Source organism: Primulina tabacum, chromosome 2 (assembly GCF_025594145.1).
Source record: "Primulina tabacum isolate GXHZ01 chromosome 2, ASM2559414v2, whole genome shotgun sequence".
NCBI lineage: Eukaryota > Viridiplantae > Streptophyta > Magnoliopsida > Lamiales > Gesneriaceae > Primulina > Primulina tabacum.
The window spans coordinates 44801839-44873927 of record NC_134551.1 but is presented as its reverse complement, the minus strand read 5'-3'; the positions used below and the strand labels follow the sequence as shown (position 1 = coordinate 44873927).

The window sequence follows — 72089 nt, the reverse complement described above, 5'->3', positions numbered from 1 at the left end:
ATAAGTGAGCCTAAGCTTTTCATTAATCAAGAACAGACAAATTTCGAGGACGAAGTTTTTTTAAAGGGGGATGAATTGTAGTGCCCAAAAATCAGTACACATAAACAGCTTGCATAATTTAATAGGTTAATTAATTTAAAAGAATTAAATGATGAATTAAATATGTTTAATTTATTTTAAATATTTATATTTTTATTTTTATGAGATTCAAATGCATTTCTTGAGTTTGAGTTTTCAGACGAATATTCGATGCTTGGCCGGGGATAGGAGACCGAAGACCATTAAGGCGATAAAATTAAATGTTATATTTTTATTTTAAGTCAAGAAATAAATTATTCTAAATGATTATGAATTTAGCATTTTAAAGTTCAATTCAAATTATTAGACGATTTATAAGATTTTAAGCGCTTTATATGTAAATTTGGAATTTGAGGATTTAATCCTTAAATTGGGTGTAAAATATTTTTATAATAAATTTTATGTCTTAATTAAATTATTTAACTATTATTTAAGTTAAATTAAGATTTTAAGTACTCCATTTAGCTATTTCGAAATTTGAAGATTTTAATCTAAAAATTTGGTAATTGAATATTTTATTAAATTTTTGAGTGAGTCTAAATAATTAAATTAGTACGAGTTCAGCCTATTAATTTATTTTATTAGACTTTTCCTAACCCTAGTTACTTATACTAATCACACACACCTACACCTAAACACACACACACACCAACACACACACATACATGTTACTTTTAGAGGAAAAAGCCAGGGTTGTGCCTCCCTTGGGCAGCAGCCTCTTGAGCACTTATCCTAGCAATATTCTGGAGATTTTGGTGTGTTTTTGTCAAGAAAAATGTCAAGAAATCGTCCTCCGTTCATCCCTCACGTACCCTCGCCCCGGTATTCGTTTATTTGAGCGTTTAGATGCAAAGACATGTATAAACTTTTCTTTTACGCATCAATCTGGTCATATTATGTATTTTGATGTATATTGTGCATGAAAATTCGTTCATTATGTACAAGGTTTGATGGGTTATGATTTAAACGATTTCTGAAAAATTTGAGTAACAAAACCCGCCATTTGCTGTCATTTAGAATCATGGGTTTATAGGTCCGTTTCCTGGAAATGTCTTCAACATATGATTTGTAGTACTCTGTAATACCTTCGATTTGATATCAAATTCGTAATTTCATATAAGAAACGAGAGAGATATAATTTTTATCGTAAAACCGCACAAACTATGAAATTTATGTGTCACAAAACCTGTCACCCTCTGTTATTTCGAATTCTACGACTTAGAGTTTGGTTTTCTGGAAATGTTTTCAACATATGATTTGTATTACTCTGTTTATATTTGATTCGATAGAAAATTTGTAATTTTCTGATAAGAAATGAGATAGATATGATTTTTTTCGTAAATCAGCACAAACTGTGAAATTTCTGTGTCACAAAACACGTCACCCTATGTTATTTTGAATTCTGCGACTTATAGGTTGATTTTCTGGAAATATTCTCAACATATGATTTGTAATACTCTTTGTTACTTTGATTCGATATCAAATTCGTAATTTTCTGATAGAAATGAGACAGATATGATTTCTATCGTAAAACCAGACAAGCTGTAAAATTTCTATGTCACAAAACCTGTTACCCTCTGTTATTTCAAATTCTGTGACTTATAGGTTAGTTTTCTGGAAATGTTTTCAACATATGATTTGTAGTACTATACATTATCTTCGATTCGATAGCTAATTCATAATTTTCTGATAGGAAATGAGAGAGATATTATTTTTATTGTAAAACAGCTCAAGCTGTGAAAATTTGTGCATGTTCTTCACGTTTTATCAAGTTTTGGTTGCAGACTTCGTTGGGATATCCTGGATCTTTGCTGCTGTGGTTGGGGCAGCATGTCCAGAGCGTTCCAACGAAGCCCTCGACGTTTTTAAGTATGATCGACGTGCAAAAATATTTTATTTTGGAGGTATGTGTTTTGTCTCCTGGCCACCCCGTAAAGCATGATTGGGGATTTATGATTATGGGATTGGAAAGCGGTAAAGCATGACCAGGGACCTCTCCACCGGGTAAAGTATGATCGGGAAATTATGTATATGGGAGTCGACATCCGGTCGAAAGGTTGTGGTGATCCCTACCAGCCCAGTACTGTGGTTTAGTCTGATCAGGCGATTTATGTTACGGACTACTTACTTTGAACATATTTCTACGCAAAATTAAGTATGATTATGTATATTATGATGGAAGCACTTTTATGAAAATGTTTATGCAGTTATGGCACGTCTATGTTTTTGTATGTTCAGCTGTTATTTCGTACTCGTTACTTTCAAATGCATGCGATTTTATCGAGTACTATTTGATATTCATGGTTTATGCTTGTTGAGTCTTTAGGCTCAATAGACTTGATCATGCAGATGTTGATGCTTTTGAGGAGACAAGAGGTGCTGACCAGTGAGCTCGCTCAGACTGTCTGCAGTGCAAACCCGAGGACCTCTATTGTTATGAAATGATTTTATGCACGTTAAAATTTTTACTCTGATTTTATTTATTCAAAATTTTGTTGGCAAACAAGTATTTTCAAATGCTCATTTTGGATAACACTTTTACAGTAGTGATGATTGATATTTTTTTATGCCATGGAAATATTTTGTAATTGGATTATTTTCAAGAATTTAATCGATCATTTTATTTAAATTCAGAAAGTGAGGGTTTACTATTTAAATAAGAAAAAAAAATTTCCTCAAATTTTAAAGTAGTATTAGTTATTTTATTACGGGATGTGACACCACCAAATACCAACTCAGTTCATACTACTATTGTTCTTACCAGCGAACGAGTCAATGAGATCGTTCAGAAGAAGAAGGAAATGTTTGATCAATGTGTTCAATTTCGAACTGTCACAACATTTGATTCACTTATCCAAACCGGAAAAATCAAAGCTGCTGCCAAACTTGAGCAGTCCATATTAAAGTGGACAGAAACATCTGAGATCCAAACCGCTCTGCTTCGTCGAGATTTCTTAGAAATCTAGGTGAAAGAAAGTTCTCTACAAGCACTGATTCAATTAAGACGAAACAATTTTGATCGTACCTGTCCAACCGCCAAAGATGATTCGAAAGTCATCTCTCAGCTTGAAATGGACGCCCTCTCACTTTTGATGATTGATGCTCAGAAGCGACAGCAACTTAAACTTCCTGTGGTTGAAGAAAAGGATAAGCTTGACTCAGAGCTAAATTTTGATAAAGAGCTGGGTTCTGAGACCTTTAAAGTTCAAACCACTACTCAGAATCAACCATCTTCATCATCGGCTTTGTTTACCAATTCTCCAACATCAGAAGTACCGACTGAAACCATTTTGACTAGTGCTAAGGTTAACATCCAACCACCAGATGATACATTTATGCAAAGGGATGTTCCCATCAATGAGAAACTCTGCCATCAAGATGAACCGGACTTCATGCCAGTCGATTCATGATGAAGATGCATATGCTCCACCAACCGGACCCATTATTCCTCTATCTCCGCACAAATCGGTCTTTCCGAAGTCCAACCGATTTCTATCGAAGTTACTATGACATTTTTGTCTGATCAGGACACTACTCGCAAAGAAGAATCTTCTTCTCCCTAGTCTACTTCTACTGATGATCGTGTTCAAGGCCATTTTCAAGAAAAGTTGTGTCATCCCCTCAAGCTCCACAGAAAGACGAGGTAACTATTGCTTCTATGCCCCCAAAACTCTCCTACATCTGAAGCTCCTTCAAACACTCCAGAAGTACAAGAATCCACGGACAAAGAAATCCATGTCTCAACGGATGAAATTGACAGAGTTTTTGCAAATATAGCCGCTGAACTCGATGATTCTCAGCCCTCAAAGTTGGCTGGAAAAGCTTTTTCTTCTCAACTGGTCTCATTCAAGGCCAGATTAATCTCTTCATCTGATCTAGTTGAAGCGGAAGAAGAAGAATTATTAGAAGAAAACTTCCAAAAGGAGATTTTAGACAGACTTACAACCATGGATCAATCGATTCTTGCTCTTAACCGCAAGAATTTTGATCTGAAAGAAGCTTTTCAATCAATGAAGTCTGATCTCTCAAAGGAATTTTCTGTCATGCATACAAGTGTTACCCTCCGGCAAGACAAGCACAATTCTTCACATCTCAACATGTGCACTGAGCTTTCAGGACAAATATCTCATCTTAAAGCACACGTTGATCAACGCATGGATGCCCAAGGAGCACAAATTACTGAAATCATGCACTTCCTTGTCCATGGTGATGTCAAAAAGTGGGAAAGAGTGCGACAAAAGGAATTTTTGAAAGCAGAAGAATAAGTTAATGAGAGGGTTGCAGAACGTGCCAAAACAGAACAATCTAAACAAATCCAAGAACAAAAGAAAGGTTAAACGCATTGTATTTGTTTAAGATGTTTTTGCTGTTTTTTTTTTACTGGAGTTTGTAATTTCATCTACTCAATGAAATACAACTTTTTATCTATACCTGACAAAGTTACTTAGCTGGTGCAATTATATGTAAACTTGTGTATAGTTCTGTAGCTGGGTTTTGTCATCACAAAAAATGAGGAAATTATTAAGAAATTATTATTATTACCCAAAATTTTAGGTGATCGACAAAATCAAAATAGCACTTGACTATTTCAGGAAACAATCTACAAAGTTTTATGTATAACAGGTAACGGTTCAACCACTTATAGTGTTCAGATCACCTATCATCTCAATCGTTCTCAACCGGATGTTCGAAGAACCTTATGTCAAAGTCATTAAAGAACCATTTATTGCTCACTTAATGAAATACATTATCTGACCAGTTCAGAACACTCAAATAGGTTTGCACCTTTCCAAGTCAACAATGTTATGCACAAATCTCAAGATTGATATGCATTTAAGTCACTATCCCAAAAGAGAAAGATTACTAATGTCCTACAAGTTCTGATGGTAAAAATAGTTGCTATAAAAGGACACCCAGTAGTAACTCTTCAAGGAACGAGATTCAAAGTCGTGCCAGCAAAGAGAACATCAAATGTCTTGCTGAAGAACATTTAATGAAGTTGAAGCTGATAATGACACACCATTCAAAGGCTATATGTTAACGTTGCTCATTTTTTAACTGTTGGAATGATAGCTTATATAAGTGAAGATGGAAGTATGCAAGAGCACACGCACGATAACAACGAGAGACATAACCATCAAGATTTCAAAAGCGTGAATCTTTCAAGTCTTCATACTTTAAGAATCTGAGCGCAATCAAAGATCACATATCTCTATCGCTCACTCAAGCACGCATTCAATAGAAAGATATCCGATCTCTCAAGGATTATATTCGTGCTACCAAAACAAAATTGTTTATTTGCATCAATAACCTTTTGGTTATCTAGTTTATAGAAGTGTCTGGTGAACCGAGGGTTCTTAATTTCCAGAAGTGTAAAGTGATCACTAAGAGTTCCAAAACATGCAGTGTGATAAGTCCTAATTGGAGGGGGCTGTTGCAAAGAGTTTTGTAAAAGCAAAGTCTTTTAGTGGAATTCTTCCTACAGAGGAAGAAGAGGTGACGTAAGAGTTTTATCTCCCAACATCTATAAAAATCTTGTGTTCTTACTTTTCACAAGCCTTTACACTTCGTACTATATCATGTTGTTTTGTGTGTTAACCGATTGAAAATATCATTAGAAATATTGAACCGTCTTTCGCACCTTTTACGCGTTTCATACTTCTAACTGTTTGAGAGAAAAACTTTCAACCACCTAAAAACGGGTTAAACATTTAAAAAGCAAATATTTTCAAAGAGTTTATTCACCCCCTCTAAACTCTTTCCCAATCTCAACAAGTGGTATCAGAGCTAGCTTGTTCTAAGAATGACATTTGAAAGCTAATATTTTAAAATATGTTTCAAATTGGTATTTAAAATGGTTTTCAAAACCCTCTTAAAAATTTATGTGAGTGGGAAGAGAGAGGGTTTTTGGCTCTGCAACTAACATAATAGCCACTTTCACTTGACTCGATAACTTTTCTATTTTAGCAGCTTGCAGGGTTCTGAGTTAAGTTGACAACAGAAGAAATAAACTGATATGTGGACAAGATTTCAGCTGCAAGCCTACCAGATCAACTGATCAACAGACGAAACCCAACTACCAACTGAAACTGACGATTTAAGTGGAGCTTAATTATCCGAAGTAATGCCGCTTAGCTGCCATATCAGATCCAAATAGATGATCAATGCAGTCAGTATCAGTTGAGTCCAGTTTGAGTCAGCTCGACCTATTAGCCCGCACAGAGATCAAGTTCAAGGCCAATTATCTGCTCTTCTGGAAAAAAAAGACTCAAGATCGATGCAGCATTCAAGGCAACCAGTTCTTGGTATATCCAGTTCTAGCATGTATAAGCTGACTGATATTTGATGTTGTTTAAAATTTACTATTATAGTATGAGGGGTCGGTTCGGGCACCTTTGAAGGTTCTTCAAACACAATATTCAAAATGAGCTGCAATAGCTCGTGTTCTAAGAATGTAAACACCAATAAATTAGATCGAGTTTTGTTATAAACCAAGCGAAAAATACTTGAAATAATCATTCGTTAAGAAAATTAATTGGTTTTATATCTTGTGCAACTGAATAACTAAAAATTATATGGGATCAGCTTATATCAGTTCATTATGGATAGAACTGAATAATCAGTTAAGAACAAAACAAGGAGTTAAACAGAAATAACACAAAATATGTTTATGGATGTTCGGAGACTTTAACTACTCCTACGTCATCCCTTCTAACTTCCTCGGGTAGGATCCACTAGAAGACTTTGATTTTTACAATACCTAGTGTAGTCCAAGTCATGAGTGTACCTTAAGTACCTTAGCAATCTTATAATTGCTTTCCAGTGTTCAACTCCTGGGTTACTCGTGAATCTACTCAATTTGCTTACTGCATAAGCTAAGTCTGGTCTTGTACAACTCATTAAGTACATCAAACTTCCAATGACTCGAGAGTATTTTAATTCAAATATACCCTCACCTCGATTCTTTGATAGATGCTGACTAGTATCTATCGAGGTTCTAGCCAATGCAGAGTCATCTTTATTGAATTTCTCAAGTATTTTGTCCACATAATGTGACTGACTTAGAACTAGGACTTCGGATGTTATATGAATTTTAATTCAAAGAATCACATCGGCTAATCTCAAATCTTTCATGTCAAATCTTGAGTTTAATAACTTCTTGGTGGATTTAATCATCTAATCGTAAATACATAAAATGACATATCCATTTTCAGTATTCTTTATGTATACACATTTGTCATATTCACCGAATTTAAATCCACTCTCTATCATGTCGTTATCAAATTTTTCGTGTCATTGCTTTGGTGCTTGTTTTAAGCCATACAGAGACTTCACCAGTTTACAAATTTTTTTTCTTGTCTAGTCGCAGAAAATCCATCAGGCTGTTCCATGTAAATTTCTCTTCTAAATCTGTATTTAGAAAAACTGTCTTTACGTCCATTTGGTGTACTTCAAGATTTCGCAAGGTGGCAATCGCAACTATCACACGAATAGAGGTTATTCTTGATACAGGAGAATATGTGTCAAAGTAATCAAGTCCTTCACGTTGATGGTAACCATTGATTACCAATATGGCTTTATATGTATCTATAGTTCCATCTGATTCATTTTTCTTTTTAAAAACCCATTTACTGCCTAGTGGTTTGCTTCCCGGAGGAAGATTTACTAATTTTCACGTATGGTTTTGTAAAATGGATTCCATTTCGGAATTGATAGCCACTTTCCATAGAGGTCCTTCAGATGAACTCGATGATTCCTTGAAGCTTTGAGGTTCACTTTCCATCATGAAAGTGATGGAATCCAGACCAAAGGATTTCTCAGTCCTAGCTCTTTTGCTACGTCTAGGTTCAATATCTTGGTTAAGCTCTTGTTCTTTTCAATCGTCTCATATAATCTTTTGAATGAAATTGGTTCTTCTTTAAATTTGCAAGGAAACATGTGTTCAAAGAACGAAGCATTTCTTGATTCCATTTTCGTATTCTTGTGAATATCAAGTATTTGAGATTCGTGTACAAGAAAAGATACGTGCTACTGTTTTGAGCATATACAATGAAAATGCATGCAATCAACATTTTTTGTTTTTATCTTTACTTTCTTTGGAGTGGGTACAACTACCTTGCAAGACACCCCACACTCGCAAGTATTTGTAGAAAGGACTTCTACCTTTCCATAACTCGTATGGACTTTTATCTTGCTTCTTTCGGGACACCTTATTTAAAAGGTAATTTTCTGTTAGAATAGCTTCCCCCCACATGTTCTGAGGTAAACCAGAACTTAATTACTATGCATTCATCATTTCTTTTAAAATGCGTTTCTCTCTCCGCAATGTCATTTTGCTGGGGAGAATAAGGTACAGTTTTTTCGTGTTTGATACCGTATTGAGCACAAAACTCATTAAATGATGATTCATATTCACCTACACGATCACTTATTAGCACCTTGATTTTCTTGCTAAGTTGGTTTTCAACTTCACTTTTGTAGTGGACAAAATTTTCAATTGCTCCATCCTTACTTTTAAGAAGATACACATAACAAAACTTTGTTCTATCGTCAAAAAAAATAATGAAGTATTTATTTTCACCACGTGTTTGCACACATTTTAAATCACATATATCACCGTGAATTAGATCAAGTGGTTCACTTTTTTTTTTGTTGGAAGGAGAAAATTTCTCCTTTTCGAACTTTGACCATGCTCGACAACATTTGCCTTCGCAGCAACTGGAGAAAACAATCGTCTTTCAGAACTCTAATTGTCTTCCTCAATACAAAGTTGAACAATGACTTCTTCAACATTCATCTCCTTTTGTTTATATTTCAAATAGATTTCGAAATCCTTCCAGGCAGGTGGTAGCTTCTCAACAATAGCAACCACTTGGAAAAATTCGTTCAAAGTCATCCTTTCGGCGTGAATCTCGTGAAGGATCACTTGGATTTCTTGAACCTAACTGATCACCATTTTGGAGTCAACCATCTTGTAGTCCAAGAATCGACTATCAATAAATTTCTTGGCCTCGACATCCTCGGTTTTGTATCTCCAATCTAGAGACTCCCACAATTCATGAGTCGTCTTCTTTACACTATACACAATTTATAGCGAATCAGCCAAACCATTCATTTTCTACACAAGAAATATGAGTGGTGACATGCATCAATAGCACTAGATCTCTACACATCTCCAACAACCACAGCTGGTTTGGGAGCATCCTCGGTGAGAAACCTTGCTAGATTCAATACGGTACGATATATTAACATCTTATGTTGCTTCCTTTTGACATTTGAGCCATCGAATTTCTTCGGTGTATCAGCATGGCTAGCACATCGACAACAACGACTTTCATAATCAGGGACTAACCTTTGGCACATTCAAGTCATTCGAATCAGTAGCCATGTTGTCAACAAATCACATAATGAGTATAACAAAATATGTTTTAAGATTGTCAGCCAAAATAATAATAAAAAAATATAGAAGTAGGGAACGAAAGCAATCTAGTAGATATACAGATAGAGCGGTTCTCATCTTTATCTAATTATACTCAATACAGCAATCTATAAATGAAAATTTTTCCAACTACTGTCGATAAGTAAGTATATACATGTTCTGCAGAGGGAATTCATTCTTTGGGCAGGCCTTGTTGAGCTCTCGGTAGTCGATAATCAAAAACAGTATACGAAAATGAGCATACTATTGAAAGTATGAATATCGTGTATAAAATAACAACAATAAAACAGTAAATCAAACCGAGTCCTGTATGAAGTACAGTTTCTTTAAAATAGATTTGTCCCCTCCGACGGTACTTCGAGGATCTTGACGGACAACTGTTTCCCAGGATACAACCGCAAAACCTTGCAGCAACTTAGCACGAAGTAACTACATCGGCGAACCGAAAACATACATTCACTTTATAACCGAAATTTAACAGAGACCAAATGGAAAGCTAACAATATTAAATGCAAGAGAATGCATGAAAGAGATCTTGAGTGTTTGTAAAAATCATTTTTATGCATATGGAATGAGGAAATGAACACTATTTATAAATCCCAAAATGCACACCAAGAGTCATGCAAGATTAATTAACTCAATTATTCTTCCCATTAACTCAAGAATATGAAGCGCCAAAAGTCTTCAATTAACTCAAGAATGTGGAAAGTCAAAAGACACTTCCACTATAACGAGTCACAACTAAATCAAGATTGTGGAGAGCCAAAAGACACTTCCACATTCATGAGACATAATTTTTATTCAGTCTTTAAATTTACTTGAAATTTCCAACATAATATTTCTATCTTAAACGACATTTTTTTCCGAGTAATAGGTATGTGAAGAGCCGGAGTGATCAGCAATTGAGAAATCCGGGAAGTGAGAATGATACAGATACCTATAAACCTGAGGACGGTGCAAACAATATGTCTATCGTTCCTTGTGGTCTTATAGCTTGGAGTCTTTTTAATGATACTTATGGCTTTGCTCGCGCGAGTCATCCTTTGAGCATAAACAAGAGGGACATCTCGTGGAAGAGTGATAGGGATCACAAATTTGGAAAAAATTGTTTTCCCGAAACACTTTCAGAATGGCACCATTAAAGGTGGTGCAACACTTGATAGATCAATACCAGTGAGACACTAATCCTATTGATGAATTCTTCATTTGACTCGTTTTAGCTGTCAAGTACGACAATTTCCATATTCATAGTAGAAAGTCTTGTTCTTCCCGTTTATGATGTGAATTTTTTATTTTTTGGTAACAAAATATGACTTCTCAAGAGGCAAAAAATCTGTCCGTTCTGCAGCTCTTCCAACATTTAGAAAACTTTATGGGAAAATAGAAGTGAATCTCAAAAAAAGGCGCAGCCATTAACGGTGACCATACAAAACAACTATAATACTTACAGCTTCAATGGCAAAAAAAAACTGGTTCTCTCTACCACCAGCAGGGCTCGGAGGGAAGAACGATTTTATGGGTATTGCATATCTAACAGTGGGTGGATTATGTTGAGTCTTGGCCATGATTTTGACTCTAATTTATCTGATCAAGCCGAGGTACATTATTTCCCGACCTAATTCCTGCTATAGTAAACATATATGTTGTGTATGTGATTTTTTACGAATGAATAATAACTCTTTTTCTAATTACTTTGATTGACACCTGAGATTTAATCATGGATGATAATCACGATACACATCGGCCCAAAGTATATTTGTATTGATTCGAAACTCGACTTGACTTGAATCATATAACATGTTTCCTGTCTCAGGCAACTTGGAGATCCATCTTATTCGTCCTGGAATAGGAATCCAGGAGTTCGCTAAAATAGCTTTAGAGCTCCGTTTTAGTTCACTTCACTCAACCCCGTCTTTGGCTTATCTTGTATAAACTGGAACTTCTGGTATCTTATATGACTCGCTGTTTGTCCTATTCTGAAAAACTTAAAGATCGTATTGGTACCAACCAGATCTTGCATCAAAACGTGAAATGTAAATTTCTTATTCTCCACCTATTTTCTTGGCTCAAAAGGCCCATTCTGCCCGAGGATCAGTTTAGACTTCGTGATGAGAAAACACGCCATGCACATCCCATCAGCAACTGGTAACATGTCGTTTGATCCCATGATTATACTGAAGTTGTGTTTTATTTTCTTTGGGTTGAATGCATGTACCAATAGCAATCTTACGTAAATAACTCAATTTTCATTTTACTTGTCATTATTTTATTCGTGTTTTTAAAGCCTAATTATCACTCAAAACGGAATTCTAGTGTTGTTTGATATTTCACGATACATCAAATTTTCGAAAATAAATCTGCACGAGTCACAAATATTGATATTCCACGTACGTGGAGATCATTTCGCGTGAACTAACCGCTACAACTAATATTCTTGTTTATCGATATGCAAGAAGAAAAGCAAATTAAACAAATGCTATTACCAGCAATCTTGTGTTACTGTATACAGAATTAAACGAAAAGGTCACCCTAAATTTTGTGTGCTTGGAGCGAAACAGAGATTGATTAGACGACCAATGTGATAATTGGAACTGAACTAAAAGTGACAAACAATCACATGCAGGATAAGAACCATCGTGAACTTACAGTTGCAGGATATAAATGCAAATTTTGTTCCTTATCAAGACGCGATGACCCCGCAACTCCTGGAAGGAGCAAAATGGCAAATTGAAATCCTTGTCCTGGATCAAGGAAAATCACGAAAATAAGATTGAAGATGCCGCATGGATCCCTTGTCCTTGTGCTGCTCCGAGCAATTTCACAGCACTCTAAGCAATACAGTGGTGAGATATGCACCCTCTGGATAAGAAGGATCGATGGGGTGATCACAGGCTGCACCAGCTTGACGTATGATTGTGATCTTTCGCCCAGCCATAGATGCAGCACCCTGATCAGCAAAAAACAAACAGAGAAGCACGTCACCTTGTGAGTTGCTCCTGTAACAGATATTTACTCAGCCATATAAGTGAGTGAACTTCGAAATGTTAGCTTAAAGATGTTCAGTGAGACATGTCTTCTAAATGTGTTGACATAAAACTTGCCTGTAGAATTTGTAAAAACATCCCACTTTGGGTCACTGCTCCAGAACACGAGCAGGTCATTAACAATCCACCCCTTCTTGTTATTTGCATAGCCAGGCAATTAAGATTTCTATACATCCCAGTTGCGCTTTGCAATACCTACAAATACAAATCAAATATTCACTAGAGAAGTTAAATTCTTTAAAAAAAAATCACTTGGGAGACGATAAAGAAATATTTGCTAATTCTAGTTGCCAAATTAATAGCACGATAAACAAATGCTCCAAAGGGTGTGTTTTTCAAGGCATGACTAACCAGGACATAAGTTCTAGAAAACCTACTGCATTAATGCTATAAACTAATCGGATGGTCCACAAATGCTCTCAAGGAGAAGACCTCATCATAGATTCAAAAGAGTGCGTGTCTGTCAGTTACACTGTCAGTTGTCACGACAACATATGAATGACTGCTAAATCCATCAAATGAAGTTTGTTAAAGTACCTTTCTTCGAGGAGCCAATTTAGGTGGATCCAATATGACTATATCCCACGAATCACCTCTGGAGATTGCTCCTTTCATAAAATCTGTAGCATCTCGCCTCAAAAACGATATTTTACTTGGATCAAGGTTATTGAGAACAATGTTCTCCTTGGCAATTTCCAGTGCAGTGGAAGATGAATCCACACCTTCAAGCCAAAGTAATGATCAATTCTTAGTTATGGAGTAAAACTACAGATAAAGTAATGACAGGGTCATTGACCATGTTTGTTCAAACACTCTTAATGGAGATTTTTTGGCTTGGAAATCCTGAAAATTATTTTGACTAAATTTATGTAAAAGTGTTGCTGACACATGGATACATTGTTTGTTTCTTCTTTCCTTTTTTTTTTCTTTTTTTTTACGTAAACAATACAAATTTACCAGTTACTCTACGAGCACCACCAAACGCTGCATTTAGAGCAAAACCTCCGGTATAGCAGAAGATGTCTAGTACTTTCTGGCCTTCTGAAATTGACATTATGTATAGCCGGTTCTCACGCTGGTCAGCATAGAAGCCAGTTTTCTGCCCTTCCAACGAGACAAGATAAGAAACACCATTCTCGACAACCTGGCTGAGGCACAAAAACATATATTAGAATACTATCTGATGATATTATATGGAACAAAAATTTCATGACAAAGACAAAGAGTGATTCAGGCCTAATTTAATCTGATCAGGTGTAAGCATTCTCGCATCATAATCATATTTTACCTTTACTGTTCTGGGAGGATTTGATGACTCTATAACTCCTGGATCAGGAAAATCATATCCCTCCTCCTTCAAGATCTCGATTGACGGTCTCCAGGTCATATGGTTGATATTTTTTATTTGGCCGATGTGATGCTTTATTTGTTGCTTGTACTTTTCAACCCATGCAGCAGAGGAAGCAATCACCGCTTCATCTCCAAAAATATCAACAATAAGACCTGACAACCTGCACAAGGATACAGTGAGTACACAACTGATCATACAAATAAGGTTGTACCAGCTCGATGAAGGAGGAGATATATGATTTTCCTGATTAGATACTCTCTCACAGGAATAAACCAATGCATTTAATAAAGTAAATAAATTATAGGGTCCCCTTAAAATATCATATCTACTTTTAGAAAAACGAGTACGGCAGACAAGTATTTGAATTCATAATAAAGGAAATACATATCGCGGACCGTGATATTTCAGAAGGCAGTACCATCATACCATACAACATGGACTAGTTAAAGTCTTTCGGTGACTACGAGACTGATGGAAATTGCATACTTTTCTTTTCCAATAGCAAATATGCAATAATAGCTTTATTAACAGTAGGCACTTGGCATGGTGTCACAGCACGTATCACAGCACATTAAAATGTCAAAAGTGGTCAGATTTCTAGTGCTTTAATCCCAAACCTATTAAAAACTTGACATATTTTGTAGGAGATTACTACCGATCTCCTTCACTGTTGACTAGACGATATGCATTTGTCTCGGCAGCAGGGAGCCCAAGCAGCTCCCTCAAGTTAATAGCAGCGCTGATTCTTGTCTCAAGCAATCTATCCACATTCAACACACAAGATGGATCACTGCACCAAATCGAATAATTGACTAATGAAGCTATCAAGAAAATACATTTGAAAAACTAAACAGAACACATAAACTACAGAACAGATACTATGCTGTTTCATCCTCCATCTGCATGAGCCGAACGCAAAACATGGAAACCGAGTTGTATAAGCCCCAGCCAATTGGCTTTTCTGTCCCATCAGCCACCAGCACAGCGTCGCCAGTTTTGGGAGGTGGTCTGCCAATTATCCTATCAACGGCACCACTGTACACCATAGGGTTTCCATCTTTGAATAGTTGAGTCTTTCCCTTTTTCAGCACAACCTTTGCAATACCTACAGATCAATTCCAACAATGAACTTATCATCTGGAAACCCGAACATGATTGGTAACTCGCTAACCATTATATTATAAACCTCATGCCTGCACATAATGGATAATGATAACGAATCGGAAACCCAAAGTCATAATTGCATACGCAATTAGAGAATAGCACAAAAGTCACCGTTATCCAGGTCTGCAAAGATGCTCCTTTTACAGCAGAGCCGATTTTGAAAGCTGGGATATTTCACAAACAAGAAGTTTGCACAGATGGGAGAAAAATGTTCACATCGTGTTTATTGGGAACTTACAAGAATGAAAAATATAAAGAAACAAGAGTTATGACTATTCCCTAGCACCCAATCACGTAAGAATAGCAAAATATCCCCCATTCTAATAGGATGGGTATTATGTGATACAAAAGAAAATAACTTTGATCCCGCTATCAGCTTCAGTCCTTTAACACAAGGTAACGAAGCATTCAAAACGTCGTAAAGCATGGAATAAAACTTAACCAAAATGATATATTCAAATTTTAAACACCAAATTGTGATGTGGTGAATTCTTTCAGTGATAAAAATAGATAAAATCCAACTTATCGTGTACAACATCAGTGTAAAATCCAGCCTCTTCTAAGTAGGTATTGCGACCAGAAGTCCCAAAATTTTGAAGAAAGAAATTAGCTGAAACTCATTCGTGAGATTTAAAGACCCGAGTCATTATCTTTGTTGCCTACTGTTTAAGCAAGTGACTTGAAAATAAATCCAGTAATCTCTCTTTCAAACGAAAAGAACCCATATACTTTTAGGGTGGTTGGAAGCGATTTCTTGAAGAGTAACGCCGGTGCCCGTGCCAATTGCCGGAACTGCCGCAAAAGATAGAGCCCTTGACATCAAGAACCGACAACCAAGCGCCATTTTCTTCTTTCTCGATCAACTGTCGAAGAAACTAACGCATAATTTGCACGTAACTCTGTTCATTCACTGCTTCCCATGGTGTGATAGTATGTTGTTTATCTTCAGTATTTTCTTCCTGTGTTTTTTTTTTCTCCAATTTTTTCCTCTACAGCTGATAGTTCTACGATCTTATACAGTGGACTGACATCGTTCCTTCTCGTTTATGGGGCAATGGCCCAAAGCGAATTTAGCACTTCATTTTCGGCCCTTCCTGTAATTTATTTTAATTCTAGATTTATTTCCTATTTCAAAATAATTATTTTAAATGCAATCACAATTTATTTACGACAAAAACTTGTGTGAGACGGTCTCACGGATCGTATTTTGTGTTATGGGTCTCTTATTTGGGTCATCCATGAAAAAATATTATTTTTTATGCTAAAAATATTACTTTTTATTGTAAATATCGGTAGGATTGATCCGTCTCACAAATAAAGATTCGTGAGACAGTCTCACAAGAGACCTACTCTTTATTTATTACTTCTCAAAGGTTCGGTTTTAACCCATTTTCAATATAACATAAAATACCGAGGTTGTTACTTTGAATTTTTATAATCATTTATGAAACGTTTTTGTTGTGATCGTTTGGGTTAACAATTGATTAAGTTATTATTGATCTAAATCAGCATGCGAAAATGCAAAAATAGCTTGAACTGATTCAACGTGTATTTTGATCAAAAGATTAATACAGATCAAAAGTGTGTCTGTGTAAGAACCGATTGTGTAAAAACAAATAAATGAATGTTTTAAAAATTAAACGACCAAATCTCCTACGTCTGTCCTTCTTTCATCTCCGAAAGTTGGTGTAATCTCTTTGTTGTTCTTTTTCCTCTCTTTGTTGTTTGAATTCCCTGGACGGTTTTCTTCATCGCTGTTGTTCTCCTCTATGAAAGTGGGCTTTCACTCTACTGCTGCAAGAATTATTTTGTGTGCCAACAAATGTAAAATAATTTTAGCAATCTTTTATCAATTCAAACTTTATATATGAGCCAGTTTTCTGAAGACTATGCTTGTTGACAATCCAAATGATATAACATGGAACAAAATATTTAGATTCATAGGAATGACATTTTAAAATAAGGCACTACTTATCATTTCGTTATTATTCTTCAATACAAATGCAGCAATCTCGGTCTATCTAGTTCTTTAAAAATCATATAATTCATAAATTATCAACCGATATAATTTTAATTTTATGCACTAAAGGTCCGGGTGCGCTGACTTGATTTATGCTATATTAACCAAAAAAAAAACATACATAAAATATGTGGGCTCCGACTTGTATTGTAGTTATTAATAATAATAATAATAATAATAATTGTACAATTTATTTAATTAAAGTAATACAATCAAAACATGCTAATATGACAATCCATAAGTTAGATATAATAGTACAAATTTCGAACTAGATACGATCGGGATTTGGCGGCATTTTAGGAATGAAATTCAATGTGTGTTGGATGAAACATACAGGTAATTTCTAGTTTAAACTCATCCATGTCACTTCTTGATTGTTTTTTTTTTTTTTTATTGAAGGCTTTTACAACTATCAGTTTTATATTGGATCTATCTAAAGTATTTTATGTTGAAAAATATATTTAAAATGTGAGTATTGAATATTTGAATGTTGAATATTTGAATGTTGAAAATAAGAGTTGTAAATATTGAAAATTAGTGTGTGATGATGTAGGTAATGATGTATTTTATTTTTGGATTATTTGTAAAGATTTCCTATAAATAGATCTCTCATTTGTGAAGAAAATCACAATTGAGTAGAGAGAAAAATATTATAAAGTGTGTAGTTTGGTAAATTTTGAGAGTTTGAGATTTTTACTTTTTACCATAAATTTTTACTTTTTCACAACACGTTATCAGCACGAAGCTCTAAAAGTCCTACATACTTTTCCAAGCTCCAAACAGAACAAAAAGGTAACAAAAATAATTATATTTATTTTACTGTTATTTATTTATTGTGTATTTATTTAATATACAATATAATGTTATTATTAGAAATAATAAAAATAAATTTTTCAAAAACTTGTTATAAATCCTGGGAGGATGTTAAGACGACATCCCACACTCCCGGTAAGGGATACGACAAGTATAAAAGCCTATAAGATTTTTAAACAAAATAACTTACGACACCTCGTTATAATAATGTGATATACATAATTATTTAAACATGATTAATATTATATTCACCATATTATTACCATAAAATTATACAAATACATACATTTATTTTTTGTACACCAACGGTCATAAACGGTAACAAAACGGCTAGTTTTTGCCCTACAAATATCATCTCACAAACACATTCAATCACTCCAACTTTCTCTTCTTCTCTAAAATTATTTTTCATCAAATTTTTCGAAGAAAAAAGAAGATGACTTTCTCAAAGTTATTTTTAATTATTTTGGTTATCATACTCACGAGTATTTTATTTATCGGAGAATATCCTCCTCGTGTGTTTTTTTTATTTTTACAAATACTTGTACTTGTTGTTTATCCATTACTTTGTATTGCAATATTCATTAACTAATAAAATGCATCGTAATTTTTTTAGTACCACCATGTCAAACTTGGCAAAACTCGAATTCATTCCTCTTGATATCACGGAAAAAAAATTATATGCCATGGACTCTCGATGTATAAATGCATCTTGAGTCATTGAGTCTAAATGAGACCATAAAAGAAAATGGCATATCGACATCCCAAGAAAAGGCAAAAGCCATGATATTTTTGCGTTGGCATCCCATGGCTTTGTGGAAGGGATTAAAAGAAAGATTCGAACAAATGAATTTAGTGAGAAATCATCAGGCACGACCCACTGGTTCAACGGCATTTCCTGAAGTAAATGTCGTAAGCAAAAATGAATTTAAATCTGGAAACCAAAATCAAAGTTATAAACAAGATTTTGGTCGTGGACGAAATCTTGGTCGTGGTCGTGGTCGTGGATGTGGACGTGGAAGTGGTCGTGGACGCGGCCGTGGTTTTGAAAATAATCGAGATAGTTATTTTTATAACTCATCTCAAAAGAACGTCCCAAACCATCCACAGAAAAGGCATCATGAAAATATGAGTGTTAATGAGAATCACTCAAAAAGATATGAAAGTTCTTGTTTCAGATGTGGTACTCCAGGACATTAGTCCCATATTTGTCGAGCCCCTGAGCATCTTTGTAAACTTTATAAAGAATCATTAAAGGGGAAAGAAAAGGAGACCAACTTCACTGAACAAAGTGAATCTTTGAGTGATTTAACTCATTTTGATGCTGGAGATTTTCTGATTGATTTCTCAGACAATGATCAATTTGCTGGTGGAATAAATATGTAAAATATTTTATGTGCCCATATGATAATGTTTTATTGTGTGCTATATTTTTGCATTTTATTGTCAGTAATTTTATTTCATTGCATATATTTTTTGAAGTTGAAATATGGAAAATGCTATGAGCAAAGGTGAAGTTTGCATACCCGATAGTGGTACAACGCACACTATCCTCCGAGATAAAAGATATTTCTTGGAACTAAAACCAACAAAAACAACGGTGAATACAATATCAGGTCCTGTAGACTTGATTAAAGGATGTGGTAAAGCACAATTTTTGTTACCTAATGGTACAAAATTTTTGATCAATGATGCTTTATATTCACCACAATCGAAAAGAAATTTGTTGAGTTTTAATGATATATATTCCCATGGGTATGATACTCAAACAATGAATGAAGGGAATGAGAAATATATGTGTCTTATCACATATAAATCAGGAAAGAAATATGTGATTGAAAAACTATCAATGCTCCCTACTGGATTGCATTATACACATATAAGTCCCATTGAATCAAACATGGTAGTTGATAATTCTTCGATATTAACCAATTGGCATGATCGATTGGGACATCCTGGTTCAACAATGATGCGAAGAATTATAGAAAATACACATGGTCATCCACTGAAAGACCAGAAGATCTTTCAGAATAATAAGTTTCAATGTAAAGCATGTTCTCTTGGAAAACTTATTATAAGACCATCACCAGTCAAAATCCAAACTGAATCACCAATGTTTCTTGAACGTATTCAGGGTGATATTTGTGGACCAATCCATCCACCATGTGGACCATTCAGATACTTTATGGTATTGATTGATGCCTCCAGCAGATGGTCACATGTATGTTTATTATCAACTCGAAATGTTGCATTTGCAAGATTACTTGCTCAAATAATAAAATTGAGGAATCAATTTCCCGATTATACAATCAAGAAAATTAGACTTGATAATGCTGGTGAATTTACTTCCCAAACTTTCAATGATTATTGTATGTCTATGGGAATCATTGTTGAGCATCATGTTGCTCATGTACATACACAGAATGGATTGGCTGAATCATTGATTAAACGTCTGCAAATGATTGCTAGACCAATGATAATGAAAACAAAGCTCCCTATTTCTATATGGGGACATGCAATTTTACACGCTGCTTCATTAATTCGCATCAGACCAAGTGCATATCATAAATACTCCCCATTGCAGCTTGCATTTGGTAAAGAACCAGACATTTCTCATCTGAGAATTTTTGGATGTATGGTGTATGTGCCTATTGCACCACCGCAACGAAAGAAAATGGGACCTCAAAGAAAGGTTGGAATTTATATCGGTTATGATAGTCCATCAATCATTCGATATCTTGAACCTCAGACAGGCGACGTGTTCACAGCACGTTTTGCTGATTGTCATTTTAATGAGGAAATCTTCCCAATGTTAGGGGGAGAACAGAAACATACCGAAAAAGAAATTACATGGTATGTATCATCATTGTTACATCTGGATCCAAGAACAAAACAATGTGAAAAAGATGTACAACAAATTGTACACTTGCAAAGAATAGCAAATCAAATACCAGATGCATTTGCAGACACAAAAGGGGTAACTAAATCATATATACATGCTGCAAATGCCCCTGCTCGAATTGAAATTCCAAAGAAACAAATGGAAGATACTCATGATGTCATTAAACGCCTGAAGCGTGGAAGGCCAGTCGGTTCAAAGGATAAAAATCCTCGAAAAAGAAAATTCATAGAGAAACACGATGATCACAAAATAAAGAATGTCGTTTCTGAAGAAACACATGATGATCACAAAATAGAGAATGGTGTTCCTGAAGAAACACATGATGATGAAAATGTTCTGTCAGAACCACAAACTGACGAGAATCATGAAATCTCTATCAATTATATTAATACTGGAAAAATATGGAACCGAAAAGATATAGATGAAATTGATGATATATTTTCTTATAATGTGGCAATCGACATCATAAATGATAACGAAGATCATGAACCAAAATCTTTTGGTGAATGTAAAAATCGGCAGGATTGGATAAAATGGAAAGATGCCATCCAGGTTGAATTAAATTCGCTAAATAAACGTAATGTTTTTGGACCTATAGTCCTTACACCTGAAGGTGTAAAACCTGTTGGATACAAATGGGTTTTTATTCGAAAGCGAAATGAGAAAAATGAAATAGTAAGATATAAAGCTCGACTTGTTGCACAAGGTTTTTCTCAAAGGCCTGGAATTGATTATGAAGAAACGTATTCTCCTGTGATGGATGCAATTACGTTTCGGTATTTGATTAGCTTGGCGGTATCTGAAAATTTAGAAATGCGTCTTATGGATGTTGTTACAGCTTACTTATATGGATCACTTGATAGTAATATATATATGAAAATCCCTGAAGGATTTAAGATGCCTGAAGCACAAAGTTCAAAACCCAGGGAATGTTATTCTGTGAAATTACAAAGATCATTATATGGGTTAAAGCAATCAGGTCGAATGTGGTATAATCGACTAAGTGATCACTTGATGAAAAAGGGATATGTAAATAATTCAATATGCCCTTGTGTTTTCATTAAGAAAACAACATCCGGATGCGTAATTATTGCTGTATATGTTGATGATTTAAACATCATTGGAACGAATAAAGAAATTCAAGAAGTTGTGTCATACTTGAAGGAAGAATTTGAAATGAAGGATCTTGGAAAAACCAAGTATTGTCTGGGTTTACAAATTGAACAAAAAGAACGTGGAATGTTTGTTCACCAGACAAATTATACAGAAAAGATCCTTAAACGTTTTAATATGGATAAATCAAATCCTTTAAGTACTCCAATGGTTGTTAGATCATTAAACATAGAAAAGGATCCATTCCGTCCATGTGAAGATGATGAAGATATTCTTGGTCCAGAAGTACCATATCTAAGTGCCATCGGTGCCCTTATGTACCTTACAAATTGTACAAGGCCTGATATATCTTTTGCCGTGAATCTGTTGGCAAGATTTAGCACATATCCAACAAAGAGACACTGGAACGGAATTAAACATATATTCCGTTATCTACGAGGAACGACAGACTTGGGACTTTTGTATTCAAAATATGCTAATCCAAGTATAATTGGTTATGCTGATGCTGGATACTTATCTGATCCACACAAGGCACGTTCCCAAACTGGATATGTATTTACTCGTGGAGGCACTGCAATATCTTGGCGTTCTCAGAAACAAACGCTCGTAACAACTTTATCAAATCATGCCGAGATTATTGCACTACATGAAGCAAGTCGTGAATGTGTGTGGTTAAAATCAATGACCCAACATATCCAAATTTCATGCGGATTATCATCTGATGAGAAGCCTGTGATACTATATGAAGATAATGCTGCATGTGTTGCTCAAATGAAAGAAGGATACATAAAAAGCGACAGAACTAAACATATTCCTCCTAAGTTCTTCGCATTCACCAAGGAGCTTGAGAAGAATAGATGTATTGATGTTCGTCACATTCAATCAAGTGAAAACTCATCAGATCTCTTCACAAAGGCACTTCCTACGTCAATATTCAGAAAGCACATATATAATATTGGGATGCGCAATCTACGAAATTTGTGAAGAATTGTTCGTGTCAACATGAGGGGGAGTTTACGTGACTGCACTCTTTTTCCCTTACTATGGTTTTTATCCCAATGGGTTTTTCCTAGTAAGGTTTTTAACGAGGCAGTATAAAAACACGTAATGAAGACAATCATTATGATCATCATCACAAGGGGGAGTGTTGAAAAATATATTTAAAATGTGAGTATTGAATATTTGAATGTTGAATATTTGAATGTTGAAAATAAGAGTTGTAAATATTGAAAATTAGTGTGTGATGATGTAGGTAATGATGTATTTTATTTTTGGATTATTTGTAAAGATTTCCTATAAATAGATCTCTCATTTGTGAAGAAAATCACAATTGAGTAGAGAGAAAAATATTATAAAGTGTGTAGTTTGGTAAATTTTGAGAGTTTGAGATTTTTACTTTTTACCATAAATTTTTACTTTTTCACAACATTTTAGATTTTGTTGCCTTTATAGAGTTATTTTCTCTTGACTTGAGCCCAGAATGATGCTAGCTGCAAGGAAAGGAAGAGATATTCATGGATGCTTCTACTTGTGCTTTAGCTTTATTCAGAATGGATGGATATGATGTAATCTCTAAGCTTATAAAACTGTTCTCTCTCTTTTCCAACTTGTGAAGAGGAAAGAAATGGTTAAAAAGTTGGAACATCCTTGATAGAATGTGTATACCTTTCATATCCAATAACAAAAATTCTTGAAGAAGATTGCCTTTCCAATCCCCTCTGTGGACATATAAGAGATGTGCACACTGCTTTCGAAGCATTTAAGGCGTCAGAGATGACAATGTATCCTACTGAGTTAGCTCTCGAGACACGAAATTTGAGGCTTAAACATTTCCTAAGGTACACAGTGACCAAAGTTTCAATTCATTCAAGTGAACTCGGCAGAAATATTGACCAAGAGGTACTCTCTCTCCCTACTTGTTGATCATAGATGTGACATAGTTGCTTACATCAAGTCCTTTTAGGTAGGGGTGCACACTAGTTGAGTCATGTCCTAGACTCTATTTAAATTCTATATGCTTGAACTCGATCGAGTAATCAATTTCAAGTTTGAGGTTCGACTCTTGTATGTGTCGAGGTATTCGAGCTCATGCTCGAAACACTCAAAAGTCATCCTAGTGTATTGACAAAAAAGTTTAGGCTTTAAAATTTTTAAGTATATATAGACAAAAAATATTCCTTAAATGTTATATCTTCTAAATAAAATATATATGTAATTAATCACTCGATCAGAAACAACTAAAACTCGAACTCGACTCGAGCAAATACTCGAGTTTGGTAATATCAAGGTCAAGTCGAGTTTTGATCGAGCCGCTCACGAGTTTCTTACGAATAATTTGACGCAACTGCATCTTTACTTTCAGGTGAACCATGTCTTGAAGTATCCCTACTACGCCATATTACGAAGAATGGAAAACCGGAAAAGTATTGAACATTATAACATGGACATATGTAAGGATATGTTGAAAACTTCATACAGGTGAAAGTCATTTGTCTAACGTTTTATTAGTTTTCCTACCTCCTACCTATAGATCTATTATTGTATCTATCTATTGCTCGATCTGTCATTGTACTATTTATTATTGTGTATAGTAATAATTACATCAACCTCCTCTAACTTTTGTCATTGTTTAAAAAAAATCCAACTATATTTATATATTATATTTACCTCCATAAACTTTGTAACAAATAATAAATAAATCATATAACTTCTAAAACTACTGACACCCTCTATAAGTTTGTCTTTATTTTATATTTTACACTCTTAGGTATGTATTTATCTACATTTTCAAGGGTTAAATATAAGGAAAATACAAACTTAAGGGGATTGTGTGCAATGTCAAAAGTTATTGGATTCATTTATTAATTTTCACGGATATTAAACATCAAGGGAGGTGTATACATATATAATATTTAAATTTTTTTATTAATACGTCAAACTTCGGGAGAGATAGATATAATTAACCCTTGTATGTATATATATCTGATGAGGTCTTTTTAAATTTCAGCTCACCAAATTTTGGCAACATGGATTTCCTTGTCAGATCAAAGTTAACTTTAAAACAGTTCAGAAAGTTCATTGGCAATCACAACCTCTCTGGCACCCTTTGTTCAGTTCAGATCTCATGTCCAAAATGGTGTTCCAATTCTTAATCCTATATAGAAATGAATAATACTTGTCCTTGAAAAAAACATAAGAATATTTTAACACGTGCTCCGTTAATCTTACATTGGAATACGAAGTGGAACTGCTATCCACGACTGAGAAAGAGAGCGCGATTTTTAACTGAAACTAATCAAGTCAAGGATCTTGTTTTTTCTCTTAATGTTCAGGAGACAACTCGTTTGATCCAAATCTCCTCAGGCAAACATATACAATTGGTTCATGAGACAATATGGACATATCAAGTTTCCTAACATAGGAAATAAGTGAAACGCTGAGCACCCAATGAAAGTTAAGGATATCTTACGCTTCCTTGAACTATATCTCGTCCAGCCCACCAAAGAAAGGCTCCGATGCCCACAATTGGTACAAGCGCTGCAATAAGCTGAATCTAAGGAATCAGTAATGTCAAAATAAAGAGCTCAAAGGGAGAGTATATTATTATTTTTTTTTTTAATTAAAAAAGAAGAAAAAGAAAAGGAAAATTTACATTCATGGACTCGATTTGACTCCAAATCAGAATTTATATCCTAAGAAACTAACATATTCACACTTGAGCTGTGTGGTTGGCCATAGAGGATTGATGCGATCCGGAGAAAAGGATGAGCCGGGTCAGGCGGTCCACCGGATCTGCTATCAAGATGATGAGGGAAATAGGAGCAGGGTGAGTATATGAACCAGATGTTTTCTTCCCGGGTAATTATAGAGACCTGCGATCAAGAAGATAAGTGAATGGGCGCCGGAAGGGTATCCGGCGTGGCCACTCCGTTGCTTAAGTCAGTGTGATTCAACAAAGGACCAATGTAACCAATTGATTGTTGGGATATTAGTGTGTATGAAAAGATTTGAATATAAACAGTAATAAATGTTGGTGTACTCAATATGTGAATGGATTAAATGCAAATAGAGAACCTGGTATTTATAGTAGGGGAAGTGATGATGACCTTGTGCTGCGTACTACCTACTAATTATAGCATGACAACTGATCATATCCTACATTCTGACACACCAAGTCACACACCAGTCACATCCTCTTGGTCTGATTTGGCCAACCACTTGGATCGGTGTCAGAGATGTGGCAGCCGCCCACATCCTATTTTACTAGCACGCTTGAGTGTGGTGGTCACATCGAGGTAGCCCGAGTAAAAAGTTCCCGAAGACTTTCACGAAAGCCCGGGCGTCCAATAGCCTGGGGATAAAACGTCCCGGGCGTTCACCTGTCCAGCCTGATGAACCTTTCCTGCAAATTTACCCTGATTTGGGCCATCCATTCAGTATCCCGATTCGTCCATGACCCGCACTCTTATGGGAGCATCATCAATTGTCTCAGGTCATCCATGACCTGAGCAGAGCCCGGGCTATCCCGGGGGTATCATCACTTCCTCTTTAAAAGTTGGGCTAGAGTCATACTCGTTGTCCCGATTAGTCTTGTGTGCCCGGTCATGGAAAATATTTTGTCGTTTAGCTTTCTCGGGCTTGTAGGACTGCTGTTATTTTATTGGTGCTGACGTAAGCCCTAGAATCTTGAGCCGCCATAAATTTTTCGTCTTCCGAGAAGATAAATAATCATAACGCCTCGTGTTCCGAGCCTGTCTTTTCACATTTCCCGCACATTTCCCCACGTAAATCGCAACCGTCCAATTGTTTTGCAATCCATGGCTCAGATTAATCATTTTCTTCCTATATATATCTTTGTCCTAGGTTTACTTTGGACTTTTCGCCTCTTGCTCCTTAATTCTCTTCAACTTCGGCTTCTCTCCACCGGCGACGTGTTTTCTTAGCTCCAGCAATCTCTATTACCAGTCACTCATCACCATCTTCACCTCGTAAGTTCATCTTTCCTTATTCTCTGCCTCCTCTCCTTTTATTTTTTAGTTATGTCGAATTCCACTTCTTCCACCTCTGATAAGAACGTCAAGGGCTTGTCAGAGAACAACACCTCGACCCCTTCTGAGACTACCTTCCACATCCCTATAGCCATCCCTATTCCAACTTTCCGTCCTCTTCCAAAAAAAAACAAAAAACAACGGCATCTTCTTCCCGACCAGCTGGTTCTCGAGACAGAGGAAAAGACAAGGTTACAGGGCCCTTGTGGTTCTCTACAGTAACTTCTACCCTTCATCATGGGACCTCTGAAGACATTAGATCTCTAGGCTCAATCCCTCGTAATTACAAAATCATCATCCCCGAGTCCAACGATCATCCGGACACCCCACCACCGGGCTTCCAAGCCTTCTTTGTAGAACAACTTAATAGTGGGCTCCGGTTTCTGGTTCACTATTTTTTCAAAGGGGTTGCCCGGTTCTTTGGGGTCCCAATTAACCATCTCCACCCTAATGCTTTTAGAATTACGGCAGCTACTTTTATTTTGTTCCGTATGAAGATTCTTCTAATTAATCATTATGTTTTTCATTTCTTTTATTCTTGCCGATTCAATGATGGGGTTTTTGCTTTTATGGCCCGGATGAATTATGGCTTTCTGACAGACATCCCTTCCTCTCTGAAGGGGTGGAAAACTAAATTTTTCTTTCTACAACTCCCCACCCCCCTGACCTGTTCGACAGGCTTCTTGCCTTCAATGCCCGAGCAGCCTGAACTCCCTCGGGACTTCATATTTCTTCCCCTTTTTACCCAAGCCCAAGACGTCATGGAGGGCCAGTCCTTTCTATCATCAGTGCTGATCAGGGCGGGCAATCTGGTTAATTATGGGATAGGGTCCCGGCCAAAAGACCCTGTAGACCAGATAATAGATGAATTTGGTCAGGCTGGTCCACAGGCTGGTAAATTACTTTCCCTTGATCTCGATCATTTCCTTATGTTTTATTTTTTCTCACTCTTATCTTTGGTTCAAAAGAGGAAGAAATGATAAGGCTAGTCTCCTTGAAGCGGCCGCCCGGAAAAAGGCCAACAGAAGCAAGCTCGGGCGGAGAAAAAGGCTCGGGAAGCTCAGGAGCAAGAAGAACGCCGGGTCCGGGCTGAGGCTGAGTCCCGGGATGAAACTGCCCCAAACGTGGGGGGGACCACTTCCTTTATCACCGAGGAGGATCCGGCTCCTCTGAATCAGCGCAAGAGGAAAGCCTCTCGGGAACCAATTACTGAAACGGCTCCCTCGATCACCATACTCGAGGAAGGGCCCGAGATACATGCTCGGTCACACCTCCCAACTGGCTCACCTACCGGTCCTTTTGCTTCACAGGGTGAAGTTCCCCTAGTCTTGCCAAACATTTTTGGCGACGACATCAGCACGGATCTTACCAGGATGGTACGGGGTCTTCTTCATGTCGAGGAAGTCGAGAATCTCAGGGGACTTCATCCCAACCAAAAACTTTATGAGGGGGTTGCTCGGTCCTTCTCAGTAAGTTGCCTTTATTCTTTTTACTTGATCATGTGCCAATTCTTAGTCATTCTTCTTATTGCAGGGCTTGCATATGCTCATCTCGGCTTATGAGCAGGTGACTGCTGCAGCAAAGAGAGCCAATTCCCAAGCTGCCACCGCTCGGAAATGCACGACTAACTACTGGTAGAAGTGGGCCGAATAAAAGGGCTTCACGAGCAAGATTTACACCGGGAGAAGGCCACTTGGAAACAGCAGCTGGATCTGGTCCAAGCGGAGCTTGCTACGACCCGATCCGAGTTGGAATCGTCCCGGAAGGAGTATGATTATAACTTAGAGACCGCTCGTCTAGAGGCGCGAGCGGCCCGGGAAGAAGTTGAATCTTCCCGGGCTCGAGCAGAAGAGGCAATTGCTGCTCTGGAGCTTTCGAAGATTTCCCAGGAAGACAAGATGGCTCAATTTTTGAAGTCCCGAGAGTTTAAGAAAATGGTGGCTAACAGAGCCTTCGTTTATTTTGATCTGAGCTTCAACAAATGTCTCGAGCATTTTCAAGAGGAAGGCCTTGTTCCTCCTGACCGGGAATATTTTCCTGACCTGCTTAAAGTTGTTGCCTCTCTCCCGAAGGATGAAGAGGAAGAGAAAGATAAATCAGACTCAGAGGCTTAGATAATAGGTTTTATTTTTCTTCCCGGGCTTCCAGGCACAATGTATTTTCCCTTTTTGTTTAATGAAATATATTTGTCCTTTACTAAAACTCAAATTCATAACATTCAAATCTCGTTCGTGAGCCTTCATCTTTTTTCTTTACTAAAACTATGAATTACTAAAGTTTGTGTTGTTTAAGTAATATTACTATTTATATATGTAATTAGATTATTGCATCAATATTCTTTAAATGAATTTGAAGATTTTTTTGGCCAATTCAAGCGATATTTGAAGTGGTGATGGTGATAATGATTTAATTAAGGTCAGGTCGGAGATGATTGTGACAAATCTGGGGGACCTCGTGCCATTTATAGTTTATTTGAGCGAGGATGAGGAGTACAATCAAGTTTAATGTCCGTGAAGTCGGATGAGAATTTTCAAGTCAATTAGATAGAACCGACCACCCTATTGCCATCCCTACTTCTGCCATTTGTCATTACCATTCAAGACTAATGTTTGAGTCGAATTAGTCCATGTGCTTCTCTAGATGCCTCAAATATAATTCGATTCATGGTCAACATTATTGAAATCGAGCTGAATTTGAACTTGTTTGTGTATATTAGAAGTTAATTCAATGCTAAATTATTGTGTCACTCAGTTTTGTTAGGTTTATCAGTATTTTATACATGTATATTTAAATTCAAAATATCTTACATGATCAATCTATATTCTGAATTTTCCCTCACCTTAATTAGATAATTATGTTTGAACTGAACTAGTCGAGCTTTAGTACCAGACTGGAAGTTAGAATCGTTCATCTTTGAGTTTCAATGAAAATATGAGTAGCATTCGGTTTATTTGGCTCTTTTGCCTTATACTATCATTCCACCAATTACTTGTTTCAGATGCAAGCTGTATTTGGAGCTAATAAGAGGGTGGTTTAATAGTATCTTTGCAACAGTAATAGATGATTATTTGATTTGGATTTCCAGTGGCTTCATTTGCTTAAAACCATGTTGAGAAAAACTGAATGACCTGTTTCTTGATCAGTATTCAATTATATGTTGGGAAATAATTTCAGCCCATATTCCTCCATTTCCTGCTATTGTTGGGCCCATCTTCCATAATCTCAAGCTTTTAAAACTAGTGATTTCTAACTGAAGCTTCTTATTCTTTTGTGTTTATTGGACAGAGAGAATCTAAGGAGGGTATACTAAATGCCTTGTCATTGTACATGTGTGATAGTGGTTGTAACATAACCAGAGAAGGTTGTACTGCAGAAATGAAAATTTTGATCGACAACTCTAGGATAGAACTTCTGAGAATAGTTCTTGAGAGAAAGAAAGGTGTTCTACCACGAGCTTGTAAGAATCTATTCTGGCAATATGAGCACGGTTGTGCACCTCTTTTACATGAAAGACGACGGATTCGCCTCACAGGACTTGATCAAGGTCGTGAACTCAATTATACATGAACCTATTATTGTGAGTGAACTTTAGATATGAATTCAATTGCTAAATAATAGTTCCTTTGTGGGAAAATAATATAGTTATTGCTGACTAAATCAGAAGACAGGCATGTGAAATACATATTTCATTCTCTAAATCTTTTGTGTTTATTCAAGGGATTGGTGGATGTAAAAGTAATTTTGGGTTTTTTTGGGTATTCTCTGGCTTTGTCAAGGGACCATTTTCTTTACTTGCTAAATTAAAATGAATTACAAGGTTGTGTATGTTTCCTTCTTTAATTGCACGTCAAATGCGATATAAAGTTAAGTGCATTGTTAGATTTGACGAAGCAAAAATATGATATCTAGTTTATGGTTGAATTTACGTAAGTTTAGACTTTAGAAAATGAAGAAAAAACAATCTGCCCATGGATCCGTAAGATAAATGAAAACACGATATGAAGGATTTCATTATAACCACAGCCAAAAAACGATATTATTCTGGAATGGAAACAGGAGGACCATAAAACAAATGTAAACTAGATCACCGTAACTTGCCTACAACACACCGTCATCACCTAGCAGACTGGTTTTTTAGATGAATCCTGTCGTCATTAGATTATGCCAATGCCCTACTCAATTTCTGGGACGCACGGCAGCCAACGGCTTCAATGGAAGCAGAAATAACATCATTTAGAATGATTTCTTTTCGTAAGAGACCAATCCATGAATTCCACCTTCAACTTGTGCGGCTCCAGTCCTTACCTGAACAAGCAGAAAGAAACATTAAGTTTAACAAGGTTCGCAAACCATGAGTTATACATATACCTCTCAGTGATACGAGAGAATTTATCGTAGATATCGAGAAAAATCCTCACTCGGCCAAAGTTTGTGACATTAGATTCGTGGAACAGCTAAAATCAATTCAAAGTATTAAACAAACCTCTAGCCTCAGCACGCCGGATCTAAGCAGGTCATGCGCGGATTGCAGGGAGGAAGTACCAAGATCCTGAAAACCCTGCTTCACCGCCTGCATGGTATAGGGTATGAACTTCAACACAGAACCTTTATCTGCAACAGCACCAACAACTCCTTGGGCAATCTTCAACTTAGCTTTATCACCCAGGTATCGAGCATCGCTTCCCTTCGTCATTGCTTCTAGGGATCCCATGCCTCGATACTTTTTGACTCGGCGGCCACCCTGTTCTTGTAAAATGCTGACATTTTTAACAGATATACATACAACATTTGTGCGTACCAAATGTTATTGAGCAATTAAAATCAGGGAGAAAAAAATCAGAGTGAAAAGGAGTAGCACATGATTATGATTTATGAAAATCCTGTCAAACTAACCATCACAAGAAATTTTAAGAAAGAGAAATTGAATCACATTTGCAAAATATATCAAGATAAGTTATAGCTAAGAGTGTAAACGAACCGAGCCAGTTCGAAAAATATTCGATTCGGAAGAGCTTATCGAATTCAATCCAAACTCAAATATATTCGAACTTTTTTTCAAGCCGAACTCGAGCCCAAATTATTTTGTTCGATAATTCGCGAGCTGATCGCGATCTTTAATATTTTATTAATATAATATAATATAATTATATATTAAATAAATAAATTTCAAACATTTTGAATATTTATTTTCGAGCAATATTTCGCAAACATGTTCGAATTTTTCGAGCCGAACTCGAGCTTTAATTCGAACCGAATATGAGCAAAAAATTTCAAACTTCGAATCAAGCTGAACTCGAATAGAACTAATTCGAGCCGAAAAATTTTAATCGTATTCGACTTGATTCGATTCGTTTACCCCTAGTTATAGCTCTTAGATGCAGAGACAACGATCATGCAAACATCATTGAACTTGTTTTTTTCTGGTCCTTTGGACTTCTTTTAATTATATCTATAGCATTATTTTCGTAAGATAAAAATTGAAAAAGCATAAGAGAAATAAGCACATAAAAGTTCGGACTTGGGAACAAGAAAAGTTAAAATTAATGTGAAAGTTCGTGATAACCTGATACTCATAAGTTCCAGGAGCTTCATTGCTCCCCGCTAAAAAGCTCCCCATCATTACAGTAGATGCTCCAAGGGTTAAAGCTTTAACAATATGCCCAGAATTTGAGATGCCACCATCAGCGATCACAGGCACACCATTCTCTGCAGCAAATGATGCAACCTTGTAGACAGCCGTAGCCTGAAAATAAATTTACACTCCAATTCACATCTCAAGAGAAGTAAAACACTAAATTCTTTCCAATCCTACAAGTCAGATAAATTACAATTCAAATAACATTTGTATGATACACTATCGGTTCTAGGTAAATTTTTATTCGATATATCTTTTTCAGCTGGTTTGTTTTATTAGCAATGCTAGTCTGTAAGGATTTATTAGTACATCTGAAAAAATTTGGCTTCTAAAAACAGTTTTATAGCATAAAAATTGTTTCTTTCAGTGTTGATGTCTAATATCAAGAAAAGGCCAGAGTGGCAAAACCAACCAGCAGTATCAGCTTTTTTATTCATGCGGGGCTACCATATCCAATACGCTAAACTCAAAGGTGTTTGTATCGTTACCTGTCCGCGACCAACAGCGCATACTTCTTGAGTGGTACAAATCGAACCTGATCCCATTCCAACTCTGAGACCATCCACACCAGCCTGAATCAAGTTTTGTGCTTGGTAAGTAGTAACCACATTCCCACCGATCAAATCCACCTCGGGGTACATCTTCTTGGCATACTTTATCATCTCAATTTGATAAATCGAATTCCCTTGAGAACTATCAAGCACCACCACATTCACCCCTGCCTTCACCAAATGCTCCAATCTCTCTTTATCCGATTCCCTAGTCCCAATTGAAGCACCAACCAGAAACTCTCCATCGGAGCCCAGAGAAGGCAACCCCAACTTTGGAAATCCCCTGATCCTCTCGATATCATCACTAGTGACTAAATTAACAATTTCTTCTCCTTTTTCCCCATCACCTCTCACCAACGGTACAAATTCGAGCTCATTTTTTGCTAAATACCCTGCAACATCCTCGAAACTGTAATTAGCTGGAAGTGAGACCGAAAATTTTTTCATGTAGTCCAAAATCCTTGTTTCTTTATCAGCTAATCTATCCCAGTCAGACTTCTGAACCGTTCCCAAAAATTTCGAATGTTGAGCCCCCGACTCCGTCACAAAAATGCAAGGAGCGGAAAGAAACTCCTCCTCCGACAGAATCAAATCTGCCGGTGATTTAAAGACAAGATCATGACTGAATGGGATTTTGTGCGACTTCGCGAGGTGAACCAGGGATGCTTGGCGGGAGGCCGCGTAGTTGGAATGGATAAAACCGATGGCGCCAAGAGAAGCCATGGCAGCAGCCATGGATGACTCTGTTACAGTGTCCATCGGAGAGGCCACGCAGGGGGTGGCGAGAGCCACGTGGCGGCTGAGCTTGGTGGAGAGAGAAACTGCATCAGTTGGGAAATCGATGTAGTGCGGTAGAAAGATTACGTCGTCGTATGTGTAGGAGTAGCCCTGCTTGAAAAGCCTCGCCGCCGGGAAGCCGTCGTCATGTACGTAATCTAAGTCCATCCGCCGCCGAACGATAAAGAGGAAAGATTTTATTATAAAAAAAATAACTAGTGCACTATATATTATAATAGAAGATATTTCGCCGAGGCAGACGACTATATAGGGGAGATTGGAGGGAAAATATACAAATAAATATGATGACGTGGCTAATTTTCATTGGTGGTTCGAGATATGAATCATAAAGTAAAGGTTAGGTGAAAACCTGGTGCGTTTGCCTTTTTTCTTTTTTTTTTTCTTTTTTTTATCGAATTGGTCAATTAGACTGAGTCACCGTTATTTTGTAAAGTCATCTAAAATTCATATTTTTTATTTTTTATCATCTATCTTCTAAAATAGATATCAATAATCTTTATATTCAAAAAGCTTCTCCAACTTATTTCATCTAAATAATACCAAATACTCTATTTTTCTATTTTTTTTCATTTACAAAAAAACACACACACACATATATATAATTAAATAATTACATATTATATTGTTCTACTGAATTAATTCGATATGCTTGAAATAAATCATATAATATATTAGTAATAATGTATTATATTATTAAACATAAAACAATTAAACATATATTCGACTCGATTTTTTATATAAATAATGCATTTATTTAGTCATCAAATTGCAAACAACACACAACATTAACTATACAGACATAAAATATAAATCAAGATAAATATAAACGAATAAGATTTAAAAAACAACATACAAATTGATTATTACAGATACTAATAATCTGAATTACTATACTCCTCCTACAAAAGATCTATAAGAGCATCCCGAAGTTAATAGTGAGTCGACTTATCTTTTATTTGAAGATGTCGTGCAAGAAACTCTTGATATCGGACATGCTCATCACGTGTCATTTCGACATCTGGGGTGGGTGCTTCACGATAATCTGTGACTTGCACATCTTCATCCCTTTTGAACTAAAAATGTGTTTATTTTTATTGTTTGAGTTTTTTTTATTTTGTTGGCGGTATGTCATTTTTTATTGTCTATTTTATTGTATCAAAAAATGTCGTATGTTTATCAAGTTAAATTAAGCCGATAATAATTGTTTATAATAAATTGTTATGTGTTTTTTTGTCAAGACCTTGTTCATTATTTTCATTTGGTGTTTATTATTAATATTAAAATTACAATTAATGAATGAATAATATAAAACACTTCAAATAAATTAAAAAGAAATTTAAAAAATTGAACACTAAAATTAATTTAAAAGGTTAGAAAATTGAAATGGACAAAAAAAGTAAAAAAAAAATTACAAAAAGACCATTTTGCAATTTTGGCGGATGACATTTTCATAATTAATGTCATCCTCCAAAATTGTGCTCCAAATTTACAATGATCCTCCATCCATATATGGAGGATCACTGTATCACTCTCAAAAATAGAGAGTAGTGCATTTGGAGTATGGTTGGAGAGCTTTCCCTCCTCTATAATTGAGGAATGAATTGGAGTTGTTCTAAAAAAAAACCTTTTGTATTATTATACAATAAAATGTGATATTTTAATTTTGGTGAATCTCAATGTCATTTTTGTCAAAATTGTGTAATTAAATATAAAAATAAAAATAATTGTTGGGTTTCAAAACATAATATATTCTTTAAATTATATTTTCTTTATTGATAATATTTTGTTAAATATTTGATTACAAGTTTTGTCTTCCTAGACTTTTATAGAGATTAAGTCTAGATATGATTTGATAGGCTTAAAAATATTTATTTTCTTATAAACCCCATCTTTTCATGATCTGTAGGTATTTAATCAAGGAAACAATTCTAGAGAAAATCATGCATATAGATATGATGATCATATTATATGCAAAAAAGCGGAGAAATACTCACAGAGAGAGGAATTATGTCTTAGAGTGCTACCATTTGAAGAATACGATTATTTACAACTGTGTTGTTGTGATTATTGGAGACATCTGAATACAACATTTGTGAAAGTATTGATTGAAGATTTCGTTTTGTTGTTCCTGTTTTTTGCACATACTTTTTTCATTTCTTGATTATTTTAATTTTTTTTAGAATGCAATTTAATTCCTTAACTTTTCAGGGAAGATAGTTTTTCGTAAAATCATTAGCATTAGTTTTGTAAACTCAATTTTTTTCTTAGTGATTATTTTACCCTGAGAAATCGCACAAGTATTTATACTTATGCATAATTATCTCTAAATTATTTTTATTTATTTAAGTTATTTATTTGTGTTTTTTATTATTCTGCTGCATGTTGTCACTAGGGATTTACATCTGGGACAACATTGATGTAAGATCCAAAATGAGATAACGTAATTCAACTGCATGCAAATCCAGAAAAAATGACTAATTAAATTATTTTAATTACATTAATTAAATGTGATACACATGTTTACATGTTTAAAATATGATTTTCTAGTAGAATGCATAAAACTGTGTTTTTAAAGGTTATTTGAGACGCAATCGAGGAACGGAGACCGGAGACCGGGGACCATAAAGGAAAAATATTTTTATTAAATAATTTTTAATTATTTAATATATGGTATATTTTATATGTTATTTTCGAAAATGGTATCTTTTGAGGTGTTTTTACGCGCCAAGTCGTATTTTAAACCAGTAATCGATTTTCAACAAAAATAATAATTTTTTTGAGGCTCGGTTAATATTTTCAAAGACTATCCTAAACGAAATGTTTTACATACTATCTAATGGGCCTAAACCTTTGCCATGGTATATTAAATTAAAACTAGAGTTTGCAAACCCTAAAATTACATCATAATTCACGCCTGAAGCACCTAGAATCCTAGTTTTCTATCCACCATCACACGGTCACACACACACTAATTCCTAAGGCTTTCACGTGAATTGGAAGAATAAAAACGCAGCAAGTTCACGTCCCTCTCCGCCGACGTTCTTCGCATCTCAAATTGTTTTTCGTGCGCAAAGGCACCTCTTAATCTTCATTCACTCATCGTTCATACCATAATATGTTTATTTATACATGTTTGCATGAAAAATACGATACTCTCATTTTATTTTCGTTTTTATTGCAATACATTATCAAAACTTGAGTTTTCATGCCTTTAAATTCGTGCTTTTGTTGCACAGAGGGGCTGCCATGATAGGGCTATGGGAAGGGACGTTTTTCAGCATGATTAAGGGTCCATAGAGGCTTGGCTAAGGGCTGGTCAAGGAGGGAAATAGGATGCATGTTTTTGGGTTTAAAAACAAGCTAGGGTTTTCGGTTTTAGGGTTCTTGAAAGGGCAGGTTGTGGACTGCTATTGGGTCACATCTAGGGGTCCTAAGGGGGTCTATTCATGGTTATATATGGCTGGTACCGTACTTGGTGCGAGGAGAGGGGCTGTAGGTGTGAATATGGGTCGCGCGAGTCTTGTGATGGACGGGTTGAGGGTCGTTCGTGTAGGGCCTATAGGGCTTGGTTAAGCAGTTATTTAAGGGTTCGATCTAGGTCCTAGGAGGGCTAGTTAGGGTCTGTACATGATGGTTAAGGGATAGGCTCGATGGAGTTGATGTTGGTTAGGGCTAAGGTTCGAACAAGGGCAAGGAAAATTCAGTTGGTTTTCTAGGCTTGTTCATTGGTCTTAAATGGCTTGATTTTGGTTGCATAGGGTATGGTTAGGTGTGAATAAGCTATGGTTCAAGTTTGGTTAAGTTTCAAGTCAATTCGTGTTAAAATCGAGATGTAGGTTCAAGTTTTAGAATGAATTGGAAATTAGTCGAGGAGCGTAAGTTTATGTCTAAGAAATGTTAATGGGTGTGTTTTAAGGTGTTAAGTTAAGTTTGGATGTATTTGGGTCGTTTTAAGGTCCAAGAATAAATTGAGCAAGTTAGGGTTTTAGGGGCAAAACGATCATTTTACACCTGAAAATGTTAGACGTCCCGGCAGTACCCTGAATGCTGTAATGAATGTTAAAATATTTATTTTAAAAGATTATGAGATTTTATGATGAAAAAATATTATTTTTATAAGTCATGAATATAATGAAGGGTTGAAGGAGGTGACTTGATTGTGACTAAAACGAATACGAAAGGATATGATGATATGTAAGGCTAAGATTCAGTTGATGGGTGAGAGTATCGCTGATGTCCCCGCCGCTTGGTACCATGGTTATAAGTAAGATTGATCAATCGACCAAAAGCTGAAATGAAAGACACAATTAATGATCTGAATTCAATAAATGAAAATGTATACGTATATGATGAAAGGAAAAAGGATTATGATGAAAGGAAGAATGTTTAAAGTTTATGCATGTTCATAAAAAGCTATTTTATTAAAAATATCTTTCACTGTTGCATGTGAATGTATAGGTATTACTTGCTATCATGCTTAAGGTTTGCTGAGTCATTATACTCATTAGGTCTGAATGATGCAGGTGAGTAGGATTTTGATGATGTTGGAGGACTTGATGGTTGAACTAGCAGGACTGATGGCACACATAACTCGAGGACCTTTGCTAGTTTTTCGCATTAGTATGATTTTAAAGAATGTTGGGTACAATATTTGTCCTTGCTTGGTAGAGCGATCGAACCGTGGTGCTTGAGATGTTGTGCGACTTAAAAGATTTGAGTTGCACCATTACTACTAGCTATAGCTTTTGGTAAATCGGTAAGCGCTCGGTCCTACAATTGGTATCAGAGCCAATGTCACGGGTTTGATCCTCATTGATTGCAAGGAGTGCAATTATTGAAAGGGAGATTGTTGGGTGCAATAATTGTCCTTGCTTGGTCGAGCAATCGAACCGCGATGCTTGAGCTACTGTGCGGTTTAAAAGATTTGAGTTGCACCATTACCACCAGCTATAGCTTTTGGTAAAATGACAAGCACTCGATCCTATGATTTTAAAGATAGTTGGGTGCAATAATTGTCCTTGCTTGGTAGAGCGATCGAACCGTGGTGCTTGAGCTGCTGTGGGGTTTAAAGATTTGAGTTGCACCATTACCACCATTTATAGCTTTTGGTAAAGCGGCAAGCATTCGATCCTACAATTTGTATAGGAGCCAAGGTCACGGGTTCGATTCTCATTGATTGCAAGGAGTGCAATTATTGGGAGGGAGATTGTTGGGTGCAATAATTGTCCTTGCTTGGTAGAGCGATCGAACCGTGGTGCTTGAGCTGCTATGCGGTTTAAAAGATTTGAGTTGCACCATTACCACCATCTATAGCTTTTGGTAAAGCGACAAGCACTCGATCCTATGATTTTAAAGATATTTGGGTGCAATAATTGTCTTTGCTTGGTAGAGCGATCGAACCGTGGTGCTTGAGCTGCTGTGGGGTTTAAAAGATTTGAGTTGCACCATTACCACCAGCTATAGTTTTTGGTAAAGCGGCAAGCATTCGATCCTACAATTAGTATCAGAGCCAAGGTCACAGGTTCGATTCTCATTGATTGCAAGGAGTGCAATTATTGGGAGGGAGATTGTTGGGTGCAATAATTTTCCTTGCTTGGTAGTGCGATCAAACCGTGGTGCTTGAGCTGCTGTGCGGTTTAAAAGATTTGAGTTGCACCATTACCACTAGCTATAGCTTTTGGTAAAACGGCAAGCACTCGATCCTACAAAGATTTTGATGACTTTTATGTCTTTGAGGGGTTCTGAGAGTATTTAAGAGGTTATGCTATTTTCGAAAAATGCTAGTTTTAGATTTGATTTGACGGTTTATGCTTTTACGTTTTGCACTGCGTTCTTTTGAATGTTTAAATAATATGTTTGTTGGTTTATTTTATATAGTGCAAAGTAAATATATTTTTATATGTATGCATTTCGGCCGAAAGGTTTTTAAAGAGAGGAAAAAAAGAATTTCTTGTATATTTGAAAGAAAAATAAGTAGTAGACGTTTCAATTGATGTCTGATACACACAACGTTTTTACTATTTATGTTAAACAAAATCCCCTTACAAGTGGTATTAGACCGGTCACTTGACTATATTAAGTGATATTCTGGTTATTTTTGTTTAACAGGTACAAATTTATGGACGCGTCACTTACAAACACTGCAATACAACCACCTGTCTTGGATGGATCCAACTACAGTTTATGGAAGGTCAAGATCAGAATATATATTAAGCCCATAGATAACAGAGCATGGCAACAAGTTGTCAGCGGTTGGATTCCACCGAAAAGAAGAGATGAAGAGGGTGATAGTCTGTCAAAGTTCAAAGGCTTTAAACATCATCTATACATCATACAATCTAAACATGTTCAGTTTAATTACCAATTGTATTTCTACTATGGATGTATTAGAAATCTTTAAAAAACATTGTGGAGGATCTGAAAGTATGCGAAGGACAAAGTTGATGATGCTTGCATCAATATTCAAAAAATTGAAAATGGAAGAGAATGAAACAATCACAGAATATGATTGATGCTTGGAAGAGATGGCCAATGACTGGTTAACAAAGTCCTATGATAACTACTCGAACGCTTCAATATCAAGATTTTTGCGATTGATGAAGCTCGAGAAACATCTCAACTCTGTCTGGAAGATTTGGTATCTTGCGTATAAGTTTTTTTCCTTTGGCTAAGGCCATTTTCAAGGGGCAAGGAAGCCTACAAGATGAAGTGGAATTCCTCGCCCCATTCCAATTTTCGCCACTTCAAGGGGCGAGAAAATCGTGTGAGGATTTTTCCTCGCATGATGGTGAACGCAGGCTTCAACGCACGACGTTTTTTTTTTAAAAAAAGTAATATTTTTTGAAAATTATGAAATCCAACCGTTAGTTTTAAAATATTTAAATAATTAATAAAAAAAATGTAACAAAAAATGAAAGGGTATTTGGGATTATCTGACCGTTGTAGATAGGGATGAAAATTTTCCCCGCTGGTTTGGGTCCCCGTGAAAAAAACCCGAAATGGAATGAGTTTGGAGAATTTTCAAATCCCCGAAGAAAATCAAAGATGAGTGTGAGAATGTTATCTCCATACCGGTCCCCCGATAATAATATCATTATTACTAATAATAATAATGATTTTTTCTTAAAACATAAAAAACTTAATTTCATAACATTCAAATCTCCTTCATGATCTAAGTCGTCTCATAACATTCAAATCTTTTTCATGATCTAACTCGTCAACTCATGATAATTATGTGGTTTCATCTTTTTTTGTTTATTAAAACCATGAATTACCAAAGTTTGTGTTGTTTAGTATTTATATATGTAAGTAGATTATTGTATCAATATTCTTTCAATGTATTTGAATTTTTTTTTGTTAATTCAACATATATTTGAAGTGATAATGGGGATAGTAATTTAATTCACGTCATGTTGGAGATGATGATGATAAATTTGACCCTCCTCATTATTATTTCTAGATTATTTTAAGCGAGAATGAGGACTAGGATGAAGATTTATTGTTCGTGAAGTCGGGACGAGAATTTTCATGTCAATTAGATAGAAGCGAGTATGGGGGTTTGATGGCAATGGAGAATCCCCAATTAGGAAAAACAGGGATTGGGGGCGTGGACGTGGAAGACATCCCCGCCTCTGTCCCGCCTCATTGTCATCCCTAGTTGTAGATCAACAGCCAAGATCATCTTAGCCTTTAAAATTTTAAATATATATGTTGGAATTTATAAGTTTCAGAGTTTGACAAACTAATAAGTAACCAAACAGAAAACTCGAATGATCAGTAATTGAACGGAATGAACGTAACTGATCTATGAACTAAAGGAGATTTATCGGACTGAAATGAACCAAGAACTGAAGTAAATAAACCTTAAATTTCTCAATAAGTCTCAAACTGATGAATCGAAGATTGACGAACTGGAGAACTGAATGTGTTATTCGCAAAACTGAAATGCTCAAACTAAAAGAACATCACTTAGAACTGATGTAATCCAGCTAAACTGATCAATCGACCAGTCCAACTTCTGATCAGTTAGCCACGTCATCAGCTTCAATTTGAATCTCAGCAGACAAACTGACATACATACAAAAGCAGAACATATGAAGGATAACAGTTTGATACATCGTATCTATGTCAGAAAAAGTCATCTACATGGACCAAAACACGATTCAATAGATATTAATCCTTTAATACATTCAATGTGACTGTTGGAATCGAAGACTATATATAGCTGATGAGTTCAGTTGAAAAAATGGTTAACAATCTACGAACAACTACTTCAAGAATAAATCAGTCAATTGTGATTTACTCTCGACTTTATACATTTTACAAATCACAAAACTTAGCTCTTACTTCATCAATATATTCGTAGCATTCAAGCTGCTTATTAGAGTTATTCAGTTATCAACTGATAAGTAAAAAGAAAAGCTAAGAGTTTCAATTTGACATTATTTAAGTCCAACTGGAGAAGATTATTACAATTCTTTGTAATCAATCAAAGTCTTTTAATGAATTCATATCCTTGAGATAGAAGGGATGACATAGGAGCATTTGAAGTCTCTTAACATCCATAAAATCTATGTGTTTAATTTTCTTGTTCATTCAGTTTTCACAGCACACTAGCCAAAATATTCAGATCTATCATTCAGTTTATTGACATACAAGATTTCAGGATCAGTTTCTCAAAGAACTGATTTATACTCGTAAAAGAATTTAAAAGACCTAAGTGTTTATTCAACCACATCTTCTAAACACTTTACCCATATTAACCGATCCTAACAATATATATAATATATATATTTATATATATAATCATTAAAAAATATTAAAAAGTAGAAAAAATTGATAATAATCTCCAACGGCTATATTCTTTAATCTCATATAAATTCACTTCATTATGCTTTCAAAAAAATTTCAACGTATTTCACTTTTATTCAAAAAAAAAATTATTCATCTTTGATTTCATTCAATTCAAATGCCCAATTTGAGGCGTGACTTCTTGAGCTTCTCGGAGTGACAGTACACAACCATTTGGGGAAAACCTTGGCTCTGATACCAACTGAAACGACCTCGACTTTTTTTTTTGTATATAAATCATAAACTTGAAAATACTAAATAATATAACTTATCATACCATAAATCATCATAATTTAACATTTGACATCTCAAGTGTATAACATAAATCTCGAAATCGTCAATAACCAAAAATCATACATCGACTTTTAAAAAGATCAACTAACATAAAATTTAAGCATAAAAATATCTTTAATAAATCCTTAACATAAATCTTTTAGATCTTTTATCCAACAAGCTAGTGCGGAAAACGAAAGGGTCATCCGGGAGTGTACTGCAGCACTCGATCAACTCAAGTGTCAGTGCCTCCTCAAATCATCAAATCCTGCATCGTACAAACCTAATGAGTCTAATAACTCAGCACTTTCTAAACATGAATAACAAATAATACATATATATTCATATGCATTTAAAAAGCATACTTTTATTTAAAATATCTTTTTGAGCATAAATAAACCATTTAAAATCATAAACAATTAAATCATACATATTATGATTTGTATGAATTTTAAAATAGTTTAAAAAAATGTGCCTTTGCGTTTAAAGCACTCGAATACGTGATCGTCGGCGGGGAAGGACGAACGGGCGACGAAGACTCCTAGCTTTTCTTCCTTCTAAATTTCGAAAATAATGTGTGTGCTAATGTGTGCATTTCGGCTGATAAGATGATGAATTGTGGTGTTATGAAAGCCTGGGAGTCCTACTTATAATTTAATTAACATGATAATGGGCTTTGGTTTTAGGCCTCCAAGTCTAGGAGCAATTTGGCTTACTTAAAACAATTAAATTGGGCACAATAACTCTAATTTAATTAAAACATAAAAGTTTATAAGAATTACTTTTCATAAATAATGCATTTGATATTTTAGAAGTCCCTTATTTGTCCAAAACCGGCTTCTCGGGTAAAATCGAGCTCGACTCGTAAAATAATTCGAACTCTAACATTTTTAGAAAATTTACATCATTTTTAATCATATTAGGAAGCCTTGAAAATATTTAGTAAAAAATATTTTTTCTAGTCTTGGTCGTCCCCGGTCTCCTTTCCCCTACCTATTATCGAATATTCGGGTAAAACCCTTTAATTTCATGAATTCATGTTATATAATCATGCAATCATACATTTAATCATTAAATAAACATCATGCAAGCATTTAAAATCAATTAAATAAAACAATTAAGCAATTTAAACAATTTGCATGCATGTGGTTTACGTAGGTTTGGTTTTTCGGACATTACAACAATAGTACCTTTTCTTGTTCTATATCGTGCCTTATCCATGGTAGGTACATGTACACTTATGTACGTTCCGTCCAATGCACCAAGACATACATGTACAATTTAAGAATAATAATTTCACATCAATGTAACTATCACAATGTTCATACATGAGTAGTTCAAATGTTTATTTTGTACAAGTAGTTAAAAATGGTTTGAGCTTACCTTGAACCATTTCCAAGATCCGTTGGTGCAAGCATCATCGACAGGGGATGGTTTAACCATTAGTATATGATGTAACATGAGAATTGAGCGGAGCACTTGATGGAAATGGGTGCTGATTGTATGGCCACTACGTACTTAGTCATGATCAACAAGTCGAGTTTTCTTGTTATGAGCCAATATAGACAGAAACATGGTGACCTTCTCTTCAATACGGATATTTCTAGACTCGATTGGTCATCCAACATGAGTTAACAAGTAATACAATCGTGCAAATGCATTCCTATTCATTCGCAAGTTCACCACACATTGAACATCTCTTATTTCAATAATCCTTTGCAAATGGTTCATTTGCACATTTATTCTTTGTGTTATGCTATAGGAGACTGTTGTTCTACGCGTCTTGCAAAGTTGTTTTGAACGAAACTTCAGTCAATGTCGTCTCAAGAGTAACATAATCAAGAAGGATCGACACATGATTTGGTGCATCGTCACAAAAAGTAGAATGTGTCTACGCATAATGATTATCTATTGAAGATACTTCAAAACAAATTATAATTTAAAATGTGTTTAACAATGCATTTCAAAATACCCACTAGAATTTCATATATTGTAAACGAAGACATTATGGTAGGTTGAACAACAAATTTCTTGTTATCAAGGCTTACTTAAAAATACATCCAAATATATTACAAAAAAAAAATTTTATGCAATACGAAAAGCAGTAGTTTATTTACTATTAAGAAAATCATCACTATTTTAAAAAATATTCAATTATTATACGACCATATTTGATAGTGTCTTAAGTAATAAATTCACATATGATTATTCAGATTTGGTCTTCGATTTCAAATAAATAACATAAATGAAATCGAAAAACAATCTCGACAAAAGAATAATCTTACAACGGTTGCCTCAAACAGAGAAACTAGAAACACAAAAGAAGACAAGATTGAATTCAACTATGTCAACCCAAACTAGGAAAAAAACATCATTTTTTTGAAACCATAAACAAAAAAAAATGTCATTTACCGACACAGCGAGAGCCTCCTCAGATTTTTGAAATTTTCGCAACTCACACCAGAAAGTTTAACCTAACAAAAATTAATTTTGACAACTTCTTGTGCAAATACACGTTTGAAACAAAGAATTTCAACACTATTTACCTGATTTCTGAATATTTTGCCACAGATAGCAAAAACCTAAGCCATTCCCCTTTCTTCGTACGTTACTGTTTAGATGGAGGAAGAATATTTTTGTTGGCTTCTTCGTTGGGAGAAAGGGTATTGTAGGAAAAGCCACGTTTGACAGAAATCAGGATTATTAATATTGGGTTGTGGCATGAGTTTATTTTAACCAGGTTAGTACAATCTAGTACATTGGAGAATAGATTAAGTTGGTTTAATTAAAAATGTATCAAACATTGGATTAGCATGGAAAGAAAAAACAATCTTACTGAATCCATGCTACCAAACGCTGCTTTAAGGTCCAAACTGTCTTCTTTTGTTTGACCGTCGAGCTTCAAAGAGCATATTGAGGTGGTGTTCCATGACGCTCGGGCTGACCCCTCCAAGTTCTTGTGCTAACATACAAAAACGTCTGAGAGTTTGCCTTTAAACAGTCTATCAAATCACTTTTGATCTGGAGATCCAGGTCGACCGCAACCTTAATGTTTTGTTGTGCACCTATCTCAACTGTCTCCTTTTTTTTCTGTCGTGAGATGAACCTCCTGTTTTGGGACCATCCTTCGCTGCCCGCTCCGATCATCGCTACCTCCCAATGATGCCTCTTCACATCCACTTTCACTTAATCCTCATAACAACGACGAGCTGACTTCTGGTCTCCGCACACGACTCTTATCTCCTTTCTGACAAGGAACTTCAACTTCTGATAAAAGGTGGAACACACAACTCGGAACTCAGTTAGGGCGTGCCTACGAAATATTCTGTTCCACCGACATAAGATATCAAAGTCACTTGTATTTCTTGGAAACAAAGAATCTTCTAAATAATAATTCAACTCCGACTTCTCAAGTTCAGTATTAGTATTGAAATCCATGACATCTCAAATTTATCAGCATAACTACCACGCTTAGGAAGTGGAGGCCTTAAATATGAAGATCGTGAATCTTTCACTTCCTAAGATTGTTTGGATTTCTTATTGTACTCTTCAACAATTTAATACAACTTTTTCTTTATTTTTCAATCTCAAATGAATACATATCACCATAAACAAGAGGATAATAAAATTGAATTGTCTTCATCTTTGTACCTCGGATCTAACTCCCAATTGCCAATAAACAATTTATCACCTCCAATAAACAGTTTATCACCTCCCAATACTTTTCAAACTTTAATTTCATATTTGTTGTCATGGTATTCACCACATTATCATCCAAAAGAAGCCAATCATCAATTGCAAACTTAATATCACAAATAGTTGAGAAGAAAATATTTATAGTGGGATACTTGGTCCTCGAAAACAACTCTGTGGCATCATAAAAAAATCTCCAATTTAGAAGAAATCTCTTTTGACCAATCATCTTCTGTGAGAACTCTTTTATACAAACTCTCACGATGTTTCAAACGAGCAAACACATCTTTATATTCCAATGCAGTGTTAAGCATTAAATATGTAGAGTTCCAACGTGTTTGGCAATCAAGTTCCAATTTTTTTGTACTTGGAACCTTCAACTATCGAGCTGTTTCAATAAATTTTTCATCTATTTTCGGTGTTGCTGCCCAAAATCCGACACTATATCGAATTGTTTCAATACTACCACTGATTAATTGTAGTTCATCCCGCACAACCAAATTCAAAATATGGGCACAACACCGCATTTGAAATAATTTACCTTCTAAAATAAGTAAACTCGGAGGAAGCTTATCTAGAATAAGCTCAATCATAGCATCATTAATTGTGCAATTAAAAATAGTTAAAGTAGATAACTTACAATCCAAATTCCAATCCAAGAGGCAATCAACAAGGGAATTTGCAAGAACCTCGGCAGTATATGGACAAGACACATATAAACCTAGTAAAAATATATATATAATAAATTTTAACAACGATAGTAATATTATTAATGGTAAATAAAAGTACAAATATTACCTCATAAGTCGACTTTGTAGTTTTCATGAAGCATCGATGAAGTGTGAAGTGATTGCCATGAATCCTCTTTTTAGATTATTTGATGTCCACATATCAGTAGTCAATGCAATCCAACTAGCATTTGAATCCAATAATTTCATTGTTTTATCTCTTTAATGCTCAAATATCTTCATTATATCGTCTTTAACTGTGTTCCAGGAAACAACTTTAAATAACGGTTGTAAGGTATAAGAGTACCTTCTAAAGCCCACATGATCAACCATAGATAGCGGATACTCGTGCAATATAATCATATTCGCAAGCTCTTCCCTCCCGTGATCTTGGTTGAAATGGTATATGCCCCAAGCATCGTTGTCTAGTCATTGGATTTTGTTTGTTGCAATAGATATTGTTTTATAGTCTTATGTTTTTTGTGCAAACATGTTTTTATGTGGTCAAGTAAATACGTAATATCATTCTTACTTTCACCACCTAAAGACTTCTTACAATCATTGCATGTCGCTTTCCATTTTCCTCCAATTAACTTCCTCTCAAAATGATCACATGCAGATCTAAATTTTCTTTTATTTCCACCATCTTCTCCCATAATTTCAGCATCTAAATTATCATTTTGAGGTATTTCATTTTCTTAGATCAAAACACTCTCATTTTTCGATGCAAGTGCTTGACTTCCCACAGTTAGAGCAGTCTCAACCTTTTTATCATTAGATTCCATTTGAAATGATATCAAATAATTTGCAACAATTTAGACCAACAACTCAAACAAGATATTTATTTAGTATCTTAAAAATTCTCATCACAAACCGAAACAAATGCATGTTTGAAAAAGACATTTTAAATGTGAGATCTGTAAGAGGAATTTCAGCTCCAGTGGAATCCATGAATACGAAAACAGATGTGATCAATTTCATCTTTAGATCCAAATACATCACAAGAAAGTCAATATGATAATACATCTATATGATTTCTCTATTTTTGCTACGTGTATAATTTTTTAAATAAAAAAAATTACAATAATTTCACCTCAATTATACCATCATCATCATATGTCAAATTGATTACATAAAAAGCATTATAATCTTGCAACACTCAAGCTGCCATACTATTGAACGATCGCACAGTGCACTACTTCTTAACCTCTTGTCATTTACTTCACTTTTGATTTGAATTTTAACAAACCCATGTCCTAATAATCAAACGAAAATATTATCAGTGTATATAAATTCTTTTTGAACATAATGATAGAAAAATCGAGAAAACGAAATCTTAATTTTATTTCAAACACATGGATTAAACATTATTACTAAAATTGATATACAAATAACAAAAAGTCAACAATCGAACCTAGTTTACGTTATGTTTGAGGTCCAATATTTTTTATAAGTGAGAAATCATCGGAAATCGGAACGAGATGTCGTGAAGAGTTGGAGACTTGGAGTGTTGGTTGGACCTTGAGAGTCGAGAGTGTTACTGGAGGCGTGAATGGTAGAATGGGAATTGAGGGGTTAGGTTAGATTTTTTTTTTATTTTGTATTATTATTATAATTATTATTATTATCGGAACGAGTTCGGATTACGTGGATTTTAAAAATCCCCGAAACCTAAACCAAACCTGATATCTCTACCTCGAAACCGCCCTGTTTTGGGTTTTCCCGCGGAGACCCGAACCCGCGGGGAAAATTGCATTTTCTAAAAGAGCATCCACCACAGTAAAATATATTATTTTGGTAATACGACACGATCCAGTCCCCATAGTCAAAGAGAGCATTATCTGACCTAACGGTTATACAGCATGTCTCGTGAACCCAAATAATTATGTAGAAATGGGGTCAAACCTGAAGCCTTCTACCTTCAATGGTCAAGGGTTTCTTGAATAGAATATTAACTAAGTTTCACGGGTTGACAAAGATTATCGCCACATCATAATTGGCGATATTGGAGGTTAATAACAAAGCATCATTGTGGGTGCCGCAACATCCTTCGGGTCCTCTGGTCCATAGCTGATGAACGGATCGGACTTAGGAACAAGATCCACTTCAAAATCATCCAACCTCCTCCCATGAGCTTTCTTGGCTCTGTCTGAATCTACGTCGGTTGTCCCTCCAGATATCATATGTATTAAACCTCAGGTCGGATCAATAGATATTTGTTCCACTCGAGGCACTTGATTATCTTGCTGCTATGGAGAATCGGCACGACCCCTTTGATCAGATAGTTTTCCTTGGATGGTGCCCTCTGATTTGCCCACGGAGGTCTCCCAACCTTTTTATTAGCTTGATATTTACCTTCAGCTCAGGTTAGCAGGTCTCTTATCTGTGGATCTCTCTGCATGATTCTTTGCACCTCCTCTCTTAGTTTTTGAATATCATTAGTAGTATGATCGTATTCATGGAATCCAACTTTCTCTTTTCCACACAAATCTACTGGTCTCTTTCCAAACTAATAGCAAAGGACGCATAAGGAAATGTGCCCCTACCTCTGCCGCATGCCTGGCCTCTCTCTGCTAGCCTCTTCCTCCCGAGCTCTACCTTTTCTTTCCCCTTATCGTTATCTCCTGACTTAACATTGTCCTCTGTTTCTATGCATATTTTAGATTCACATATTTATCAGCTCGACTCAGGAGCTTAACATAACTGCGAGTGGGTTTTTCACCAAGGATTGAAAAAATGTCCTCCCTGAAAGCCTTGCGTGAAGGCAATGGCTAATGTCTCGGTAGAAACAGTCGACACCTCTAGATGAGCGCTGCTAAACCGTCTAATAAACTCCCTTAGTGACTTCGCCTCACTCTGATTTACATTGAACAAGCCCAAAGAGGTCTTCAAATATTTCTTATTAGTGGCATATTGGTTCATAGAGACAGTGCTGAACACCTGAAAGTTTCTAATAGAGTGGGGCGGCAACATATTGAACCACTTTCTGGGCAGGACCCACTAAAGTAGTGAGGAAGACTCAACAATTCACCCCATCAGATTACATGTGCAACAGGGCTGTGTTGAAACTCTCCAAGTATTCTTCCGGATGTACTCATCATGGTCACTAACGGTCGGCTGACGAAAATTGAGTGGAAGGTTTTCATTTAGTAATTTTGAGGAGAGCTCAGCTCTCCTTGTCCAATGTCATAGGTCGACCTCCTGAACCTTCTAATTTCCTTCCACATGGCTTGCAAATGCTCATGCGAAAGGGGCAACATTGGAATGGCAGAAGAGGAAGTGCTGGAGTTGGATTTCAATCGAATGCATCTTCCACATGCTTATTAACCAATTGGCCAGTTGAACCATATTGATATTTATCATACCTCTTCCTTGATTTTCATTAATGCCGGTTCTTTTTCATCTTCCTCCTCACATATCTACCTCTTTCAATCAAGTTCCCACAGACAACGTCAATTGACGATTAATTTTTTGATATCTTCTAGAGGGTCGGAAATGCGAACAAAACGAATAAGATCATTAGAAATGGACCGAAAAGTTGTTCCACATCACTTTCGACGCTCAATCGGTAAATAGAAAATATAGAAAATGTTGTATGTAAGCAAAATGAGTGAATATACAAGTTTAAATCAATGTTATGTCAAGAATCATCAATAAGATTATATCAAATCTTTATGATATTCATCTATATGTTTAGATAAGATTAAATCTTCATCAATATCACTTTTTTAATGAGATATTATCCTATCTGACATGAAGCATACATATTATGGAGGTGAGCTCGTCTGACATGTAAATTAAGTCAAGCTTCCCTAAGAAGCTCGGACAGCTGAGACCTCGGTTCGAGAGGTCGGTCATTATATGTTGCATCACCCTAACGATACCTTTTGGGAGGTCAGTTGAGGTGAGGATCTTGCCACTAGGATGACTTCTTAATGCAACCTGACCATTGAGATCATGGATGGCAATGAGCCAGATTAAAAATTCGCCCGTGTTAAACACTCCCCAAACGATTAAAACCAAGATCAAATAGGTTTTGAGGCGGGACAAATCCAAATCAACGAGTCCAATTACGGGTGTGGGACGAGTCTCGGATTTGGTTGAACCCACCACTATCTCGGGTTTGATTGAACCTATTTCAAACCCGCCGCATATATATACATATCATATATGTATACTTTATATATTATATACATATGTAGAATGTATACGTATTATATACACAAATATAATATGTATACATATATTGCATATTGTATAGTATATATATACACATACATAACATACAAATACATGTATACAAACATACTTATTATGTGTGTGTATATATATATATATATTTATATATTATTAAAAAATAAATTAATTAAATGTATAACAGACCCACAGGTCTTACTCGAGTTGGACCTGCCAAATTTTTGAGACAAGACAGGCCTAAAAAAAAAAAGCAAATAGGTACGAGTCCTAGTTTTCCTCAGGCGAGGCAGGTTGCCATCCCAATTAGGGATGACCTTCATGTGCGACTTATATTAAGCCCGTTGAGAGTTAGCTATTAAGCCCCCGTTGAGAGTTGGTCAATCCTATCTCTTGAGGTATTAGGTTTTATAACGAAGGGCTTTATCATTTTACCAACCAGTTCTAATCATATTCTCAGATCAAGTATAGATGTTAACAGATGACTAGATCTACATCAAAATAAAATCCTCCGAATTATACATCTGAAAAGAGTGTTCAGGGATTGGGCTAAAAAAAATTTCTGTGAGGCAACGCATGGGCCCAAGGAAAAGAAATTGGCCCGTGTGGCATAATACCCCACTACATCATCCAATAAATTTTAACTAGTTCATTCTTTTTGACAAAAACTTGTACGTATTTTGTGACTTTTTATGTTGAGAGTTTTATTTTTTATTATGAATATCAATACAATAACTTTTTTATTATTTTTTATTACGAATATCAATAACATATCAGATTTCCTCTTATTTTTTTACATGAGGCACTCCATGTATTTCTTTCCAAAGCCAGCAATAAACATAACTTCTTCAAAAAAATATATATAGATGACGAATTCTTATGGACCTCTAGAATTGTTAAAATAAAAAAATGTTAATTTAAAAAAAACGTAAATTGAGACTCATTTTTGGATTTTAAATTAAAGAAGGATGGAAAAAAAAATTTTAAAAATAATTTATACTCATAGTTTAAAAAAAAAAGAATAAATTTATACACCTCGAGAAGAATAAAATCACTATTCATCTATTCAACGTGTGTTTTCTGCCCTGCTATTCAAAACAATTTCAACCTCATGTTTTCGGATTCCGGAGGTCGAAAATTTTGAAACTTCAAAAAAATATCGAAATCCGCATCTCGAATTTTTCCGATGAAAATCGAATTATACCCGACATTAATCCATAAAGCATAAATAATATCAAGTCGACGAAGATTGATGTAGGTGCATCTGAATGCAGCAGCTCCACCTGACCGAAGCCGCTGCCAGAATCTCAGCACAAAAAACATTCTTATCGGCAACGTAAAGCGCTGAAAACACCATATACGAATCAAGTGCATCAGTGACTCTAATTTGTTGCCTGAATCTCAAAAAATTAAAATTAAAACGAAATTTAAAGCTTAAACGAAACAGAAATCAAATCGAAGGCTCAGAGAATAATGATTGTTGTTTCATCAACAAGCCCAATAGCAGAGCTTTCATCGTTTGATGGTATAATCTTTCGACATCAACGCCTTTTAACCGTATTTGAAAATTCGTAGACAAGAAAAATGAGGAAAAATCAAGAACATGGAGAGATAGACCTCAGGAACTACATGTAGGAGACGCATCAGAGGGATCTCATGAAGAGATCTTCAGATGGTACGGACAATTATTCTGCATCAACGGCCTCCGATCTCATAAATAAATGTGAAAATTTGTGATATTAAGAGAACAGTGGGAAGAAGGCATGGATCTAGATGTACAAGGCAGTCCATATATACACACAGCGAAACCCTAATTTTTGCTGTGTTTTAATTTACAGTTATGCCCTTGCTAAGTATGTGGGCCTTGTTTGTTTGGGCTTTGGAGCGATTGCTTGTTTCACCTAATTTTCTTTTCACGTTGTAATATTTATTTTTTAGCTTATATATATTTAATGGTCAATTTTAAAAAAACAAATTGAGAATATCATAAATCCGAAACAATGTTTGACCAAGGCCCGATTGACCTCTTAATTAAATTTAATTGTTCGAAAATTAGTTCGATAAATTTAAGAATGATTCGCCACTTTTGTCTTCCACGGTTGGACGCTAGACCTAGATATAAGATGTTTTGTAGGGGGGCAATTTTCTCTGCGTCGCATATTTAAAAATTTTCTAGCCAAGGTGTCACGCCCCGAAACTCGGGATTTGACACCGACGTCGTTTAACAATCACACAATTGAAAACAACCAGCCTCGTAGCATAGTATAAACCGATAACCATTTTATTAATCATAATTTCTCGAAACTAAGTCTTTACAACTGAAATAAAATAAAATTTGCGGAAACGTCTTACATGAAATTTAAATTAATAAAAATTCGTAAATCCCTTTACTAGACCATCTCGAAATTGATAACAATCACTAGCCCCAAAATTGTTCAGATTCCTCTTCCTCCACCTGTTCTTCGGATTTATCTGTGGAAGGTTGTAAGGGGTGAGTGATATGGTCGTCACTCTGCAAGTGGGGGCCGTTATAGTACAATAAAAACAACATGCAATTTTCGAAATATATACCATGCAAACATAACTCGTACCACGTGCACATCATTAATCCGACACTGAGATTCATCTACTTTCAATGGTTTACTGATATCAGTCCCTAATTTTTACTCAACTAAGGGGCGAGGCCGTATAGTGGTTATGTCCTCCATCGCGTAAGGTTACGTATGGTTGGGATTCCCACCCATATCAAGTTGAATTCTCACAGTGTCAAAACATAACTCATGCAAAAACATCGTAACCACGAGGGCGTAGAAGAAGAATTGTACTGGACCGAAATTTTTACAAAAACGAAAATATATGCACCGAAATTCAATAATTTAAAACAAGCTCACTTACCTTAAATTCTTGATGAAAATAAACGTGAAAGGCTAGGGTTTACTGCACTAGAAATTTTCGAAATTACTACTTCGGCGGCTGGACGGCGGCAGCGCTTCGCTGTACTCAAAAATCCCAAGGACACTAGAGGGAAGAGTCTCGAAATTTTGGTGAGAATTGTGGTGTAATTTTTGAGTTATAGGGCCCTCCTATTTATATGGGTTGGCTGCTATCGTGATCGAGTGATATCGCGTTTGAATTCTGAATCAAATCTTTTATCTCGAATCGTGATCTATCTGTGATTTGGGTGATAACCGAATTCCAAATCTTCCATCCCCTAAAATTTCGAAATTTACATAATATATATGTGCACTAATTGATTCGAGTTCTATGGATTTTATTATCTCATGCTTGATCTTCTATCCCGGTATCTCAATCTCAACTCAAATCCTCGATCTTTATCTGCTTAAATTCGAAATTCCTTATTAAATTTATTGGATGGAGATAGATTTATTCCTCCCAAAATTTCAAGTTGCACGATAGATAATACCATCTTAATTTCGAGCTTCAAAATTCTGCACACGATAAAATTATCTACACGACTTAGATACCTTGAAAAAATCTTATATTCTGAATAATGATAATATTAATATCCAAGATTACACCATCCTAGTATAATCAAATTATTAATCTGATATGATCACGATTGTACAAAATCCCAGGTTTTACATCCTTCCCTCCTTATGGGAAGTTTCGTCCTCGAAACTTGGGTTGGCTTGGTCTAAGAAGAGGTATGGGTATTGGTCCCTCATCCTTTCTTCTAGCTCCCACGTGGCTTCTCTTCCGTTTGGTTAGAACATTGCACCTTGACGTAGGGAATGATTCACCGTCTTAGCACCTGGTCCTTGGTGTCCACGATTCTGATGGGAACTTCTTCGTACTTCAGCTCTTCCCCCAAGTTGATTTCGATCATGAGCGGTTCTGCTTCCAACATGTGGCTTGGGTCCGAGATGTATTTCCGTAGTTGGGACACATGGAAAACGTTGTGAATTCTAGACATGCTTGGTGGCAGTGTCAATCTGTATGCTAGCGTGCCCACTTTCTCCAAAATCTCATAGGGTCCCACATAACGAGGGTTTAGCTTCCCAGCTTTACTGAATCGGACAAATCCTTTCATAGGCGATACTTTTACGTAGGCCTTCTCGCCAACGTTGAATTCCACTGGCCTTTTTTTCAGATCGGCCCAACTCTTTTGTCGATCTTGAGCTGCCTTGAGTTTCTCTCGGACTATTGTAACCTTGTCTATTGTTATCTGTACGAGCTCGGGTCCTACTATTGCTTTTTCTCCCACTTCGTCCCAATATAAGGGTGATAGGCATTTCTTTCCATAGAGAGCTTCGTATGGAGCCATCCCGATACTGCTGTGATAGCTATTATTATAAGCAAACTCGACCAACGGTAGATGATTGATCCAATTGCTACTGAATTCTAGGGCGCATGCTCGCAGCATGTCTTCCAAGGTTTGAATTGTTCTCTCGATTTGGCCATCGATTTGAGGGTGATAGGCCGTGCTATGAGTAACTTTCGTTCCCATGGTCTCTTGGAAACTCTTCCAAAAACGTGAGACAAACCTTGGGTCTCTGTCAGACAGGATACTCACTGGTACTCCATGAAGTCTTACAATATTGTCCATATACAGTGTAGCTAACTTGTCCAGATTACGGACGAGTAGGAAGTGTGCAGATTTCGTAAGTCTATCTATGATTACCCATATTCCGTCCTGACCTTGCCTCGACTTTGGTAACCCTACCACAAATTCCATGGAGATATGTTCCCATTTCCACTCTGGTATCTTCAAAGGTTGCAATAATCCTCCGGGTCGTTGGTGCTCTGCTTTGACCTGTTGACAAACTTGGCATCTAGAGACAAATTCTGCCACGTCTTTTTTAATTCCGTTCCACCAGAAATTCTCCTTAAGGTCTCGGTACATTTTTGTACTCCCTGGATGAACGGAAAATTTGGACTTGTGTGCTTCTGACAGTATTTCTCAACGAAGGTTATCGCTATCTGGTACACACAGTCGTCCTTTCATCCACAGGACTTCTTTGTCATCAATTTGTAGATCTTGAGACTTCCCGCTTTCGAATTGTCCCTTAAGTTTCTTTAGCTCGGGGTCCCGGTCCTGATTTAACTTGACGGTCTCCTGCAGACATGGCCGAGCGGAGAGTGAAGCTAGAGTGATCTTGCCTCCATTTTACCTACTCAGGGCATCGACCACTTTGTTCGCTTTACCTGGATGGTAACTTATAGTCAAGTCGTAGTCCTTCAGTAGTTCGATCCAGCGCCTTTGCCTCATGTTTAGTTCTTTTTGGGTGAACAAGTACTTGAGGCTCTGGTGATCTGTGAAAATTTCACACATGGCTCCATAGAGATAGTGCCTCCAAATTTTCAAAGCAAAGACAACTGCTGCTAACTCCAGATCATGCGTAGAGTAGTTCTGCTCGTGTCGTTTCAACTGCCTTGATGCGTAGGCGATCACTCTTCCCTCTTGCATGAGTACGCATCCCAGACCTTCCTTAGAAGCGTCACTGTAGATGGTGAATTCCTTATCTTCACTGGGTAAGATTAGTACTGGCGTGGATGCGATCTTTTCTTTTAATGTCTGAAAACTTTTCTCGCAACCTTTGTCCCAGACAAACTTGGAATTCTTCTAAGTGAGTTTAGTCAGTGGTATGGCAATTGAAGAAACACCTTCGACGAACTTCCTGTAATAACCTGCCAATCCTAGAAAGCTCCTGATGTCTGTGACGTTTTTAGGCTTTGGCCATTCTGTAATTGCCTCAACTTTCTTGGGGTCCACTGATACTTCTGCTTCAGAGATTACATGTCCTAAAAAGGATACACTCTTTAGCCAGAACTCACATTTCTTAAACTTAGCATAGAGCTCCTTTTCTCTCAGAGTTTGTAGTGCAAGGCGGAGGTGTTCTTCATGCTCTTTCTCGTTGGAAGAATAGACGAGGATGTCGTCAATAAACACCACTATGAATCGGTCGAGGAATGGTTTGAACACTCTATTCATTAGGTCCATGAAGGCTGTAGGTGCATTGGTTAGCCAAAAAGGCATCACTATGAACTCATAGTGCCCATATCTTATCAGAAAAGATGTTTTGGGGATATCTTCAGCCCTGACCTTCAGTTGGTGGTATCTAGTCCTCAGATCCAGTTTAGAAAAGACTGCGGCTCCCTTAAGTTGATCAAATAGGTCGTCTATCCTCGGTAGAGGGTACCTGTTCTTGATAGTGATCTTGTTCAGTTCTCTATAATCAATGCACAGTCTCATACTCCCGTCTTTCTTCTTCACGAAGAGTACTGGTGCTCCCCATGGGGATACACTCGATCGAACTTGCTTTTTGTCCAGCAATTCCTGGAGTTGCTCCTTTAACTCTTTGAGTTCAGCTGGCGTCATCCTGTAAGGTGCTTTCGAAATTGGTGCTGCACCAGGAATTAGATTAATTTCGAACTCAACTTCGCGGTCCGGTATTTTCCCTGGGAGTTCTTCCGGAAAAACATCCGGGAACTCACATACTATTGGGATGTCTTCTATCTTCAGTTCGACTTCTTCTTGCACTTCGCTAACCATTGCTAGGTAGATATCTTCTCCGGACTTCATGGCTTTCCATGCTTGGGAAGCGGAAAGGAGTGATTTCTGTTCCTTGGATTTACAATGATACACGATCTCTTCCTGATTTGGGTTCGGAGCTTAACTCTTTTCCCTTTACAGTTCACTAATGCATTGTTTCTGGCTAACCAATCCATTCCTAGAATGATGTCGAAGTCGGCCATAACTAATTGTATCAAGTCTGCACTGAATGTGTGATTACCGATACTGATTAAATAGTCCCTGTGAATCTCGTGAGTTTCGATGGCCTTACTTGTAGGTGTGGCTATTCGAAAAGGTTCAGCTAATAATTCGGGCTTAAGTTCTAGTTTCTTAGCAAGTCTCTTAGACATAAAGAAATGCGTAGCACCACAATCAAATAACGCATAAGCAGACACTTTTTGAATTAGGATGGTACCTGACACGACTTCATTGGCGTCGTCGGCCTCTTCTTGAGTCATAGCAAAGACCCTGGCGTTAGGCTTGCCTTCCTTTGGCTTGTTGGGGTTAGCTCCAGTATTTTGCCCAGTTCCCTTGTTGGGCCCGGCTGCTTGGTTGGCAGCATTAGGACATTCGGCAATTCGATGTCCCGCTTTCCCACATCCAAAGCATACACCACTATTTCTTCGGCACTCCCCGGTGTGTCTGAAATGGCATGTCGGGCACGGCTTGGGTCCTTGATAGTTGGCCGCTGAGGGTTGCCCTGAAGAAGGTCCGCCTGATTGATTGGGTTTCCTGAATTTCTGACCTCCCTGAGAAGACTGACCGATATGAGGACACTTGTTCTTATTCTCTCCCTCTCTTCGACGGATATCAGTTTCAGCTCGGATAGCTGCGCCCATAAGATCTGCAAAATTGGCGGGCTGATAAACTGCTAAGGCCAACTGGATTCGGCTGTTCAATCCCTTCTTGAAACGGTGCAGCTTCAAAACTTCATCCGCCATGATTGCCGGAGCATACGACCCAAGGGCATTGAACTGAGATGTGTACTCCACTAGTGACACATCTGGAGCTTGAGTGAGATTCTCAAACTCACTTAACTTCTGCAATCTGACTTCTGCCGGGTAGTATTGTTTCAGAAATGTTTCTCGGAAGATTCGCCATGTGATTGGTCCAACAGCGGTCATGGCTGGCGAGACTGCTTCCCACCATTTAGCTGCTCTATCTTCCAGAAAAGGCACGATCAATTCCACTTTGAGTGCCTCGGGAACTTCCAATAGCCTCAACTGAATCTCGACACTCTTTAGCCAACTCTGGCCAACTTCAGGATCGGCGTCCCCTCTGAATGTCGTACACCTGTTCTTACGGAGAGACTCGTAATGAAATTTGACTCCATTCGGTGGTGGAGGTAGTGGTGGCTGATTGGCGTTCAGGTTTCCCAACCCTTGCAGTGTTGTCTCCACAATGGTGGCTATGACCATAAGATCAGCTCGGCTTAAGTTGACTGCAGGCGGGGGTCCATTTCCCTGCCCATTCTCATGTCTGCCTTCACGGTCGATATTAGCATAATGCGGGTTGCGGTTCTGTCTCGGGGGTCTGCCGGCCATTTTCTACAATTACAAGTTCTAAGAATTTGTTGAACGAGTAGAGTTCATACAATAGATTGTGCTGAAATAAATTGAAATCAATGAATCAAATAGAACAAATTTTTATTAATTTCTTAAAGAAAGAACATGACCAATCTAAAGGAAATAAAAGTCGTACTGAATAAAATAGTAATATTGAAAAAATAAACTCCTAGAACAAAATCACTAAAACATCCTAGTCTAATCCTCTATCTCTCCATCTCCAACAGCTGCTATAGGCTCCTCAATCTCTATAGGCTCATCCTCTTCTGGCTCCTCATCCGGATCTCCTTCCTGAAGTAGCTCTACCATATAAGTGAGCCGGGCATTCTCCATATTAAGCTGGGCCACTTGCGTCTTCCAACCCTGAACATCTGGCTCTGCCTCGTCCAACAGATCTATGGTAATCTGGTGGCGCTGTTCGTGCTCCCTCTTATTCTGCTTGATCTTGTTCTTCAGCGCTTCACCCTGTTGAGTCAGATGATGATTCACCTTTGAAAGGCAGCTCATAGCCTCACTCAAGTTCTCCAGTCTCTTTTTACTCCTGGCATTTTGCTGTTTTTCTTCCTCCAATTCTTTTCGATACCGGTCGATATCTTCTTGCAGCTTTTTCTCTCGAGACAAGCCATGGTCTATGCCATCCCTCAAATCCATGTTATCCCCTCTTACCAGCTCTCCCTGGTAGATCGCCTTATTGAGTTGGACCCTTATGTCCTCATTTACCATGGCTAGAGTCTGAATTTCTTGTCTCTTCTCGCCTAATCGGGCTCGAAGTCGCTTAATCAGGCGCGACTGATTGTCAAGGGCAAGCTGCTTCATACGGATGGCAGCTTGGGCACGAGTACAGAATATCGGGGGACTTGATGGGGCCATTTCCTGAAATAAAGAGATAGGAAATGCTCAGAATATCATAAATATGACAGAATAAAATATCAGGATAGAGTAAGGTACTGAAAATTAAAAATTTTCGAAAATTTCCAAAAATGAAAAGTTTTGAGATAGACATATGGATTCGAAGCATATGTTGAGAGGATTCCAGGACAGTTGACAGAATCAAATTCGGAGTTTCCTACGAAAAGTTATAGGGTTTACGAAACTTTCCTAAAACGGCAAAAACGGGGTTTCGGAGGCCTAAACGAAGGAATTTCGCGATTTCGACCCCTACCTCACCACAAAGTTGTGAAAATCGCTCGTTGGGCCGTTTCGGAGGGGATAGCGTCGGCCTTGAGTAAAAATTCCACATAATTTTTTTTTTCGAAAATCGATTTTTCCCACTCGGATTATGAACCTGGCGGCTTTGATACCACTTAAATGTAACGCCCCAAAACTCGGGATTTGACATAATCACACAATTGAAAACAACCAGCCTCGTAGCATAGTATAAACCGATAACCAGTTTATTAATCATAATTTCTCGAAACTAAGTCTTTACAACTGAAATAAAATAAAATTTGCGGAAACGTCTTACATGAAATTTAAATTAATAAAAATTCGTAAATCCCTTTACTAGTCCATCTCGAAATTGATAACAATCAACAGCCCAAAAATTGTTCAGATTCCTCTTCCTCCACCTGTTCTTCGGATTTATCTAGGAAGGTTGTAAAGAGTGAGTGATATGGTCATCACTCAGCAAGTGGGGGTCGTTCGAGTACAATAAAAACAACATGCAATTTTCGAAATATATACCATGCAAACATAACTCATACCACGTGCACATCATTAACCCGAAACTGAGATTCATCTACTTTCAATGGTTTACTGATATCAGTCCCTAATTTTTACTCCTCTAAGGGGCGAGGCCGTATAGTGGTTATGTCCTCCATCGCGTAAGGTTACGTATGGTTGGGATTCCCACCCATATCAAGTTGAATTCTCACAGTGTCAAAACATAACTCATGCAAAAACATCGTAACCACGAGGGCGTAGAAGAAGAATTGTACTGGACCGAAATTTTTACAAAAACGAAAATATATGCACCGAAATTCAATAATTTAAAACAAGCTCACTTACCTTAAATTCTTGATGAAAATAAACGTGAAAGGCTAGGGTTTACTGCACTAGAATTTTCGAAATTACTACTTCGGCGGCTGGACGGCGGCAGCGCTTCGCTGTACTCAAAAATCCCAAGGACACTAGAGGGGAGAGTCTCGAAATTTTGGTGAGAATTGTGGTGTAATTTTCGAGCTATAGGGCCCTCCTATTTATAGGGGTTGGCTGCTATCGTGATCGAGTGATATCGCGTTTGAATTCTGAATCAAATCTTTTATCTCGAATCGTGATCTATCGTGATTTGGGTGATAACCGAATTCCAAATCTTCCATCTCCTAAAATTTCGAAATTTACATAATATATATGTGCACTGTTTGATTCGAGTTCTAGGGATTTTATTATCTCATGCTTGATCTTCAATTCTGGTATCTCAATCTCAACTCAAATCTTCGATCTTTATCTGCTTAAATTCGAAATTCCTTATTAAATTTCTTGGATGGAGATAGATTTATTCCTCCCAAAATTTCAAGTTGCACGATAGATAATACTATCTTAATTTCGAGCTTCAAAATTCAGCACACGATAAAATTATCTACACGACTTAGATATCTTGCAAAAATCTTATATTCTGAATAATGATAATATTAATATCCAAGATTACACCATCCTAGTATAATCAAATTATTAATCTGATATGATCACGATTGTATAAAATCCCGGGTTTTACACAAGGTATAGCTCAATGAGCAGCCCAAATTATTTGATCGACCATTGCTCATTACATTAAACGGTAAAATAGGTAATTTGGTAGCAAATGCATTGCTTGAACAACAATGCATCCAAAGGCCACGAAGACACAGAAGAAACAGCAGACTAAGTTAAGTTATACTCAGAAAAACTATTTAAAACAGTTTGCCCCTCTTTTTGTTTCCCGAGCAAACCGAACCCAAATCATCAAAATGATATCTATATCATACATTGTTCTTGTGCTCTGGTCTATGAGTGAACTCGAAGTCTATATGAACAAAAGCTCTTTCAATCTCAGGAAGTTGCTCGAGCTTTTCTTGTAATGTTTCACCAATATTGTGAGCTTGACTCAACATCATGTCCTCTGGCAACACGATGTCGACCTCCACAAAGTAATGACAACCAAATGTGTACGCTCTCACGGTATCAATGTGATTGACCTCTTTGTGATGGTTCCATATGAGATATGTTAGTTTCGCAAGAAAATCCGGCGGAGCTGTTCTTCCAATCAAAGACCGTACATTTTCGAGAACAGTTTTCGCCCATGTGTTGATTGTATAAATTGCTATCTGTGACATAGAAAGAAACGTCTTCATAAAAAAATAAATATGACGTGCAGACTTAATCCAACAGACAGTATGAACTGCACCGAAAAAACCTATTATACGGACAAATTTCTTAAAGTCGACTCTTGATATGCATTGTTTAAAAACATGAGATATGGAAGGCTATGCTTTTCCATTTCTCAAGTTATAAGTGACAGACTCACAATTATGGCACCAGTAGGGTCAATCCACCAGAAGAACCGAACTGCCAAAATAGCAGTTATTAGTCCAATTGAGTTCGTGATGACATCAAAGAAATGATCTTGGGCGTAGGTTCTAACAATTTCATTCTTGAATCTGCGACAATAAAGCATAAGAAAAAACTTCACAATAGTTACAGAAACCATGATCCCTACCATCCACATTTCTTTCTTATGGTCCATCTTTGGACCCGACTGCAAAAATGGGAAAAGTAAATTGTTAACGAGGAAAAAAACAATATAAATGGAAAGTTCACTATTGAATCTAAACATGCTTATGTGGGATAACTGTATAATTGATTAAGTTGTCTGACAAATGAGTAAAATCAAAAGTAAATACCTTAGCTATGAGTTGCCGGACAGACTCCAATATAATTTGCAATCCAAGAGTTGCCATTACAGATGCAAAAACAATAATTCCCTGCAAACAGTGTACTTGGTAACCTCAAAAAATTTGAGCAAAAGCACCTCCTCTCAGGAAGTACTACTAGCATGGACACCTAGACTGGAAAAAAAAAAGGTACAAACTTCAACCTATTCTTTTGCCAATTCCTGAGACAGCCAAACCCAAAAATAATCAGCCATTTAATATCAAAGATATGATACTGAGCTAAATGTGAGTTCTCATCTAAAACCAGAATGAACTATTTCCTTGTTTATCCGGCGCATGTAAAATTGAAATATAGATTAGTTCGACCAACAAGTCAATGTAAGTGTAAAATAAGTAAAAATAAAAAGTGTGACGGGTGAATTTACCATTACATTGACACATGTTAAGGTTGGAGTGAATTTGAAATTCATCCAACATGAATTTATCTAAACAACCAAATAGATTTGAAATCCATAGCTTCAAATCACACCATCCAAACACAACCTTATTTTTTATAAAGAAGAATACCATGTGAAGGCTTACCACTGGTTGCATCCGTTTCTTTCCTATTGGGTAGTGATACTGGTTTGGATTTTTCATGGCATGAGAAGTGAACCACAGAATCAGCCCTGATAACAGGTCTAGGAAAGAATCCATTGTTGACGCAATGACAGCCAAAGATCTGCTCTCAACTGAAGCATAAAATTTTGCTAGAAAAAGGAATAAGTTGGCCATGTTGGAGATGTTAATAGCCATCCTTTCACTCCTGGCTACTGCTTTCATTTCATCCTGGTAGAAATTGGAGAATAAAAGACAAAGATGCAAGAATGCTTTATCAATAATTAAGTCCTTAATCACCATTAGAAGACTATTAGCTACTTAAAAGAATTATGATTCAACACTTCTCTGCCACCAAGATGCTCGTCAAGCATTATGCTGGGAACAACTAAGACTCTCTTCCCAGGCCAACTTATACAATATTTCTTTACTTACATAAATTGATAAAAAAAAAGGGGCTTGCCAAAGTTTATCATAGTGTTTCCATTATTGTCATACAGTGTATGAGTTGGGATGATGAACTTTGTATTGAATGTGTTGGAGTGTCAAACCAAACTCAGTTAATCACAGATTTACATGCAAATATGATACAAAGCTTATTCGAGGAAGGCAACCACCTGGAGAATTCAGGAATTGAAGAGATAAGATGTTAGCCAGAGAATTTATTGACTCAAGTGAAATGAACAATTTTTATTTTAATATAATTTAACTTTTTATTGTATTTTATCCGTATACCCATGCAATCAGCATAGATAAAGTCCTTGATCAGATTAGGAGATTGAAGAAAGAGTCAAAAATACAAAACCATAACCATAACCATAAAATTTGGTTAATTAGTATTAATTATTAATTAATAAACTAAGTGTGAAATTACCACATATGTTACTTGATAATGAAAATAAGAAAACATGTACGAAGGAAGATGTTAAATTAGATGTTCTGCAAGCCAATGGTTAGCCAGAGAATTTATTGACTTAAGTGAAATGAACAATCTTTATTTTAATATAATTTAACTTTATATGGTTTCGTTGTATTTTATTTGTATACACATACAATCAGCTTAAATAAAGTCCTTGATCAGATTAGGAGATTGAAGAAAGAGTCAAAAAAACAAAATCATAACCATAACCATAAAATGTGGTTAATTAGTATTAATTATTAATTAATAGACTAAGTGTGAAATTACCACATATGTTACTTGATAATGAAAATAAGAAAACATGTACGAAGGGTAATTATGTATGTTCACAATTGACAAACTTTTCAGGTATTCATACTTTTATAAGTATATAATATAATATAATATATATATATATATAGATGAGTAACTATAGAATCTGCTTTTTTTCCTCATCTCTCTTTACCACAATATGCTTGGGCTTCAAAATTATGACATCAAGATTACGCCTTTCCTCGGTTACCGTAGTTTCCCTTGAGATAACTGCTGTTATTTCTTTAAAAATGAAATGCAGAATCATACCGGGCTCCGAAACTAACCTCTGTAAGAGCACCAGGTAAACCACCTACTTCATGCATTGTCTCCATTTCATTGAATCCTTCTAGTAGTCTCTCCTGCTTCTTGTAATATTCAGCGATTCTTCCTTGTTTCTCTTGAAAAATAAATGAAGACATCAAATATCGACATCGTTTTTGGTCAAAAGGAACAGATAAATTTCAATTGTGTCATCATTATTGTAGACATGGAGGAACGAGGTAAGTAAAATTGAGAACTCAAAAGGAAGGTATCAAACATGACACGCGATTTTAAATCTAGTAAATGATGCGAACTGATTATGGAAATGTTTCTGAAAAAAGTGCTGTCATAAAAAGCTTGAAATATTAAACATAACAAAATCGAATGTCCAGCATCTGAACAAAATAGTCCACGCAACATCATTCGTCCCTCATTGCCAGAGGCACGTCCATATGTACCTGGGCTTTAGCTCGGGTAGTTCAATTTTTTTTTAAAAAAAATTTATATGTAAATTTTGTATAATTTTGGAATAATATGATAGTAGCCTGGATAGATCAATTTAAAATATTAAAAGATTGTAGAGTTTAAAATTCTAGCTCGAGCAGAACCATATTTCTGGCTCCGCCACTGCTCATTGTTGCCTATGTTATACACACACTAACACGCATATATACTTTTCAGAACACGGATGTTAATGGCTTCGCCCACTCCGATTCAGAAAACTAAGTATATATCTATCTACGTTACGCTTATCTCCGGCATAAATGTCACCATCTTCCCTTATCGTAAACAAAAGTAATCCACGAGATCATTCCGTTAACACAAAAGAGTATAAAGTTCGGTATACCAACGCACTTTCATGCGTCAACAAACAATTCTGAATAACATACTTTTATCGCGGAGCAGGCGTCGGAGACTGAACGACTTGTGACGGTGATCGGAACAGCGCTCCGGCAAGCGAAATTCATTAATGTTGAGCCTCCATGACGACGACTGCTCATCGTCGACCTCCGAGGCGCCGAGTAACTCAGCCTTGCAACTCTTGCAGCCGCCTCCCGTAGCACTCGCCATTTGTGGATATGAGAAATGAAATGTTGGGTGCAATGCTTATGGTTTATGCGTGGAGGGAGTCGTAAACCTCCCCGGAACTTTTATCAACTTTCTGCCTTGAAATATGCTCTGTGAGATTTGCATGTGGTGCTAAATGATTGGATGGAATCCCACGAGGTCCATTTCGGTGTTTTGCTCCATATATGTAACATTTTTTTATTCACATCATCTACTATGTTGAAAACATATCACCTTGATACTGTACATTTTTTACACGAGATGACATGATCATCTTGTTTAATCTGACAACTTTTTTAATTTACTCATATGGTGTGATGTCGACAAGATGATCATGTGATCGTTTCGTGTAAAAAGTCTTCGGCATCAAGTGTTGTATTTTCAACATAGTAGAGTATCTAAATCCAACAATTTTTCTGGTTTTAATTTCTCATTTCCTAAATTCAAATATTTTTATTATTCTTTCCAATTTTACTCAAATTCACACTTTTCAATTAAGTTGTTAATTATTAATTTGGCACAACTTTCTATTGTTAAAATGGTATGATGTTAGGTCAAAGATACTTGACCTAGAGGAGCATCCACTTGGATAGAAAGTTGCATCAAATGCTTTCCACTTTTGGGTGGCCTACTTTTTGTGTATTAACCGTGATGTTGTTTGACATCGTGGTGATCAATCGACCTAAATAAGCTTGAAAACTTTAGTTTCACGTAAATGATATATAATAAGTGTAACTTAACCAAACTGGCTAGATTATGACAAGAGATTTTTTCGAGGCAACATATCGCCAATTTAAACCAACAAAACTTTTATCAATAAAAAATAAAGTTTTCCAATTTTTGATTGTATCATATATTTATTGTTACCATCACCATAAATTCTCATCACATTTTATTTTGAGGTAACAAGTGTGTTTGAGGTGTTACATTTAAATTTAAATTCGCGATACAACACGATAGTTATATACTTTTGCACTTGCACAACCCATCTCTAAAATATGTACTTGTGTAATGGTATACATATAATGATACAAGAAGAATGTTTATTCTAAAAGAAATAGTAGCAACGATACTCTCGTCGAACATAATCTTGATAAATATTTTTATTATATATGTAGAATGATATGATAAAAACAGTCTAAATTAGCTGTTTTCTAGAAAATGACAATGAATAAGAAATAATTTTAAGTAAAATTTATTTTAGGCACTCAGGCATTTTTATGTTTGATTTTAATTATGTGCTTGGGACATGACATATATAGTTAAACACCAATATTACCATGGATATATGAAATATACATTGTCCCTCAATTGCATGGGGTCTCACAAGTAGGCCTGGTTCGGTACGGTATACCGATTTTTCTAATAATATCGTATACCGTATCGAAATTTTTTGGTACCTATAAATGAATACCGATACCGTACCGAAATTTCTATATATCGTCATGTCGGTACACCAAAATTTCGGTATGACATAAATTATATACCGTTTTTACCAAAAAAATTCGGTATACCGCAATTTCGATACAGTATCGGTATAATACCGTCTATACCGAAATTTTTTTAAAAAAATTGTTAATCTCATCACAATCACAACAAAATAATTTTATTATAATAATTTTTCGGTATATACCGAATTACCGAACATTTCAAAAACATATACCGATACCGATACAAAAAATTTCGGTACGGTATTATTTTCGGTATCCCGTTAATATTGGTATATACGGTATATTTCGATATGGTATGCACGGTATACCGAAATTTTCCCAGCCCGACTCACAAGGACAAACATACGACATCGTTTTCCATCTTTGACCAACTCTGCGCGACGTCTTGGAAATATATTCAGCCCTTTTTCTCTGTTTGAAGACTAATACTATATTAAACGTTTTAATGAGATAAATATGTCCAATTAGTTGGGGGGAAGTTGGTGAAAAATCCCCAATCAAAATATTTCTTTGGGTTCACTCTCTACCCACAAAATTGTGGTACTATGTCATACAAAATGTGGTACACTTTATGTGGAAATGTGGTACTAAAAAAGTACCCAGGGACTGAACATAAAAAAAATCGACGGCTGAGGACTGAAGGCCAATTTCCCGATTAGTTGGCGAGTTATGATGACTACACATTGGACAACCACCATGTTTTTATGATATCTTTGTTTTAAGTGGTTAAATATCATTGTTTTATTTAATACACCACTTGTATATAACTTTTTCAAAGTTCTATATTATATTAATTTTTTTCAAAAAAATTATATTGCAAAAAAATTTAATACATATATTTATTTATATCGTATTCAGAACATGTAATTGGATAGGATACAACGTACATATTAATATTTTGTTATTGTTAGAGTATGTGTCCAACAAATCAACCTGTGATTTGAATTTTATTGGCTATTATGTAAAAAAATATTTATTTTAATAATATTTTTATGATTTTATACAATTATGACATTTACCTTACATGTATACACATGCAAGTGAATATATAAAGTTTTATATTATACAATAAATATCATGAGGTATGCCTTAAATTGAAAGATCTTGAAACTCATTAGGAAGCATAATATATATTATAAACTGATTTTTATTCGATTCATCCGCCTAAAATGAGAATAAAAGTCTCTCGACTTCAAACTAATATCTGTGATGTAAATGTCATGTTTCATTGGTAGATGGATGATCATTTGATGATGTACTGAACAAACTTCTCTCGAACTTTCCAAATGATTATCACTTATCGAGTGAAATAGTTTGCAGATATGGTTGTATACAATTAGTCCTTTGACCCAGAAAAACATGGATGTTCTACGTACTAGTATGCACTTTGATCAGTTTACCAATTCTATTGAAGGTCATCAGGTGGTAAGGTTGGGTATAATTTCGAAATACGTAGAAAACAATGCATTGTAGTCGGGGATTAACGCTCATCTATGAGTCAAGATATCATATGTGATCTGATGAGTTACTAGTAAAAAAAACTCTGGTCAGAGTAAGACATAAGTATTTTGGAAAGATATTTACTCAGTTACACATATCATGACACTATTATTACTCAAAGATACACCATATCATTATCGAATTTATTTGAAACTCTCGATATACAAATCGTTGTAGATTCGATCGAGATGTATGACTTGAATGTGTCGTAATGTACGCTAACTATAACTTAATGTTCTTGCAGGCAATATCATTGATACATAGGGCATCATGTGGCGATGCTACTAGACGTTCTTACAATGATCCGATAGGTGAAATCAGATTTGAGTTATAACGGGGTCGATGAAAAGAATGAGGCTAATTAGGGTGAGCTCGAATAAGAACAAATTTGTTCTGAATCACATGAAGTTGTGAACTCACGACTAGCTGTATTTCTGAACCATTGAGGGTCACACAAGTATTGGATTATGTGTTTTCGTTGAGATAGTCGAATTCAAGAAGTTGAATTTGAATATCGTAGTTTGATGGAGATCAAACAGATTTCTTATGAATGAGTTTATCAGTGGATTCCATATATTGGAACTTATGGAATTTAGCTTAATTGCTAATTATGTGAGGAGAGTAAAACTACCTGTTTTAGCGAATAAGTTCACAAAACTGACAGCTGCCAAAAATGGATCAGTGGAAAATTTTGGCTTTCGACCAAAATTTTCATTTTTCATTTTATGAACAAGATTGTACATTTGATATATCAGCGTTGTCTGATCGTTGATCGTAGTTATAATGATTACATAATTATTTACTTAGTGAATTTAGAATATACTAATTAAAAATTAAATTATTAGTGGTGACTACCATATACAAGATTCTCATGAAATATTATAGAGAAATCTAAAATTAATTAATTAATAACTAATTAAGTAATTAAATAATAATTATTTATTTTTATATATGTATATGTGTGTATATAAAAATATATCTATATATGGATGTGTGTATATATATACATATGTGTGTGTGTATATATATAAAAATATAGATATAGACACACACACATTGAATAGATAATGATATTCTCAAGAATTGAAAACATTATATGAGAAATTTTAAATAATGAAAATATAAAATCCTGAAAAGGTTAGAACCTTAGAAGAATTGAAATATTATATTTATATATATATTATTGAAGAGTTAATAATATATATATATATATATATATATATATATATATATATATATATATATATATATATATACACAATAAACACATTAAAAAAATCAAATTAGATTTTTTCCCTCACCTCACTTTAGAAGAACAAAAATTCGGCCTCATCCTCTCCTCTACAAAACTCGATCAAATCTTTCCTCCAGAGTGCTGCTGCTATCCCGACTCCCCATTTTTTAAATTCCGACGATTTAATATCGGCCAAATTTTATGCGAATTTCTAGTGCAGTCTACACGAAGAACAAAATTTCTGATCGTGGACCTAATTAGGAGACTGGAGAAAGTCTCTAAGGATTCGCAAGAAAAGCTATTATCGCATAAACACCATAATAGTTCGAGTCAGCGTTGAAACACGCAAAATCAAATCTAAACGTCATTTAAATGATTTTAAATAATACGATATCCAACAAAGTTTTGAATATCAAAAGAAAATTTTAAAACTTACGTTGCTTTTAAGTACTAGAAAACAATATATTAACATTATATCTATATTATTTATACTATATTATAATGTTTGATATTCGTATGCTGACCACATTGGTATTATCCATCATATAAAAAATCTTTCTAAATTTACCCCTACATTATATTTAACGTTAAGATTTTATTCTTTGGTCTTATTTGTCAATTCAACATGTTTTATCAGTTTGTTCCATTTTTTTCTCTACTATCTCTTACATATTTGGTTTACCACTTTTAATTTATTTACACATTATTTTAAACATAGAATATTGTAACTAAATCAAGCACTTGAAAATCTTCTTTTATGAAAAAACACAACCAAACATAGAATATTGTGCATAAATCTCCGCGCCTGCATGCAAGAGATTATGCGAGGAAAACTCCTCCATCTCGCTGGCTCAAATAAAAACTGCTACATGCCCAAAGGTCTTACCAACACTGACCTTTTCTGGAAATTGATTAGAACTCTGTTCTTCGTCAGCCAGTCCATTCCCAAAATGATATCAAACTCTGGCATTGGCAGCACAATCAAATCGACATACACTAGGTGGCCCTGCAGTTCTAGATCGATGTCTCTGACCACACTAGTAGCTGATAATTCTTCCCCTGATGGGACTGCCACTGAGTAGCTAACGTCGAGTCCAATAGA

The 72089-nt window shown here is 35.9% G+C and overlaps 4 protein-coding genes, 2 long non-coding RNA genes and 2 other non-coding genes across 10 annotated transcripts; all 8 read right to left on the bottom strand.

Moving 5' to 3' along the window:
* Positions 1-11973: 11973 nt before the first annotated feature.
* On the bottom strand, positions 11974-16082 carry LOC142532434 (uncharacterized). 3 transcript variants are annotated; one of them, XM_075638746.1, is made up of 8 exons: positions 15106-16082; positions 14792-15017; positions 14568-14702; positions 13850-14072; positions 13519-13705; positions 13099-13283; positions 12619-12756; positions 11974-12464 (listed from the first exon to the last, which is right to left on the bottom strand). In XM_075638746.1, the coding sequence occupies exons 2-8, from the start codon at positions 14956-14958 to the stop codon at positions 12336-12338; spliced, it is 1164 nt and encodes a 387-aa protein (XP_075494861.1). In that variant the 5' UTR covers positions 14959-15017; positions 15106-16082; the 3' UTR covers positions 11974-12335. The 3 variants fall into 3 exon arrangements, with proteins under 3 accessions (XP_075494861.1, XP_075494852.1, XP_075494856.1); XM_075638737.1 differs by having other exon boundaries at positions 15806-16082; XM_075638741.1 differs by having other exon boundaries at positions 12390-12513; positions 15806-16082.
* A 14872-nt stretch (positions 16083-30954) lies between these two features.
* Positions 30955-34153, bottom strand: LOC142532427 (inosine-5'-monophosphate dehydrogenase 2-like). The gene is made up of 4 exons (XM_075638731.1): positions 33096-34153; positions 32536-32715; positions 31456-31713; positions 30955-31277 (listed from the first exon to the last, which is right to left on the bottom strand). The coding sequence occupies exons 1-4, from the start codon at positions 34101-34103 to the stop codon at positions 31206-31208; spliced, it is 1518 nt and encodes a 505-aa protein (XP_075494846.1). The 5' UTR covers positions 34104-34153; the 3' UTR covers positions 30955-31205.
* Positions 34154-43058: 8905 nt separating this feature from the next.
* LOC142537939 (uncharacterized) lies at positions 43059-45107 on the bottom strand. Its single transcript, XR_012818609.1, has 2 exons — positions 44463-45107; positions 43059-43347 (listed from the first exon to the last, which is right to left on the bottom strand). It is a non-coding gene; the product is annotated as an uncharacterized LOC142537939 (long non-coding RNA).
* Positions 45108-52848: 7741 nt separating this feature from the next.
* LOC142532421 (uncharacterized) lies at positions 52849-53451 on the bottom strand. The gene is made up of 2 exons (XR_012816551.1): positions 53312-53451; positions 52849-53038 (listed from the first exon to the last, which is right to left on the bottom strand). It is a non-coding gene; the product is annotated as an uncharacterized LOC142532421 (long non-coding RNA).
* Positions 53154-53244, bottom strand: LOC142538183 (small nucleolar RNA snoR116). Its single transcript, XR_012818720.1, has one exon. It is a non-coding gene; the product is annotated as a small nucleolar RNA snoR116 (small nucleolar RNA).
* Positions 53308-53398, bottom strand: LOC142538184 (small nucleolar RNA snoR117). Its single transcript, XR_012818721.1, has one exon. It is a non-coding gene; the product is annotated as a small nucleolar RNA snoR117 (small nucleolar RNA).
* A 4783-nt stretch (positions 53452-58234) lies between the features above and the next one.
* LOC142537717 (uncharacterized) lies at positions 58235-59773 on the bottom strand. The gene has a single exon (XM_075643210.1). It carries the CDS (start codon positions 59771-59773, stop codon positions 58235-58237), a length of 1539 nt encoding a protein of 512 aa, XP_075499325.1.
* Positions 59774-62453: 2680 nt separating this feature from the next.
* LOC142532417 (metal tolerance protein 10-like) lies at positions 62454-66933 on the bottom strand. Its single transcript, XM_075638725.1, has 6 exons — positions 66625-66933; positions 65758-65870; positions 64246-64491; positions 63673-63753; positions 63297-63527; positions 62454-63096 (listed from the first exon to the last, which is right to left on the bottom strand). The coding sequence occupies exons 1-6, from the start codon at positions 66803-66805 to the stop codon at positions 62752-62754; spliced, it is 1197 nt and encodes a 398-aa protein (XP_075494840.1). The 5' UTR covers positions 66806-66933; the 3' UTR covers positions 62454-62751.
* Between the last annotated feature and the right edge of the window lie 5156 nt (positions 66934-72089).

Bases quoted from the DNA above. Each gene is read 5' to 3' on its own strand.
- LOC142532434 (XM_075638737.1), bottom strand. From the start codon at position 15,920: ATGGCGCTTGGTTGTCGGTTCTTGATGTCAAGGGCTCTATCTTTTGCG. The intron at 14,073-14,567 runs GTAGTAATCTCC...ATCCTTGTGCAG, and splicing joins GTCAACAGTGAAGGAGATCG to GTTGTCAGGTCTTATTGTTG. The intron at 12,757-13,098 runs GTACTTTAACAA...TTGTATTTGTAG, and splicing joins AATTGGCTCCTCGAAGAAAG to GTATTGCAAAGCGCAACTGG.
- LOC142532427 (XM_075638731.1), bottom strand. From the start codon at position 34,103: ATGGACTTAGATTACGTACATGACGACGGCTTCCCGGCGGCGAGGCTT. The intron at 31,714-32,535 runs GTTATCACGAAC...TTACAAGAACAG, and splicing joins CTGGAACTTATGAGTATCAG to GGTGGCCGCCGAGTCAAAAA. The intron at 31,278-31,455 runs GTTTGTTTAATA...CTGCTTGTTCAG, and splicing joins CCGGCGTGCTGAGGCTAGAG to GTAAGGACTGGAGCCGCACA.
- LOC142537717 (XM_075643210.1), bottom strand. From the start codon at position 59,773: ATGGCCGGCAGACCCCCGAGACAGAACCGCAACCCGCATTATGCTAAT.
- LOC142532417 (XM_075638725.1), bottom strand. From the start codon at position 66,805: ATGGCGAGTGCTACGGGAGGCGGCTGCAAGAGTTGCAAGGCTGAGTTA. The intron at 65,871-66,624 runs GTATGTTATTCA...TTATTTTTCAAG, and splicing joins ACGCCTGCTCCGCGATAAAA to AGAAACAAGGAAGAATCGCT. The intron at 63,754-64,245 runs GTAAGCCTTCAC...CACTGTTTGCAG, and splicing joins AGAAACGGATGCAACCAGTG to GGAATTATTGTTTTTGCATC.